Here is a 72,089-nt window from a genome sequence, read left to right as displayed (position 1 = left end):
TTAAGATTTACCTCGCTATAGAACTGCTGAAATCAGCGAGCGGCGGCAGCGGTGAGCGGCGAGATCAGCAATCGGCTAATGTTCCTGCCGACTACCTGTCACGGGACTATCGGGCGTTTGATCCGGGAACTAACGCTGGCTTTGAGAACGGTGAGAGGAGGGATATATGCGGAGCGGTGGTGCTCGGAGCTGCGAAGCAGACAGGTGACCCTGGTACCGGCGAAAAGGGAGACCTGTCTGAAAGGTCACAGCGCATCGGCACGAAGTCCGTGGAGCCTCCGAGGGAGATAGAGGTCTCCATCGTCTAGTTGATACCGAGACTGGGGGGGGAGAAAGTGCCGAAGCCAGGGAGGAGGAGCCATGGCACCGAAATTGAATACTGTCTCAAAAGCTGCAGCTAATAGAAGGGCAGCCACTGAAGCTGCTGCTGAGACACAGGAGGAAGAGGGACAGCCAACTAAGCAGGCGACCCCGGTAAGGAGGCATCATCAGGGGGGCAAAGTAAAGCAGGCTACTACCCCCATAATTGACCTATTAGCCAAAATGGGTAAAGAGAAAGATCTTAAGACTGGCTCTCCTGATGTGGAAAAGGGGCAGGTTAAGGCAGTTGATGCAATTATAACGGTTGTAACTATAGAGGGAGGGGGGGTCATACCTCCCTCTCTGCATGAAGGAAGCTTGGAACCTCTTAATAGCGCGGCAGGGACCTGTGGGACAGATCAAGCAGGTTTAAAAAAGAACTCACTAGAGGTCCAGAGAAAGGCTGTTGAAGATACAGAGAATGTAACTATGTGTTCAAAGGAAGCAGTGGGTGCAAAATCTACAGCAAGCCAGGAGGACAATACAGATAATTAAGTGAATGAAAAACCAGCCGATAAGGATAAGGAAAAGCCTCCTAGTGAATGTTTCTTTTCGGTCTCGGAGGGTGGCGAATGGTCAGAGGATGATAGCTCAATACTGGAGGGAAGCAATCTGGATTCGGGAAGTGAGTCTGAACACGGTATTGACCCCTATGTATCCACAGCTAGACCACCTGCGGGGATCAGAACTCAGGAGTCCAGTTGGGATCATTCGTCATATTCTCCTTTACTTGGGAGCCCTCATGGGGAAGCCGCCCAGATGTCCCTCTTAGAAGTGATTCATAAAGAGATCCTCGCTCATAGGGAAGAGACCAGACAGGATAGCCGCAAGGCACAGGCAGCTGTAAGAAAGATGCAAGGCGCTGTAAGGAAATTGTCAAAAGTGTGCGTCAATCTAGGTGATAGAATCTCAAACATAGAAGAAAGAGTGGTCTCAACGGAGGCGGATTCGGTTGCTGCCATTGCTAAGGTGGATGCTCAAAGCGCCCAGATTACAGACATGCAATGGAAGCTAGATGATTTGGAGAATCGGCAAAGGAGGAATAACCTTTGAGTTCTTGGAATACAGGAGAGGGCTGAAGTTTCTGATATTAGAGCATTCCTCATAAGGCTTTTCGAGCAAGCTTTTGTTGATTTACCAGGCTGGAACTGGGCAGAGGAGATAAAGCGGGTACATCGCACTCCGTTTAAACCAAAAAAACAACCAAAAGAAGCGGATAAGCCAAGAGCGATATTGATATTCTTCGGCAACTTCCTATTGAGACAAGCAATTTCAGAAAAGCGAGACCCGACGCAAGAAAAACTGTTGGGGAGATATCATTCTTCGTTAGGCCAGGTTTTTGCCATATAACTGTTGAGAGGCGTTGGAGACTGAGACAGCTGATTTTACCTTTCCAAGCTAAAAAGATGCAGGCCTTCTTGATTAATCCGGTGCAATTGAAAATAATTAATGCTGGAAGAACTTTGTATTTCACGTCGGAGGTGAAAGCTAAAAAGTATCTGGATTCTCAAAGGCCCTAAGTAGGAGCAAACAGCGTTAAGCTTTAAGGCCTGATGGCTTGATAAGTCTTTAAAAAAATAAAAAAAAGGTGATCATTAGGGTTTTCTAACTGGCTGCAATGGTTTTTGTATTAGCATTATCAGAAGTATGATATGCTGTAGCTTAAGGTATCCAGCATTTGAAGGTATTATGTATTGGCATGTTATTGTCCAGGGCATTGAGTATCTTGAATGATTGTGAGAAATTGTCATCTCCATCACTTTCAATCGACTCTCCATCACATGCACATGCTAGGTCTGAGCGCCTTAATTGAGTGGGTGTGTGGGTGGTGCTGGGGGTGGGAGGGGGAGGAGTGGGGGATGGGTGGGAGAATTGTGGGAAGGGAGAGGGAAGGCGGGGAGAAGGAAAAAAATCAAATTTGAGATGTCTCTGTATGTAAAGGTTATTGGCTTCAGTCAAAGGTTAACAACAATGTCAAATGACAAATTAAGATCCTGTCTTATTTACTATTCGGGAAAGAACACACCAGACTATGTCACACATTAAAATCTGTTCTTTAAATGTTGCTGGGTTGAACGATGGGAGAAAGCGTCAGAGAGTCGGTCAATTTGTAAGATTTAATAATTTTGACTATTTGTGTGTACAAGAGACGCATTTGCCGTGGGCTAACAAAAATCTATTAAATATAAGGGGCTACGAGATATTGGCCTGTTCATCACAAACCTCAATGGTCAGGGGGTGGCCATCCTAGCCAAACAAAATCTAGGTGGGGCAAAGAGAGTGAAGGCAGATAGCTCAGGGAGATGGGCAATAGCGGAACCGACTCTGGGTTATACACTCTGTACAGTATATGGCTCAGATTTTGATGATCCGGAAGTTTTCGATATGCTAGAGGAAGAGCTGGTGGACTGGGCTACTCCGATCATAATGTGTGGGGATATGAATGTATCGGTTGATTGGAACAGGATAGGGAGTTATGCAGGATCTAAGCCAAAAGTGTTCAGAGCGCTCACTTCACTTATGAGATCACATGGGATAGAGGATGTATTGAATGCAAAATTTCCTAATGACCCGGGCTTTACCTATTATCCCTTCCCACATAGGAAATATTCTAAATTGGATTATTTCTTCCTATCCTCAGATAAATTATGTAAAGTCAAAATAATGAAAATGCCTAAATATGTCTCTGACCATAACCCATTGATTTTAACCTGTGTGGTTGATAATGTGAAACGGCAGCAAACGAACTGGTCATTTGAAAGGAAGCTTCTTGCTGATGACAGATTTGTGAGACACATAAAGCAATGGACAAAGGAATTCTATGATATGAATAGATATAGTGCATCCCGCAATATAGTCTGGGACACGTTCAAGGCATCTTTTAGGGGTGAGACTATAAATTGCTCAGCCAGATTAAGGAAAGAAGATAGGCATACAATTGAAACTCTGATTGTGGAATTAGGCATAGTAGAAACGCAACATACTTTAGAGATAGGGCAGGGGAAGGATGGTAAGGCAAGTTTAAATAGAATGAACACTATTAAAGCGGATCTCCAGGGGATGGTGACACAGAAGGAGACTAGGGAATACCAAGCCTCAAGGACTAATCGATATGAGACAGGGGAGCAGGCAGGAAGGGTGTTAGCACTCCGGATCAGGCAGGAGAGGTCTAAAAATTTGATATCTAGCATACAGGAGTATGGGATAGAACATACAAAACCGGAAGAAATCCTGAAAGTATTCCATACATTTTACCAAAAATTATATGATGAAGAAGATAGGGGGGCAATGCAGAGTCCAACTTTAGAAGATGAAGGTCCCAAAGTTGATGAAAGGAGTAGGGAAATATTGGAACAAGATCTGACTCTGATGGAGGTAAGGATAGCATTGCAGGAATTAGCTCCGGTAAAGCCGCGGACCCGACGGGATTCCCCTCGAAGTTTATAAATGTCTTGAGGAGGAAATTGCTCCAATTCTCCTGGACCTATTTAATGGTATATTATGCTCAGGGTTAATCCCGGAAACTTGGAAAGAGACTAACATTGTTATATTTCACAAAAAGGGCAAGCCTAAGAATAATCCCAGTTCATATTGTCCGATTTCCCTTATCAATTCAGACACCAAACTGTACTCTAAGATCTGGGCTAAGCGGCTGGGAGGGATCATTGGTCGGCTGGTCTCCCCGTGGCAGCATGGGTTTGTCCCAGGTCGAGATACTACAGACCATATTAGACGTGCTATAGCCCTGTTCGATGCCCATGCTGTCAGGGGGGAGGACATGGCCATGATCCTTCTGGATGCTGAGAAAGCATTCGACCGGGTGACCTGGGAATGCTTATGGGGAATCTTGGCCGAAAGAGGGTTTGGAAATAAGAGTCTGAGGGCAATTAAGGCTATGTATAGCGATCCAACCGCGAGGGTTATGGTTAAGCATGGGTGAATTTCGCGAATTCGCGATCCGTGAATTTGCGGATTTGCGAATTCCCGATCCGCAAAATTCACGAATTTGTGCGAATTTGCGGATTTTTGTTTTTTTGCGTGTTCGCGGGGTTTTTTGCGTGTTCGCGGGTTTTTTGCGTGTTCGCGGGGCTTTTTGCATCTTCGCGAGCCGCTTGCATAGCGAAGTTACCCATGCAATCGTTTATGGGAGAGGGAGAGAGACATAGATAGATAGATAGATAGATAGATAGATAGATAGATAGATAGATAGATAGATAGATAGATAGATAGATAGATAGATAGATAGACAGAGAAAGAGAGGGAAAGAGAGAGGGAGAGAGAGAACGAGAGAAAGAAAGAGAGGCCGGATCTCTGAAGGGCCAGAATCCTGAGTTGCCCCTACAGAACATACAGCTTTTTATTTTTAGCAAAATGCATATGAAAATTGTGCTGTAAAGGTCTCTTTTAGTTTAACCCCTCCTGACAACTCAAAATGGGTGTATTTGCCATCCTCTTCCTTCTTCCTGTTTTTTATATCTGTAAGTGCTTCCTGATTAGGTTTAATTCCTTGGACAGGTGCCTCGTTGCCTACTTGTAACTATTCTCTGAGCCTGCTTCAAGGGTCAGAGCAGGGTCAGAGAAGAGTAGGCAACGAGGCGCCAGGAAGCAATTAGCAGCAGGTGTCCAAGTTGAAGTTAATTTGTTTGTAACCCTTTTGTAAAAGGTTACAAAGAAATTAAGTTCAACTTTTGCACCTGCTGCTGTAACCCTTGCTTGGCTGAAAATTCGTCCCCGCTGATTTGCGGATTTTACCGCGATTTCGCGAGATTCGCGGATTGCGAAATCGCGGAAAATCCGCAAATTTGCCAGTGAAACGGATTTTACGCCCACCCTTAGTTATGGTCATGGGTCAAAAATCGGGTAAAATAATAATCAGAAGAGGAACCCGGCAAGGGTGTCCTTGCTCCCAGATTTTATTCTCGTTATACATAGATCCCTTGATTCAGAAAATTACGAAGTCGGATCAGATTGTTCCGGTGATACTTAATGGCCATACCACCAAACTCCTGGCATATGCTGACGATTTGGCAATTACAACAACCGCCCCGCAACAAGCAATGGCTGAGATATGTCGGCTGGCTAAGGATTTTGGGATACGATCAGGGTATCGCCTCAATGAGGAAAAAACTCAGATTATCTGCACGAGCAATATAATTAAATCAGACCAAAGATATTTAGACTCAGCAGTTTATCTGGGGATAAGGGTGAATGCCAATGTTAATAAGATCATACCAGAGAATTATCTCCCACTGATAGAGTCGATCGAAAAAGAGCTCAAGAGGATAGACGTGCTACATCTCTCATTGATTGGTAGGGTAAATGTCCTGAAAATGACTATGTTCCCGAAGCTGCTCTACCTATTCCGTGCCATACCGCTGCTCTTGAAAGAGGGGACAATTAGGAAGATCAAAAGGACATTCATTTGTTTTATTTGGCAGTATGGGAAGGTTAGAAGATCGATAGCACAAATGTCTCTACCATTAGAGAGAGGTGGACTTGCAATGCCCAATATTAGACTATATCATTGGTCATGTTTGCTAGTACAGATGAACTTATTGTTTCAATATGATTTAGAACCAGTAGAATCTCCGATGGATGCTCATGCTCTCCCCACTATCTTTGAGCTTCTAGTAGGTAGAAAGGCAGGGGGACTATTGATGTGCGAGATTGAAAGAAGATACTATAAAAGAGCCAGATATAAGATTTTGATGGGGGCATGGGAAACTTGGTTGATTATAAGGAAGATTCTAAAAATCCCAAAAATTCACGCGAATATCAACATATGGAAGTCGAACATCTGTGCCCATCTAGGCCAAAATATAAATAGCCGTTTATGGAGGGAGATGGGAGTTAAGTGTCTGGGCGATGTTATATTAGGAGATGAGATTGTTGACTTTAATATACTCCAACAAAAATTCGGACTCCCCTCCAACCAATGGATGTTATATATACAAATGGCCCAAACAATTAAATCATTTAGGCCTAGGATATCTCCCATGTCGAGTCACTCATTATTGAATACTTGAAAAAAGGAGGCAGCAAAATAAAAATGTGTTACAATAATCTTCTGCAGGAGCTAGATGATGATTTGGGAAAGACAGAATCAGCTTTGGCTCAAAAACTAGATGACCCAGATGTGGATTTGGATTGAGCGTTAGAATTAAATAAAAAGATCCTTCGCTCTTCAAATCTAAGGGCTCAACATTACAAAACACTATTTAATTTGTACTTCACGCCTTCAAAATTGTTTGCCTGGGGAGTAAGGGATAGTGATAGATGTCCTAGGTGTAATCTGGGCCCAGCAGATTTACTACATATGTTTTATAATTGGCCGAATCCAAAACCAATCATCAAGGAGATACAAATATTTATGGAGGGGCTGCTAGAACAAAAAATTGTTCTATCCCATACGTGATCTTAGTGGGCATGGATGGAAAACTGAAAGCAAAAGATAAGGCGGAGGCCTTAGTATTTATATCTGCAGCCATACTACGTCTTTTAATCTCAGCAGGCTGGAAAGATACCTCCGCACCCACTTTCCAACAATGGCTCTCAAGGTTTTTAGGAATGCATAATATCGAAGAATGCCTATGTGATTTCAAGGGAGGGAAAAAGCGGGAATTGGGCAAGAATATATGGGTACCAGTCAGAAAATGGAGAGATTATTGTCATTGAAAAGGGGAAACTGCAAATGGACGGTGTGGTTAGAATGGTCGGACTCTTATGCATATCTCTGCATTTTAAATGCATGCTACAATCACACCTGCTCACCCTTTTTTAGCAAAATCGTCGTATTTTATTGTTGTTTTCTACTGCCTTTTTATAATTCATGATGTCTTTGTTTATTCGGATTATTTATGGATTATGTAATGAATTGATATATGGAATGACATTTTTGTCCCTTAAATACCTGAAACATCTCAATAAAAAAAATAAAAAAATAAAAAAAGCAAACACTTATTCAGTACCTGGACATGGGGTATACTAGCCAATGAAACTTCTGAAAGCGCCTTTCCCACCCCGAAACCTGTCAAAGTTCTTATTTCCTTCTCCAAATCATGAAGCTGATTTTCGATACATTGTAACCTAGTTTCCAAGGGAGTAAGGAAAATCTTAAGTAGCTTCCTCAAGATGTTTACTAAGGGACCCGCCACTTCGTCCATTACGCCCCAATCGTTTGCTACAGTATCATCTGTGGCTCTTAGGGCAGGAGTTTCCATCGATTTATCTATCTGCATTACATCCTGCCAGTAGTAAGAATGTGACCTCTTTGCTACAAATATCACTATTACAGCCAGCTTTAGCTACCTTGGCTTTTCTAGGACATGGAGCATTATTATTAGCTTGTTTGCATTTTGGGATCGCTCCTTCCCGTCTCTCCCGCCATTGTCTAATGTTTGATCCATCTTGCATATCTACTATTGTAGTTTCTGAAATAGCTACTGAGGTGGTCAAAGTGAGGGGGTCTGTAGGAACCCATTTTTGGGAATCTGGTGGAGCACTAGGGATATCATGCACTACCACTTGTGTCTGTATAAGATTAGGTCTATTTGTATGTTTGGGAGTGCGTGCAGATGCAGTATGACCCATTGATGATCTTTTTGCTAAGGCTAGGTCCTGGGACACCCTGCGTTCCATTATATTAATACCCTGGTCTATAACAGAGTTGGCCCATATAATAAAATTGTCCAGGATACCTATTAGCTGTGACCCTCCGAATGCAGTTTTGCTCCTACTCTCACATGTAGACATTTTCTTGGAGCTCAAACAATATCACTAAAATTACTGTAATGTAGCAGTTTCACAATAGCCTACTAAAATACATACATACAGTTACCAATTGACAGATGAAAAAGGGGGGCCCGGTCCGGTCCTATTCGGTCTTTAACAGGCTTAAATGGGCCCGCCTTTGGCCCGGCGCTCGCCTGCGCGCGTACCGCGTACGCGTGCCTGAGCGTTACTAAATAAGGAGGTGGGGTGGGAAGAGGACCCAGATGCGGCCAGTGACTCGCTGCAGAGCAACCTGGTCCTCGCAGTCCCACGATCAGGTCCGTTGGTAAGCCCCAAGTCGGCGTTAAAACCTCGCTCCAAAATAGCAGGCAAACAGGAGTTGTGGCAGAAAAGTGTCTCTAGGTTCGAGCGGCACCCGCGGAGTGGGGCAGGGAGGTGCTATTAACTGCAGGGAGGCGGGGCAGGAAGAGGACCCAGGTGCGGCCAGTGACTCACCGCGGGGCAACCTGGTCCTCGCAGTCCGGCGGTCAGGTCCGTTGGTAAGCCCCAAGTGGGCGTTAGAACCTCGCTCTAAAATAGCAGGCAAACAGGAATTGTGGCAGAAAAGTGTCTCTAGCCTCGAGCGGCTCCCACAGAGCGGGGGCCGCGAGGTGCTATTAAGTGCAGGGAGGCGGGGCGGGAAGAGGACCCAGATGCGGCCAGTGACTCGCCGCAGAGCAACCTGGTCCTCGCAGTCGCACGATCAGGTCTGTTGGTAAGCCCCAAGTCGGCATTAGAACCTCGCTCCAAAATAGCAGGCAAACAGGAGTTGTGGCAGAAAAGTGTCTCTAGCCTCGAGCGGCACCATGGCGTGGTTTCCCCAGTCTTTTTCTTTCCTCTCCCTCTTGTATTTTTGATGCTATTCTCAAATTAATTTTTGCTGGTTTATGATTTCTGGGCACTTTACCGTTGCTGAACAGTGCTAAGGTGCTAAGGTGCAAGTGCTCCCTGTGCAAATTGTCATCATAATTGGTTACCCATTATTAGCATATTTGATTTACTGGTAAGTCCCTAGTGAAGTGCACTGTGTGTGTCAAAGGTCTGTAATTTAATGCTAGTGATGGGCCTTCAACACTGGTTGAGCCACCCACATGAGTAGCCCTGCAAACATGTATCAGGCCTGCTACTGCAGTTTAATACTGCATGTCAACCTGGTAAGTGCACCAACTTGCCAGGCCCAAACCTTCACTTTTCTTACATATAGGGCACCCTTTAGATAGGCCGAAGGTAGCCCCATGGGCAGGCTGTAGCGTGTGTGAAAGGTAGGACATGTGCTATTTTGTTTTACATGTCCTGGTAGGGAAATATTTTCAATTTAGTTTTTCCTTATCATAAGTATTATCTTTCCAATAGGCTATCATTGGCACTGCCTTGTAGCATCCTACAAGTGCAACTTTCAATTGGGAAAAGATGGCGATTCGGGGTTTGGGCTCCCTGAGCCCCGGATTTAAAAATACATCTTTTAGTGAAAGTGGTTTTTAAATTGTGGGTTTAAAAATACCAATTTTAGAAAGTGGGCATTTTTTTTGCTTTGCCATCCTGTGCCTCTGGCTGCTGATGGAATCAATGTCTGGTTTAGACTGACAGCTAGATTGTGTGTGCATTCATTCTGGACAGTCACACAAAGGGAGTTGAAGTGTGTCCTGCATATCCTGATGGCCCATCCCCAGGCTGTTTGGCCTTCCTCAGCTAGAGTGGTGGGAGAAGTTTTCACTAACACCTGTAAAGAGCTGTGCCAGGACTCTCACAATATTATCTCTGACCCCTGTAGTATATCTGGGGCCATTACAGGGCAAGGCAGAATGTGTGCACTACAAAGTCCATACCTTGAAGTATGCCTACATCAAAGGCCAAAAGGGGCATAAGTTTTGGACCCAAAGCCCCAGACTTTTGAACACTTCTGAGCTGAGGATTCTGACAAAAAGAAGAGCTGAAGAGCTGGCAGGAGGAGTACTGCCTCCTTTCTCTCTGTTGCTGTGCTGAGTTGTCCTGCAGTTGCTGCTTCTGTCTGTGGGCAGTGAAAGAACTGGACTTTGCTTTTGAATCCTGCTTTTCCAAGGTTCTCCTTGGGCTTGTGTGTGCTTGCCTCCTGTTGGAAATCTCAGGGTCATCAAAGATGTCACCTGCAGCCTCCCTGAACTCTACTGCTGGGAGTTCTGATCTGATAAGTGGTGCCAATTCTAGTTCTGGGCCCTTGGAGGTGGTTCCTTCCACAATAGACTTTTAATTTGCTGCATCACCCTTCCAGTGCCTGTTTTGTTTGATGCAGCACCACCATATATGAGAAATTTAAATGCATGCCATGGTGCAGCCGAATAAATTGATGCAGCGCCTATTCGCGGCTGAATAAACCACCGCAGCCCAAGTCCAGAACACTGAGTCTCTGACTTCAGAGCCCCCAGCTCCAACTCAGGCCCAGCTGTGTGGCTGAATAAATCAATGCATCACCCATTTTAGGCTGGAATAATCAATGTAGCACTGGTTTCTCGTCTGCCGCATTGACTCCAGTGTGCCCTGATTTCCATGAATCACACCTGTGTGTCTAGTTTTCCACCTCATCACCGGCAGACTAGAACCGTCTTTGGATTTTGATGCAGCACTTCTTCTTACAGTCCGTAACCGAGTAAACACTTCTCCTGTGTGCAGCAGAACTGACACATCACCTTCCCAGAGAATGAAGAAAAACAGCATTGCTGTGTTTTCCAAAGCTTCCCTCCTCTGTGGCTGTTTTTTCTTATGGACTTTGACTCATCAAAGGTACTTTGTGCTAAAATCATCGCATCCATAAAGTTCTATGGACATAATTGCTTAAACCTTTAAAAAGTGATATTTTGAGTCCTGTATGTTGGATTTTTCACATTTTGGTCCTGTTTTATTTCAAGAAAGATTGGTTACTTTTATAAACTGGTTTGGTGGTCCATTTTGTAGTGTTTTCACTGTGTTACTGTGTAAGTTATGTACACATTCATCACGCAATGCCTCTGAGATCTGCCTGACTGCTTTTGCCAAGCTACCAAGGGGTGAGCAGGCGTTATCTTGGGTGTGTAACTCCCTTACCCTGACAAGAAGGAAGAGTCTCTACTTAAACAGGGTGCATACCACAGCCAAATAGAGATGCCATTTCTAACAATCGATATTAGGTATTTTTTGGGCCTCAATCAGCAATGAGCAGAAGATTAGTATGTGTTTGATGGACTCATAGGCTGATTTACACATCCTGCACATACTGCAATTTTGACCCCTTTAAATGGATGCTGTTGAAGATCTCGAGAGAGTAAGTTGCTGTCCAGTCCTGTTGCCTGTATCCACTCCCGGAAGCCGCCCCGGCTTCAGCCTGCCAGTGACAGCAGTAAATACAGAACCAGCCCCTGGGCGTGTCCCGACTCTGGGCGATGTGTGTAGGAGCTAGGCTCTTGGAGGACTTTAAAGACCATTGCGCTTAGTGGCAAGAGTCGCAAGTGTTGGTCTTCTCCCGCCAGCCGGCCTTCATAATCAAGGTAGGGCTCCAGCAGTGCCGGACGCGCTTGAACTAGAAAATTTCACCACTACTTTGATACTTTGTTGCCAGGTGCCCGGAGGAATTCAAAGACCATTGCGCTTAATGGCAGGAGCAGTGAGTGTTGATTTTCTCCCACCAACCAGCCTTCATAATTAGGGTCGGGCTTCCGCAGCACGGGACGCATGCGGGCGTGTCTGGGCCGCGCCCGGGATAAGCCTGGGCCAAGGGCCGGCCTGTCTGCACCTGTCCGAGACCAGACTGGGCCAACTTACAGAAAACATTGCTTCTGAGACATTCTACAGTTTTGTGGTGAAGTACTATCCTTAATTTGTTCTCTCCCCTGTTATTGTCATTATACCTTCACTATGAGTAAGAGTAAACTAGGTGCAGGACAGGGTGTTGCTGGGACACTCAATGCTTTTTTACTGAGGGCGGAATCAGCACTTATACATGAGATGAAACTCATGGAACATAGATTATCTCTAGAGCCCTTGCCCCCACAGATTAGATCTGTTCATGCCCCTGTAGCGGCACTCACGCTAAGTAGTCATGAAATGTCCTCTCCCTAAATTAGTTTGATGCAACACATAGAGTCAGAGACAGAAATAGCCTCTCCTTTGTTGTCAGACCTAGAATCCAGATCTGACAGGCCTACCATAATCACTAGAGGGAGGAAAGCCATAGTAAGTCATGATATTAACATCGAACCACCACCCAAAAAAGGAAGGGTCGAGGACCTCAAAAGGAGACAAAAATTGGTCTAAAACCAACTGGGAAGAAGCCTAGACCCACTATCAATGATAGAGATCCGGTCCAGAGACCCTCCACATCCGTTTCACATTTTGTAATAGAGAGGACACCTGACTGTGTTCAAGAGGAGGGTTACTGGGGCAGATTAGAAACTTTGATGTCATTATTATTGGACCCAATATTGCAAAAAAAAACTATAGTGGAATCTAGGCTATCTAAGATAGAGAAGCCTGTGACTAGTAAATCCCAAGTTCAATTGGCCACTTGTCAAAGCATAGGATCCTATATGACACATAACAGAGGGGTGGACAAAAGGGCTGATCAGGTTGGAAGTACCTTTATTAGCAGGCAGGCTCATAATTCAACTACTAATCCAATCACTTTAACACTATCCCTAGTATAGTCAACCCCCCTCTTGAGACTTGGCACCTACCCCCTAAAGTAGGACTTCAAGGTCACTCACAATGTAGAGTTGACCTTAATAGGCTGGGCATTGTAAAGAACACCACATATGAGGAAGAAGGGAGAGGCATAAGTATTCAAGACCATCAGTAATCCGTTCGGGAAAACTGTACCAACCCATTACGAAATTCACACCTGCCGCCAGAAGCAATCGCCTTATACGGTTGTTCTGGCAACTGTTCCATCTTTATCACATAATGGGCCTGAATATTGTTCTACCCTAAGGAATAAGTTGTTTCGAAGTGCTCGGACTGGTATAAATAATTCCCTTTTTTCAGTATTTAAAATTGCCTGGAGAATAGGATGGGTGGAAAATTCAGTAAAATTTCTAGGGGGAGATTGTGTAGTGTTAACTTTTAGCTCACCCATCACGTTTGTTGTGGCGCCTCCCTGCTCGGACATACACCCCGCCCTCGGCCTCCCAGCTGTCCCTCCCCCGCCCCCTCCCCCTCCACCTTCCATTTAAGACTGATGTCCCAACGCGCAGCGTCCACGCGCTACGGACACGCCGAAGGTGTGCCAAAGGTAAGCCCGTCTACGCCCGTCCGCGCCTGGAGCGCGCCTAGCGCCAGACCCCCTGTCCCTCACGCTGCCCAGCCCCCCCGCGTCACCTACGATGCCGCCACCCTCCTAGCCCTCAACCCCGGCCGCTCCACCAACTGCGTCCAAGCCGCTCCTGGACACACCCATGGACCTTTCTCCTGCTACTCCTGCAAATTCAGCGGCACCGTCAACATCTCCGCCACGACCACACCACAGATCCCCGACCCCAGCCACCTACAGTGCATCCTTCTCAACACCCGATCAGTCCACAGACATGCCATCGACCTATGGAATCTACTAGACACCATCTCTCCAGACGTCGCCTTCCTAACAGAAACATGGATGAACGCTTCCTCCGCACCAGACATCACCATTGCCATCCCTGAAGACTATAAGATCACTCGCAAAGACCGTACCAGCCACACAGGAGGAGGAATCGCTATCGTCCATAAGAAATCAATCCGCATCTCAACCAGCTCTGACGCCAACCTCGCCAACTCCGAACACCTCCACTTCCAAATACACATCGACCCCAAGACCACACTCAGAGGCACCCTACTCTACAGACCACCAGGACCCCGAGCTAAATTCAGTGAAGACATCACGGACTTCATCACCCCACACGCGCTCCCCTCCAAAGACTACATCCTTCTGGGAGACCTCAACTTTCACCTTGAAAAGAGCAACGACCGCAACACCACCACCCTCTTGGACAACCTCGCCAACCTCGGACTTAAACAACTGGTCACTTCCCCCACCCACATCGCAGGTCACACACTCGACCCAATCTTCACCTCCAGCAACCATGTCTCCTTCAGCCACACCACGGACCTCCTCTGGACTGACCACAGCTGCGTTCACTTCACCTACAACAAACCAAAACCCAACATACTCCTCCAACCTACCCTGCAAAGAAACTGGAACAAAATCACCACGGACCAAATCTCTGCATCGCTCCTTCGAAACCCCCCAGCCCTATCTTCTGACACCAACGAAGCCGCCGCCAACCTCACCCTATGGTTATCCAACACCGCCGACACCTTAGCACCACTCAAAAAACGTCAAAGCAAACCTGGCAGCAAGAAGGCCTCATGGTTCAACGATGATCTCAAGAAGTCCAAGAAACTCTGCCGTTCCCTTGAAAAGGCTTGGAAAAAAGACCCAACCACCAGCACCAAGGACGCCTTCAAAAGCGCCACCCGCATTCACCACCAACTGATCCGAAAAGCCAAGAAAACAGCATTCAAAGATCGACTTGACAACAACGCCCACAACAGCAAGGAACTTTTCAACATCGTCAAGGAATTTTCCAATCCCTCGGCCAACTCCAACGACATCACCCCATCTCAAGCCCTCTGCGACTCCCTAGCCTCATTTTTCCACAACAAGATTGCAGACATCCACAACAGCTTTGACAACCAACCCGGAAACCAACCCACCCTACCATTTGCTGATCATCCTCCCCCCGTGAACACCCTTAACAACTGGAACCCAATCTCCACTGAGGACACCATCCGGCTGATGAATTCCATCCACTCAGGATCCCCCACAGACCCATGTCCTCACCACATATTCAACAAAGCAGACTCCGTTATAGCACCACACCTCCGAGACGTCATCAACTGCTCCCTCAACTCCGCCACCTTCCCGGAAGACTGGAAACACGCTGAACTCACCGCCCTCCTGAAAAAACCAACAGCAGACCCCACCGAACTCAAAAATTACCGCCCCATCTCGCTTCTTCCATTCCCGGCCAAAGTCATCGAAAAGGCTGTCAACAACCAGCTCGCCGCATTCCTCGAAGCCAACAAATCCCTCGACTCCTCACAATCTGGCTTCCGAGCTAAACACAGCACTGAGACCGCCCTCATCGCAGCAACAGACGACATTCGAACTCTACTGGACAATGGAGACACAGTCGCCCTCATCCTCCTTGACCTCTCTGCAGCTTTCGACACAGTCTGCCACAGCACCCTTTTACAACGCCTCAATAACATCGGAATCCAAGGAAAAGCACTTGAACGGATCACCTCGTTCCTCACCGGAAGAACCCAGAGAGTCTGCCTTCCTCCATTCAAGTCCGAGGCCTCTGAAGTCATCTGCGGCGTACCACAAGGATCCTCACTCAGTCCCACCCTCTTCAACGTATACATGAGCCCCCTTGCGGCCATCGCACGCCAACACAACCTCAACATCATCTCTTACTCGGACGACACTCAACTGATCCTCTCCCTCACCAATGACCCCAGCACCGCCAAAGCTAACCTACACGAAGGAATGAAAGAAGTTGCCGAATGGATGAAACAAAGCCGTCTGAAACTGAACTCGGACAAAACAGAAGTCCTCATCTTAGGTACATCCCCCTCTGCTTGGGACGACTCCTGGTGGCCAGAAGCCCTCGGAAAAGCACCCATCCCGACAGACCACGCACGAAACCTAGGCGTCATCCTGGATTCTTCACTCTCAATGAACAGACAAGTCAGCGCCGTATCCTCTTCTTGCTTCAACATTCTTCGCATGCTCAGGAAAACATTTCGCTGGATCCCCTCCGAAACAAGGAAAACAGTCACCCACGCTCTGGTCACGAGCCGACTGGACTACGGAAACACCCTCTACGCAGGTACTACCGCAAAACTCCAGAAGAAGCTCCAACGAATCCAAAACGCCTCAGCCAGGCTCATACTAGACATCCCACGCAACGAACACATCTCCGGTCACCTTAAAGACCTCCACTGGCTACCCGTCAATAAGAGGATCACTTTCCGTCTGCTTACCCACGCACACAAATCACTCTACGACATCGGACCAGATTGCCTCAACTCACGACTGTCCTTCTACACCCCCTCCCGCCAACTACGCTCTTCCAGCCAAGCCCTCGCCACTGTACCTCGCATCAACAAGACCACCATGGGAGGCAAATCCTTTTCATACCTGGCTGCCAAAACATGGAACTCACTCCCCGCGTACCTTCGCCTTACCCAGAACCACCTAGCATTCAGAAAGCAACTTAAAACATGGATATTTGACAAGTAACCCTCCTCCCCTTCCTAAGCGCCTTGAAACCCTCTGGGTATGTAGTGCGCTATACAAATTCCATGACTTGACTTGACTTGACTATCACTAGGCTTTTTTTTACCAACCCCCAGCCCTCATTGGTATTCACCCATGGAGGTGAATAATAAAGGGAGCAGGCAGCCTATATATATATGGTTCCAGTGAGAAACCGATTTGACATCTTGAACCTACCCAACTCATAATTCTGGCCTGCATGATGGAAGGGGCGAGCATGTTAGTCCACAAATTAGTATCTCTGGCCTGGCCTCTTGTGCTTCCAGGGGGGAGAGGGTAGTAGGTTCAGGCATAACTAATTTGAACTTGGATGCCTCAACCGAACCCCTACAACATCTAGGCATAGAACATGCAAGTTAAAATATAGATGGGGTGCCTCCAAGGAAAGTAGCCATAATTAATGCTGCACTTATTAGTAATACAACGAACATTCTGTAATATTGTTTGGTGAAATATTTCTGGTATAGGCTCCAAGTTCAACAATCCTATGTGGTAGGATTTTATATTAAAATGTAAGATATTATGCTTTCAGGAAACATGGTCTAAGGAAGTGTATCACATGAATGGGTATAGGACGTATCACACGCCAGCAGTAGATGGGATGAACGGAAGGGCTAATGGTCGGCTATGTATATACATTACATGTAGTTTGAAATAAAAAAAGAAAACGATGCTTGTTAATGAAATGTATTATCAAATGATTGTCATTCATGTAGATGGGAAACATTGTATTGCTTTAGCTAAAGTTTATAATAATATTCCCCCAGATAAAGCTGTGGCTATTGTAAGAAAAATGACTAGGGATTTGAAGTTTGTTTGCAACAATAAGGCCAAAGATACAATGTTAATCCTGGTGGGGGATTTTAACTGTGCACTATGCCCCAATGCCGGTGATAACTCATGTGATCTCCTAAATGATGAAGGGGCAAGTAATTTCCATTTTCGGCACTCTGTGATGGGAGAGTTGTTGAATGAATTAATCTACAGCTTTGATCTGGATTTTGTGAATGAACTATGCCCATTGCCGGCCCCTATGCCCTGGGCTTTTAATGGCAGGAGCCTATACTCTACAATAGATTTCATCTTAATGTCAAATAGTTATTCACATAGTTTTCACTTGTTTGCTGTTGGTGACAACTCTCTGAGTGATCATTTCCCCCTGTGTTTTTCTGCTTTACTAACATTAAGTGAATCTACCAACCTGGACAAAGATGACCAGCTGCTAAAAAATATAGCTGTTGGGATAGCAAATGGGTACTCTTTGCACTGGTCAATGGTAGATCCAGAAGCGATAACTAGGGCAGTGGTTGATAAATGTAACTCTGCTTTTGAGATATGTCTAAGTGAAACAGCCGCCCCAGACACTATTTATCTTCTTTTCAGCTGATAACGAACACAGTAAGATAATCTCTGCTAACTCAGAACTGCAGTAAGGGCCAATCACGTGGATGGTTTGATTCTGGGTGTACTTTAGCTTATTCAAAACTAAAGAAATGTTTTACTTGAGACTCCCAGAATCTGGACAGAATGAGGCAGGCCACAATGGACTATAAGCAAGCCATTAGAAATAGGAAAATTACTTTGAAGAATGAGGCCTGGGAGGCCCTGTATAAGGCCTCGGTACAGAAAGACAGCTCAGCATTCTGAAAGGCAGATAAAGCGCCTTTTTTGACCAATGAAGGAGGACCGTTTATTGAAATTGCCATTAATGAAGAATAATGGATCAAACATTTTTCCAAGTTATGTAATGGCAAGGTTAATTCTGATGTGATGGGTAGCAATGCTGAAGGGGAACCTACTTGGTCTCCATCGCCCCATTACTCAGATCTGCAGTTCACCTTGGAAGAAGTAAACTGGGCATTCTCTGCAAGTCAGGGTGGTAAGGCTCCCGGTCCAGACGGGGTACTTGTAGATCTATATGAGTCAAATACTTTGCTGTGGGGGCCAATAATCGTCTAGGTAATTAACGCTAGTTGTTGTACCCCTCTTTTATCTGCCTGGATGGAATCTATTATAGCTCCAAATTTTAAAAAGGGGATCAACAGGATCCTTGATGTTATAGACCTATTTCATTATTGGATGCCATGATAGAAATAGTAGGACATATATTATTCGAACATCTCTGGGATTGGGCAGAGGTAATGCGGTAATGTCTGATTCACACAATATGGTTTTCGTGCAGGTTTGGGGACGGTAGAGCACAGTTCAAATCGATCAATTTCTGGGGGAAAATACAACCGGGCGAAACAGGGAAAGTTGTTTTTAGCGTTTGTGGACCTCACCGCAGCCTTTGACTGTGTTATTCACAGCAAACTCTGGTCAACATTAGAAGTTATGGGGGTTGATGTTCAGATTATTTATTTTCTTAATCTTTTTTATATCGATGCATAAGCTTGTGTACGCTGTGCCTAAACGGTGAACACTCAGCCACATTTCCAATTAGGAGGTGGGTCAGGCAAGTATGGTGTCCTGGCCCCTTTTGTTTTCAATCTTTACCTCAAAGGTCTGGGTGAGGCACTCCTGAAAGATAATCAAGATTTCCCTCAAGTAGCTGGACGCCCAAAACCAGCTCTATTTTACACAGATGATGCGGTATTGATGTGCCGTACACAAGTAGGCCTTCAGAAGATTTTAGATACTTTCTCTAGCTTCATGAAAGATCTTAGATTAAGAGTGAATACCTCAAAGACTTTCATCATGCGCTGTGGTAATGGTATTAAAAGGTCTAAAGAAATGTTTGTGACAGGACAGATAATTAGGGCCACAAAGGGATTTTTGTATCTCACAATTCTCTTTGACCAAAACGATACTTGGGTATAAGCAGTTTCAGATCTATAAATGCCCTCACCAACTTCACCAAAAAATTAGGTAGGAGACCACCAATAGATCTGATTAAAATCTACAAAAAAAATAAAAAAATTCCAAAAAATTCAATGGCACCTTGTGAGAGAAAGTAAAAACAAAAAACATGAAAGAACAAAATAATGAGGAAATACCTCAAGGAGGTTTGGATACTTCTTCAACACGTGGAATGTGTACAGGTCGGGATTGAGCAGACATATCTAAATAATTCGTAATAGGTAACCAGAACAAGTCTCGTTTAATAGCTAGGGTAATAGGATGAACATAGGCTCTATCGTGGTTATAGCAAACATCATACGACCAGGCCCGAAATGAAATATTTGAGGAGTCTTTCCAAGACTTAGTGATCTGTTGATAAGCCACTGCAATAAGTAAGTCAATAATAAGCATGGGCGAATTTTGCGAATCTGGCGTTCGCGAATTTACATATTTGCGAACTCGCAATCCGCAAAATCTGTGAATTCTCGCGAATTTGCAGATTTTTTTCTTTTGTGTTCGCAAGGGTTTCTGCCAGTTCGCGAGGGTTTTGTACCAGTTCGCAATTGCGAACTTACTTGTCGGCTCGCAACGGTCGCGACTATGTTGTTTCTACGTCTGGTTCATCATCACAGGTTCCCAGCACCCTCTGTTTCACCACTGCCACCCTCTGTTTCACCCATGCCACCCTCTGGTACATCAATGCCACCCTCTGGTTCATCACTGTAGATTATGGGGGGGGAAAGCAAGCACACCTGCCCTGCTTCAACTGAAATGAAATGAAAAAAATATTTGGTAAAGCGCACTGCGGCCAAGCGGCTTCCTGGCACTGGGGACCTGATCAAAGCTCACAGAGGAAACCCAGGGAGACTAGGAGGGGAATGCCTGAGAGAAAAGGAAGGTTTTGAGGGCTTTGCGGAAGTGAGTGTAGATGGGGATGGAACGAATGGAGAGTGGAAGACTGTTCCAGAACTGGGGGGCCAGGACTGAGAACCGGGTACCCCCCCGTTCTGGATTTACGGAAGCGGGGGATATGCAGAAGAGAGAGGGAAGAGGAATGAAGAGTGCGGCTGGGGGCATGAGAGGAGATGAGAGAAGTGATGAACAGGGGAGCAGAGCGGGAATGAGCCCGAAAGGCTAAACAGGACAGTTTAAAGAAAGATCTGAAACGGACAGGAAGCCAATGAAGGGACTTGAGAGCAGGGGTGATATGAGAGGATTTAGGGAGGGAGAGGATGAGGCGGGCAGCTTGGTTTTGAATGGCCAGGAGTCGGCGGGTTTCGTAGGCGGGTATGCCCACGTACAGGCCATTCCCATAGTCAAGGCGGGAGGTGACAAGGGCCATGACTATGGTTTTAAGTGCGTCGGTGGAAAAAAACGCGAAATTTTCCGGATAAGACGGAGGGACAGAAAACAAGAAGACACGACGGAACTGATCTGACTATGCATGGATAAATCATGGCTGACTTTGATACCAAGGGTACGGACAGAGGAGGCGGGCAAAGGGGTGGGACCAAAAGAAAGGGACCAGTGTGCAGGAGACCAAGGGTTCGAGGGACCACCAGTGAGGACAAGTTCCGTCTTGTCTGGATTTAGCTTCAAGTGGTTAGCGCTCATCCACTCAGAAATAAAAACTAAGGTGGAACAGAACTTAGGGAGAGAATCAGGGCTAGAAGAAAGGTCAAAAACGAGCTGGAGGTCATCTGCGTAATTATACACAGAGACCCCCAGCTCAAGAAGGGAGGTGATGAGGGGATGGATGTAAAGATTGAAAAGAAGGGGGAAAGAGAGGAACCTTGGGGAACGCCACAAGTAACCGGGCGGGGAGGGGCAGAAAAGCCGGAGAGGTGAACCACCTGGGACCTGTCCGGAAGGAAGGATGCGAGCCAAGAAATGGCTGCGCCCCGAATGCCCGCTGCGCTGACACGGTCGAGAAGGATGGAGTGGTCAACCGTGTCAAACGCAGCGGACAGATCGAGAAGGACCAGGGCTTGGGGGAGGTTAGAGTCGGCCTTCCCCTTGAGTTCGTCCAAGACTGCAAGGACCATCGCCTCCGTGGAGTGGCCCGGGGGGAAGCCCGCCTGATGGGATGCCAAGAGGCCGTTCTCCTCGATGTAAGTGGAGAGGCAGGAGGTAACATGGGCTTCAAGGATCTTGCCAAGATAGGGAAGAAGGGAAATGGGTCAAAAATTAGAAGGGAGACTGACATGAATTAATTTGGGGTTGATTTATTAATGAGTCACTGTTTTAAAATTCCAGTCCGGCACCTGCTTCCTTATCTGTAATTTGCTTTCTGTTGCAGTGCAAATTTTTTTTCCAGGACCTTTGTGGTCTACTTGTAGCTATTCTATGAGCCTGCTGTGAGGGTCAGAGCAGGGTCATATAATTGTTGCAACTAGCAACTGAACTCTGGAGGGGCCCCAGTCAGGAAGCACTACAGGGAATGGTTACTAATGATGAGTTTGAACTTTTGCACCTGCTGAGTGCTTTCAGTTTTGCAAAACTCGGTTTTTTGCAGAACAGCAACTGTAATGCCCCAAACAAACATAGGCAACTGAACTCTGGAGGGGCCCCTCAGGAAGTACTACAGGGAATGGTTACTAATGATGAGTGAACTTTTGCACCTGCTGAGTGCTTTCAGTTTTGCAAAACTCGTTTTTCTGCAGAACAGCAACTGTAATGCCCCAAACAAACTTACTTGTGAAAGTTGATTTCTAATCCAAAAGTGATCCAAAGAAAGTCAAAAGGCCTCAAATCCAAAAAAGTGCAGGCAAATGTCAACCTGAGGAGTTATTCTGATAAAAATCATCATTTTCAGAAGGTCTATGCTGCTTGCTAGTGGATTTCTTGTGCAGAATTGCAAATTTTGTAATTTCGCGAGTGCGAGATTGTTGCTGCCCGCCGCACCTACATGTTCGCAATTGCGAACTCTCGCGATGCGTCGCCAAACTCCCTCTGGATCCCGCAGCAAGATCCAAAATGGCGCAGCACTCGCAAAATATTGAGAAAAACAACTTGGCAAACACTGGATGACGGTAAGTGAACGCCGCACGCCGCAATATTGTATTACCAAGAAAAAAAATCTGCGGCGTGCGAATTTGCGGATTGCGAATTTCCCAAAAATCCGCGAGCGGAACGGATTTTCCGCCCATGCTTAGTTAATAATAGAAATGTTGCTATTTGAGGTGGACCAAATGTCAGACAGACTGCCCAGAAAAATGTGAGTGAGAGAAAAGGGAAATTGAGTAGAACATTTGTTGTTAATTTGTTGGCAGACTTTGGACCAAAAAAAGGAAATCAATGGACAAGTGAAAAGCAAATGTTTAAGATGTGCTACTTGGGCGGAGCAAGACCAACAAGTGGAGGGAATTGAGGGATTTAGTAAATGTAATTTGGCAGGAGTGATTAAGAGTCTGTTGTAAACAAAAAATAAGGTTTGGGTAGTATTAGCTGCTCTAGAGGATATCCTTATTTTAGACCATATCTGGTGCCAAGTGTCAGTAGAAAAAGAAACTTCAAGGTCTGTCTCCCAGTCTTTTCCTGTTTCAGACTTATCTCTAGTATCAGAAACGTCCCATAGTTTCTTGTAAATTTGAGATGCCGAAGAAGAAGTTATAGGGGAAGAAAGAGTGAAAGGAGAAGATGTATTTTCAGAAGAAGAAGTACGAGAGTTATACAAATTTTGAGGAGCTGCACTCCGTAATTTATATTTAGAATAGAAGGATGATGGGAGAGAGAAAGAAGATTGAAGACTAGAAAAAGGAATACAAACAAAATCATTAAAAAGCTGATGAGTCCAAATAAGACCTAGATCCTTCCATTCTTCCCAGAAAACAATTCTATTTGTAACTTTAATAAGGGAGTTATACCAGATGGATGATTGCAAAAAGTGTGATCGATCATCTAGACTGCCTAAAATCAAAAGAAGAAAAGTCTTCCTCGAGTTATTAAGGATCGGAAGAGACATTTATTGCGGTATATGAGATAAAGAAATAAATTCTTCAAAAGAAAAGGGGTGGAAAAAAGAGAATTCAAGGTCCACCCACAGTGGGATAGACCAGGAGTCAGATGAACGCTCCGATAACAAGGAGACAGAGTGAGCAAGAAAAAATGAAGTATGATAGGAATGAAAATCTGGAAAATCGACTCCGCCTAGATGTTTAGGACACTTAAGTCTGGAAAAGGATATCCTGGCCTTTTTATTTTGCCATAAAAAGCTAGATTAAATGGAATAAATATTTTTAAAACAGGATTTAGGAAGATTCACAGGGAGATTAGAAAGAAAGAATAAAATTGCAGGAACTAACACAATTTTAATAGAATCTAAACGACCCCACCAGGACAAGAATAAAGGATTCCATCTAGCAGTAGAATCATTAAGGGTTAATTGTAAATTTTTTAAATTAAGTGTTATAGTATCTTTAATCAAGGGAGTGAACCATAAGCCTAAGTATTTAATTTTAGTAGGTCTCCAATGAAAAGAGGAAGATGCAAATCAGCGTGGAAACAACATTTATTAAGAGGGAGGATTTCGCATTTATCTACATTAAGTTTATATCCTGATACCTGAGCAAAATTCGCGACTTCTGAAAGGAAGGCAGGAATAAAGGATTGGGGTTTAGAAATAAACAAAAGAATATCATCCGCCTAAGCCGAGAGTTTGATTTGAATAGGACCATATGGGAAACCAGAGATGTTAGTATTCAGTCAGATTTTAGATAGAAAAGGTTCTAAAGCATGAATAAAAAGAAGAGGGGAAAGAGGACAACCTTGACGTACACCTCAAAAAAGAGGAAAAGAAGAAGAGACAAGACCATTTGAAAAAATAATGGATCTAGGAAAGGAGTATAGTAATGAGATATAAGAACGAAACTTTGGGCCAAAACCAAACCAAAGGAGAGTTGAAAAAATGAAATCCCAATTAACCCTATCAAAAGGTTTTTCATTGTCTAATGCCACTGCAGCTAAAGATCGATTGAAGGTGTGGGATTTACTAAGGACATTAAAAAAGAGCCAAGTATTATCAGAAAGATGGCGACCCTTAATAAAGCCACATTTCTCCTTACCAATCAATAGGGGGAAAATGTTATCCAGACAAAGGGCAAGTATTTTTGCAAAAAAATTATAATCTAAATTGATCAAGGAAATAGGTCTGTAATTCTTGCAGAGAGTATGATCTTTATTCTCTTTCGGCAATAAACAAATCAAAGCTTCTTGAAAGGAGCCCTCAGATTTTCCGGAAGTTATAAAAAATGAAAACAACTGATGAAGTTTGACTAAAAAAGTATAAAAATGGGAATAAAACTCTATTGTAAAACCGTCAGGTCCAGGGCCTTTGCCTTTTTTAAAAACATGAATGGCATCCAAAATGTCTTTAGGAAGAATATCCTTTTCTAAAGAAGAAAAATCTACATCAGGTAATGAGGGTGAGGGAATGGAGGTTAAATAATGATCAATGTCAGATGACGAGGGGGATGATTCAGGAGTATATAATTTTTGGCAGAAATTGGTAAATTCAGACAAAATGTCCTCGTCTTTATGAACAACATGGTTAGTAGAAGTCACAATACATTTAATTTTCGGACGTTCTTTTTTAACTTTCAGGTATTTGGCAAGGATATTACCAGCCTCATTCTGTGCAGAATAAAATTTGGCACTGGATTTAAGTAAAAATACATTTGCAGAGTCAGTGGATAGCTTATTGAATGATAATTTTGCCTTAATGAGGTCATTCAAAATGGATTGATTCATGGATGAAAAGTAAGAGTGCTCCAACTGTTTAATTTGTGTAGTAAGAGTTGATATAGATTTGGCAGCTAAGCGCCGTTTTTTGGTAACAAAGGAAATAATGAGAGGCAGCTTTAAAAGTATCCCATACCAATTGAGGGGAAACCTGAGGGGAGTTATTTTCTATAAAAAATAAAGAACCAAAATTAAGGAATGCTGGAGTAAAGTTCTTGTCTAAAAGGAGAGAGTTATTAAATCTCCATCCCCTGGAAGCTTTAGTGGGAAGAAGTAAATCGAGAAGTAAGGAAACTTGGGCATGATCAGAAATTAAAATAGAACCTATGTCAGAATGAAGAATATGCTGGGATAAGGCTTTAGAAATAAACAGGTAATCTATCCGGGACAGGGAAGAATGAACTGGAGAGAAATATGTGTATTCTTGAAGGGAGGGGTGACAAAGCCTCCAAGAGTCAACAAGGGATCTCTGGAATATAGTAGAAGTAAATTGAGTGTGAATGGGTGAGGGTGAAAAACAGGCAGATGATTTTCTGTCTAAAAAAGGGTCCATTATCATATTGCAATCACCACCTAAAATAAAATAATCATCATTATATTGCATCAATGAAGAAAGAATTTGAGGCCAAAACAATTTATCTTGAACAGTGGGGGCATACACATTGAAAATAATCAAGGGAATCTTATTTACCAATAAAGATACAACAACCCATCTGCCATCTGAGTCATTATCTTGATGTATAAGTTGAATGTTCATACGTTTATGACAGAGAATCGCAACACCATTACGTTTCCCCGAGCCCGGAGAAGCAAAAACGTGACCAACCCAATTACGACGTAATTTGGAGATTTCAGCTTCTTTGACATGAATTTCTTGTAATAACACTGTATCTCCTTTTAAATGAGCTAGATGTGAATAAACTTGTTGTCGTTTAATAGAGGAGCCCAAACCCTTAACATTCCAAGAGATTACATTTACTGACATCTAAAACAGTAAAAAAAATTAACAACTATAATAATTTAAAATTCAAATGAGAACCAAACAAAGGTGCAAGTGGAACATTATAAATGAAACAATTGGAATAAATGAAGAAGAAGAAGGAAAAATATGGAAAAATACTATACCAAGAAGTAAAAAAGAGTTGGAAGAAAATAAAGCAGGAGTTGAGAAGAAAGAATATGTGCGAAGAAAAGAAAGAAGATGCTAAAAAGAAAGTAAAACTAGATAGAGAGATAATGGAATACAAGAATAACGATAAGAAATTGTAAGCACAAAACTAACTAGAAAAAGAAAAAATAATAGGGTACAACAGAGAGAAAGGGGAGAACAGAATACGTTGAGGTAGAAACATGTAAATAAGATAAAAGAGAAGGAAAGAAAAAAGGAAAAAAGAAGAAAAATAAGAGAAAGAGGGGAAATAGAAACATGGAGAGGATAGCACACAGTAGAAAATAACAAAATAAGAGCAATATTCAGTGAAGAGTTAATGCAACAAAAGACATACCACAAGAAAACCGAGAGAACAGGGGTGGTGGAGCCACATCAGGGAAACGGAACGCTGAACAGGAGACTCCAGAACGGGATCGCGAGGAGAAGAACAACTCCCAGGAGAGACATATGAGGTGCAAGGTGATGAGGGACCACAAAACTGCAACCTAAGAATGAAATGAGGGACAAATAAAGGATTGGGTAATAAAACACACCAAAGACACATAAAACAATGAGTAGCAAAAAAGTCAATAAAGACGGTACAAAATTGCCACACAATACGAACGAAGGGAGAGGGTCAAAAATGAAACACAACTGAATCCTCAAAGAAGAAACAGGAAGCCATTACGGCCGAGGAACTTCCATGGATTCCCCATTGCAACTGTCCAAAAAATTGTTGAAGTAATGCAGGATCTTCGTAAGTGGTCGTCTTCTTATTATAAGTCACTCTGAAAAGGCAAGGATGGAACAGGCCATATCTAGCATTCAAACTGCGTAGAGCAGGTCTCATCTCCAAAATTCTTTTCCGATGATCTACAGTTACTTTGGTGTAGTCTTGAGCAAAAAAGAGGTTAGAACCGTTCCAAGTTATTTTTCCACGCTGTTTAGCTCCATGAAGAACTTTGAGTAGATCCGTGTACTCCAGAAAATACAGGATAACACCTCTAGGTTTTGAAGAAGTTGAAGCTGAATGAGAAATCGGGCCAAGACAATGGGCACGTTGAATATTCCTAGGTGGACCATCAGGGAGTCCTAGAAGAGTTGGTAAGAAAGTCTGAAAAAAGGATATCGGATTTGACCCTTCAAGACCTTCAACAAAACCGTAAATGCGGAGATTATTGCGTCTATTACGGTTTTCTAATTGCTCAATCTGTTGCTTAAGATTAGATATCTCTTTGGACATGAGTGGGATTTGATTAGTAAGTCCTTGAACTAAGTCTGCACAACTTTGCAAATCTCCCATTCTCTGCTCAGTGAGCGACCATGAAGATTCCAAGTTTTGTAGGCGAGCATTAGTCTCTTCCATGTGTGGCTTAAGAGCACAAATTTCATCACGAATGAGCTCCATAGAAATTGAGGAAGACGAGTTAGTGGGAGAAGGCGGATTAACTTTGACTCGTTTGACAGAAGCAGTTGTCGACGTCAAGGGTACTTTAACATTTTTCTTTGAACTTGAGCGGGAACCAGAAGAAGATGTAGAGCCTTTAGACACATTACAGTCATTGTTTATATCATCCACGGGTTCCTGTAGAACATTGAAGGGATCAAAGTCCTCTAAACCAGCTTGTTTAGATTGAAGTGACCCACCATGGTTGTTTCGAGAAGTTGCCATGGAAACCCGTACAAATATCAGCCCTTCAAGAAAATTGTGAGTAGGTTCGAAGATTATGAGGCAATAACTTAGAAATGAAAAGTCTGTGAACATAGAGCAAAATAAAGAAATAAATGTGAGAGACGTAGTGAAAGAGGTCAGAGGTACCAAATAATGAAGGGAAATGCTGTCATTACAAGAGGCGTGTTTTCCTGAGAGAAATACTAATTGCACGTATTATGAGCGATAGTCAGCGAGAGCGCTGAAAAACAAAATGGCGGCCGCGATGTTATGCTGAGGGGGAGCAACACATTGAAGAAAATAAAGTCGCTGGGCTCACCTTGAGCCAAGTTTTTCGCTGCATTAGAAGTAGCCCTGGTTCGGACGTCCGAACAGGAGAAAATTTGGGCCCGGACCAAAGAAATACATCCTGGAGCCGATCTAAGCCCTCACGTCACGGCGGAGCTCCCAAGAACCGCTGCCATTTCCGAAGACTCCGAAACCACCATGATCAATTTATAATGTTCAAAAATTGTAATATTATCTATAGATAATATTTTTTATTTTAATTGTTTGGTATCGTAATCTATGAAATAATTGTTGTGTTATTCTATGTGCTTTTATAATTGTTCGATATGGCAATCGGATAAAGTTTTCCTTGACTTGACTTGACCCATTGATTTAAATGAGGCATCAAAGTCCATAAAGAGGAGTTAGAAGGGCCTACAATTCAGACAAATGCTCTCTGAGGCTGCATGTTAAAAACAAGATAAGATTGTTGTGCCGGAGTAAAGTCGCTAAAGAGGAGTTAAAAGAGACTAAAATGCAGGAAAATATTCTTCTCCCAGACAGCATGTTAAAATCAAAATATGATTGTCATGAGGAAGTAAAGATGTCAATGACATACTTATTATGCTTGTTTTGTGCTGCATCTTCACTATCCCTAAGCTACCACTAACCTTTGAGCTGTTCTGGATTAGTTCACTAACACCACCATTGTGGGGAGATTATAGTGTACCAAAAGCTTGATGATAGAACTTTCCAACAGGTTTGCCTCACCAAGGGAAGTTATTAAGTCTCTGCTAATAATTACAAGGAGTTAATTCCTGCCAATTTACAATCTATAAACAAATCAATTTGGTTGTTATCAGCCATAATACATGGGGGAGTAAGGTCTAGTTATATTCTTACTTGGCATTGGGGAGTCAATTGCCTTTAGGCGACTTTAATACTATTCAGAAAAATGTAGTCTAGGTTTCGGATTATTTTACAATTCCAAATTGAGGAGCCAAATAAAAGAACAGGGATTATCTTTGCTATTGAGATGTCTGAATATGGACCGATCAACTATTTTATTGGTCCAATTGTGATTCTGCTTCTCAGTTTCTCAACATGGCTTTTCCAATTAAGGTTTTTAAGTACTGTGACTCCCAGATAGAATAGATCTAAGAATATACCTATCTTAGTGATACTCTCATCCAGGTAAAATTTGCTCTCTGTCGCCTGAATGGCAACATCTTAGTTTTATTGATGGTAATACAAAGGTTATTTTCCATAATATATGACTGCATTCTATCCAACTACTATTCTAGGCCTATCTGAGTGGTTGCCAACATGACCAAACCATCGGAGTAAGCTAGAAAGGGAACTTTACCCCCCCCCCTGTAGCTTTGGAGTATCATATAAAAATAATTCAGTGCGATCCAATATGTACAGACTAAAGAACAGCAGGGCCAAAATACACTGCTTCAAACCATTATGAATGAAAATGTTAAGGAATATTCCGCTGCCTTCAGACTCTTTACCTCTAGCCCAGTTGTTATTGTGCAGTTTTATAACAAGCTGTAGAAGACCAAGGGTGATACCCCACTCGTATAACTTCAGCCAAAGTTGGGTTAGATTCACCCTGTCAAATGATGTCAAGAAATCGAGGAAAAACGCATAGAGATTATTTAGCAATTTGGACTAAAGCCTGTCTGATGGAAAGTGAATCTATTCGAATATGCAACTAGTGCTTGCTGATGGGATAACAGATGTTTTGCGAATAGTTTCCCACCTGCAGCCAATCGCATTATAAGATGGTAAATGCTCGGGGAATCTTTCAGGCCTCTCTTATAATTGACAGGCAAAACCGACCCTTTCCATAAGGGAATTAACAGATCTGACTGTATAACTGTGTTAAACACTGGAGTTAAAATAAGATATCTGGATTAAGTTCCATTAAGGCAAACAGGATACCATTTGGACCAGGTGCATGCAAGGTTTTACAGGTATTAATTAGTTTCATAACTTCTCCATGACTAGTCCTGAGTTTAGACATGTCCTCCGTGCCCGTCTTAAACGCCTGATCGTTTTATGAAGTTCTATATAATGACCTTAAGTGTCCTACCCTTCGTTCATATAGGGTGTGATAATCATATTCACAGTTATGGGTTTTACTTCCCTTGCCAGCAATGGAAGAAAAGTCCCCAGTGTTTCAGTGAGTATTGCATAATGTAATTCCATCCAATTATGTTCTTGTTCTCTTTATTGAGACTGATTTAACTTCTTAAACTAGATTTCAACCTATTATATAGCAGGTAACTTACTCATACTCCCTTCTGGCTTTAGCAGCTGCCTTAATCTCTTTCTGTGCATTGACATTTTTAGTTTTATTTTGATCTCTATTGTGGGGAATTAGTTTAGCTAAAAAGTCAAAAATTTGAGCAAGACGAGCTGTAAACATATCAGTGTCTCCTAATTCCTTCCAGTTGAGTGTTTAGGACTGACAGTAAGCCAACAAGAAATGGTTGAAGACAGATGTTATGCACTAGCGGACTGAATCCATAATTCCAGATTATTCTTTTTCCTCCCCTCACCATGAGTTCCTAATATACACATGTTTATGTGTTCTAAATTCTTCTGCATCAACACTTAGGGAAATATGTTGCGGACTGTGATCGCTCTCCGGTCTGGGTACTATTTTAAAGCACTGTATGTTATCAAAATCATTAACATATAAGAATGTATATTCAATACGTGATGTTTTGCCTATTGTTTTAAAAGTTGGTTTGGTAGGTTGATCATTAAAATATCTACCATTTAGATGGCAAATCCACAGGTCCCTGAATGAGCACCTAACCAATACCTCCAAACTGGTGAACTTCCAGTCTTTGAAACCGGAACTGGGACAGAAACTTGTTGCTCCATGTAGTCCTACTATGGTACTTTTTGCACTTCTTAGAATAAGTTGTAATTAAAGTCACCTGTCCACAAGACCTTACTAATCTATCATTCATAATGATTTAAACTGTGGAGAAGCACATGTATTATATTTTTATTGTAGAATTTAGGGATCTAATGTGACAAACAAAAGAATATCAACAGTGTTGTACCTCCTACATAGATTTATCAGCACATCAAATTAAAAAGCTCCCAGATGACTAAAGTATGTATGCTCTCAATATAAAATAGTGTGTAGTGGAGCCTGGTTGTCAGTTCTCCCAACAAACAGTTCTTCATAGAAGTGGAAAGCCACAGTTGGTTCGGTTAACAAAAGAAAAAAACAAGAAAAGGTTTTCTATCAGACCTGCAGCTATTGGTCTCAAACATCCACATAGTTCTGTAGCAAAGAGCTTGCTTCAAACTGACTATGCAACATACACCAGGCGTGCAGCAGAGAGAGTGAAAAACTGAAATTTCTATTCCTTATTGACGGCCAACTCTCCTATAATGGACATTAAGGTGGATTTTGCCTTGCTAGTTTCCAACATTCAGAAAAAAGCCTCATACTTCACCAACAGTGGGAAACTGATCAATCTGAATCTAAATTAGCATGAGCCTATTAGAAAGCAGCTGTTTGCCACCAACTACCAGAACAAAATATTTTCAGATATTGATCCTTTAGTGACTCTTGGTGCAGAAGCTTAGTGGCCTGAGCGGAACTCTGCAAAGTGACTGAAAAACTCATCAGAGTTCCGCAAGCGATGGAGTGTGTTAGGTTGTGCCGTATGCACAGATTTTTAGCTCTGGGACATTGTTTCAGTGCGAATTGCACCATGCGCAGTGCAAGAGGGCTCTACTTCTTTCTGCTGCTCGAGTAGATGTTCTTCTCAAGCAGCAGCGTCCTCAACGTGAACGGGTGGTTTCTCAACGCATGCAGTCGTGGCGATCCGTGACCGCAAGTGTTGGGAAATACCGATGGGTGGTGGTCTAACATTGGATTTTTTTCCTCACTCACGCTCACCAACTTAACGTTTTTCAGAACTCTGCGTGGTCCATGAAGTGCAGAAAACTCTGCAAACACTGCGAAGGGAGCGGAGTTCTCCACCCAGGTCTAGTTCATAGTTGGTTCACAAATCCATACAGAGCACGAGCAGGACATCAAGCAACTTGTTTCTCAATGTAGCATATACAGCTACCTTAAAGAAAAGTGTTTTCATTTTGCAGTACAGCCTATTGACGTTTCATGTTTGCCTATTTTCTCCAAGAAAATTTAGCATAGGATTTAGTTTTAAAAACTGGAAAAAAACGAGGTTTATTTTTTGAAAACATATTATATCAATTCTTTTCCACCAACAAACCGTAGTTAGATTGGACATCTGCTAACCGTCAATTGTGTTTTGTGGCTATATTGTACACTGAATAAACCATAGAGATGAATGCACTGGCAGCACACTTAATACTTCCAGCGTATGTTCCATTACAACCAAAGCTGCTGACTGTGGAATTGGGTAATTAAGCATTGGCTCAACATTCCTTGATTCTAGGAAAATCAAGTAATCACCCATGCCTAATAGAAAATACAATGATTGTGACCTTTTAGAATCTCTATATAAAACTGCCTCCAAAAATGTATTCCGCCAATAAGACATGGCATTTGACACTTATTAATGTTCATTCTGTATGCAATTTATAGATAAAACTAGGAGCTTATCGAGGGCCAGTACCTAGGCTCTGCAGGTGATAATTCAACAAATGGGGAGGTACTGTTCCTATCACGAAGGAAAAGGACAGGACGAAGGACAAAACAGGAAGTGATAATCCTAAGGATTATTTCTTTGTACCCTCACATATCCCTAGGGATGTCATGCTTCATCATTGGGCAGGCTCCTCATACAGTGTGCATGGCAATGCCCTACGGGCCCCAAGAATGGTCCTTTTAGCTGAGATCTTTATTTGTTTTGCTGTATGATGAGTGGTATAAGTGTGAGAGTGTTTTAAAAGTGTAGGGTGAAGTGATGGTGTGTATACAAGTGAGGGAAAGTAAAACTGAGATTGGATTTTAATGTGTTGGCTCTTTTGACAAGATTCAAAAACCTAATACAAAGGAGCCGGGCTATAATGTAGGGGTGTAATATACCCAAATAGCCTCAAATCTGTGGGTGTGGTCAGGTCGACATGTTTCATGCCCAAAGTCCCAAAAAGGATTCACAGCACTTTTACTGGGCTAAAGAAAAAGAGGGTTACAAATCCACCTCAAACCTAAATCATAATGTGCAGTAAAGATATTCCCCAGGAAGAAAATGCCTCGTGTAATAGATACAAATGATTGTCCAACCTAGAAAGTAAATTAGAAAAGAGAACATAGACTAAACCAAAATATTGTATTTCTAGTTCAGTGCATAATCAAACTCGCTCTTCTAGTACGCAGTATCAAAGTGTCTCCAATGGTAGACATGGGCCTGCTGTGGCTTGGTGCTTAATCAGTCAACACTAGTGTGAATGAAGTGAAGAGTATAACAATACACACAAAAAACATGGCAGGAGGGTGGTCATACATGGTACATACAACACAAAATGAAGACTGTGTTGGTGTCACACAGTGGACCACAAGTGAAAGATTGTCTTTTAGGTGTGAGCGAAGGGCTTTACCCTTTGCATCAATACAATAAAATGTGCCCCAGAGGTCAGAGACAGAGGTTAGCGTACAGCTGCTAACTCTCAAATAATTATATCAAAGAACAAAAGAAAGCTGAGCAACTCGTTCTCAGCTTCATAGACCACTCTTTCAGTCTCGGACTGTATCTCCAAGATTTTTTATTATTGATTTATTCGAAGGAATTTTTAGTTTTTCTTTTTACTTTTAAACATCCGACATTGATGTGTTACAAAGTCAATTGATCATACTTTTTGTACGGTAATAAAGAGGAAAGAAATCAGATAGTTAAAAAGAGATCCATGAATGTGTACATAGGGGTGTTTAGAAAAGTGCGTGGAAACAAACCCTAAATAAACAACCTACACAAGTAGGTTAAAGGGCTCATTCATCCACATCATACAGCGTCATTTATACCACATATATTCAATGTGCAAAACACAAAAGAGTGAAAAAGAAAAGTAAGGTCAAAGTGTGTGAGAGTAAAACGGGGAGATAAAATCCCTGAATCAAATCTTTTCACAATCCAGGGTTCAAAGGAAGATAATAAGATATGTCTCTTACAATCGCCCTAAAGGTTTAGGCCATCTTATATTTACAACCACTGTTGGCCTAAGAAAGCAGGGGAATCAAATTCCTCTTTATGAAAACACAAATTCACAAAGTCAAATACAATAAGGTCAATACAAATAGATTGAAAAGACACAAAATCACAGAATCAAATATACAAGGGTCAATACAAAAAGGTTGACGCGTTTTGAATCCCTTAAATCCTGGGATTCTCTTCAGGACCAAGACAGATATTTATCTGGAAAACATAAAAATCGACGAAACATTCAGTCAGTCACATTGGCCAAATGACTCTCAACTTCGCACTCGTATCAGCACCCTTTCAAGCAGTACCTGTTGGGCTTTCTTGGATTCTTATCTGTGATGGAGCTGCGGGCAGAAAAGGATGTATTTCTATCAGAATATGGGGGCATGAATGTATGTTCTACAGTAGGCATTAACATAGACTCTTACTCACTTTTATGGGACAAGATGGGTGTGTTATAGATCCTATTGGTCAATCTATTTTCCAATTCCAATTCCTTGCCAAAAATCGCTTTACTTTTTGGTTTGTTTATCGTTTGTGCTCTCTGTTGAAAAAGTAAGGGGGAGGTTTTATTTGCAGGTTAGTGACTAAGTCTGTGGTTTTCACAATTATCCAAACCAGTCAACGTGGTCATATTTGTAAAGGCTGCTTGATAACGGGTTTCGAATTGACGCTTAGCCTCATGGGATTTGTAGTCCTTTACGATAATTGTGTTTGTGTTAGTCCGTGTTTTACACAATTCTAATTCAGGCTGATCAAACACCCTTTATTTTTCTTAAGCTTTTTGTTGAGAACGAGAATCAGTGAGAGCTAACCATATCTTCGATTATTAAAACGTGATGCGAAATCTGGGTGGAGTTAGGAAATAGAGGATATATCACACCTAATCTGTCTAAAGTACTAAGGGATGCACTGTTCAATCTAAAAAACAATGAAAACATCATAATAAAACAAGCCGATAAAGGCGGTTCCATTATTGTTTGGGGAACCAATGAATATATAGCAGAGGCCAATCGCCAACTGATGGACCAAGAATGCTACCGTAAAATAGACCACGATCCAACTCTAAAACTTCAAAAAGATTTATTCAATATATTGAATAAAGAATTTGCGGAGGGCTTTCTTGGAAAAAACGAATTTGAATACCTGCAGAATAAACATCCACGAACGCCAATGTTCTATGTACTGCCCAAAGTACATAAAGATGAAAGATCACCACCAGGGAGACCGATCATCTCTGGTTGTGAATCACTCTTCGAATCAATTTCAAAATTCATAGATTTTTTTCTAAAGCCATTTATGTCACAAGTAAGATCATACCTACAAGTTACAACAGACTTCATAAATAAACTTTAAAGATTGCCATTCACTGAAAACCAAGATTTGTTAGTCAGTATGGACATTGTCTCCTTATACACACAAATCCCTCAGGATCAAGCCTTAGAGGTATTGGAACTATATCTTGATCTGAGAGAACGGCCGATGAAGATACCAACCGAATTCATCCTAGAGTTAGCCAGAATTGCACTTTCCATGAACTATTTCAAGTTCAAAGATGATTTTTTTTCCAAACTAAGGGAGTCGCAATGGGCTGCCCTTTTGCTCCTGAACTAGCCGTACTATTTATGAGTAAGTATGAGGAAACCTTTGTGTACAATAACAACCCGTACAAACATTTGATAGGTGGCTGGGTCCGCTTCATCGATGATATTTTCTTCACTTGGACAGGGAACGAAGAGGAACTCGTAAGCTTTCATGGTTGGCTAAATAGCCGGACAAGAGATATACAATTCAGCGTGCAGTTTTCAAAGATTAGGTTAACTTTTTTAGACGTGAAAGTTTATTGTTCCAATGGAGAGTGGTGACAACTTTATATAGAAAAAAATCAGACAGGAACAAAGCGCTCCATTTCTCAAGCAATCACCCAAGAAGTCTAAAACAGAACTTACCGATTGGCCTATTCCTTCGAATAAGAAGAAATTGCACGTTTAAAGATGAGTACATGGAACACGCAAACTTGCTCAAAGAAAGATTACTTCAACGAGGATACCACTCTAAACTCCTGAAACAAGCTAAAAAAAGAGCGTGGTGGACACCACGAGAAGAGCTGCTAAAGAAGAAAGAGCGAGAAAAACAAACTCGGATTGTCTGTGTATCGACATACTGTCCCTCTTCTAATTTTTTTTTAAAAACTATCCACCGAAACTGGCATCTAATAAAAGAACTGGATCCACAATTCAACAGAGAACCTCTTTTTGCTTTTAAAAAAGACAAAAGCATTGCCAATCAAATAGTACGGGCAGCAGTACCGAAAACGCACAATCCTACATTGAGAGACTATGTGGTACTACCACCGATCAGAGGACACCACAAATGTGGAACATGCATAAGTTGTCCAACAATAATTGAAGGTACATTGTTCCAACTTGAGGGCATTTCTTGGAAACATGACTTTTTCACGAATTGTAAAACTCGAAATGTCATTTATGGAGTCTTATGCCCATGTGACAAATTGTACATTGGTAAAACAAACCAAGAAGTACGCCAACGAATTTCACAACATAAATCTAGACTTAAGAAGAAAATACTTACAGCCCCTTTAGTCCAATATTGGCTGGAAAATGCACATGGCGACAGTGATCTGAGGTGGACAGTCATTTCTAAAGTTGAATCAGATTCAAGAGGTGGTGACCTAGAAGCCAAATTACGACAGAGGGAAGCCATGCTAATACTTAAATTCAACACAGCGACAAACGGGCTAAATGAAATGTCAGAACTTTATAATTTATAACACCGATGATATTTGCAATTTGGGACTAAACACAGGTGCTCACATTGATGTGACAATAATGTACACATACTCACAAAATGAAACAATAATAATATCTGTGTTTCCTAACTCCACCCAGATTTCGTATCACGTTTTAATAATCGAAGATATGGTTAGCTCTCACTAATTCTCATTCTCAACGAAAAGATTAAGAAAAATAAAGGGTGTTTTATCAGCCTGAATTAAAATTGTATAAAACACGGACTAACACAAACACAAGTATTGTAAAGGACTACAAATCCCATGAGGCTAAGCGACAATTCGAAACCCGTTATTAAGCGCCATTAGTATGACGTCCATCACCGGCGCCTGAGAGACATGCCGAACGGATAGTTGGACACCAAACATTTTGCGGTAAGCTCGCTCGCCATAAGCGTTTGACATGTTACAAACACATAGTTGCCAATGCAAGCTTTTGGAAAAGGTTTTATATTAGAATGTGTAATGAGCTTGAGAGTAGCGATCTCCACTGTGTTATGAGACATTGAATACTCAATCGCGTAAACCGCAATTTTACAACTTGGTGGGAGAATCCGACTCCTGCTTACCTCCATGGCTGTAATAAATAATTTCTGAGGTTTTTGCCATAAACACGCCAACTTAAAACAGAAACTGACGCCGGCTGAGATAAACAGAGAAAATATGAAGAATTGCACGTCACTTAGCGTCCACAACGTGTATCGTTCTATGATTGTTCGTCGACGTATATTGAAACAGACTTAGGACGTTGAGCAGCCTTTACAAATATGACCACGTTAACTGGTTTGGATAATTGTGAAAACCACAGACTTAGTCACTAACCTGCAAATAAAACCTCCCCCTTTCTTTTTCAACAGAGAGCACAAACGATAAACAAACCAAAAAGTAAAGCGATTTTTTGCAAGGAATTGGAATCGGATAATGGATTGACCAATAGGAGCTATAACACACCTGTCTTGTCCCATAAAAGTGAGTAAGAGTCTATGTTAATGCCTAATGTAGAACATACATTCATGCCCCCATATTCTGATAGAAATGCATCCTTTTCTGCCCGCAGCTCCATCACAGATAAGAATCCAAGAAAGCCCAACAGGTACTGCTTGAGAGGGTGCTGATACCAGTGCGAAGTTGAGAGTCATTTGGCCAATGTGACTGACTGAATGTTTTGTCGATTTTTATGTTTTCCAGATAAATATCTGTCTTGGTCCTGAAAGAATCCCAAGATTTAAGGGATTCGAAACGCGTCGACCTTTTTGTATTGACCCTTGTATATTTGATTCTGTGATTTTGTATCTTTTCGATCTATTTGTATTGACCTTATTGTATTTGACTTTGTGAATTTGTGTTTTCATAAAGAGGAATTTGATTCCCCAGTTTTCTTAGGCCAACAGTGGTTGTAAATATAAGATGGCCTAAACCTTTAGGGCGATTGTAAGAGAAATATCTTATTATCTTCCTTTGAACCCTGGATTGTGAAAAGATTTGATTCAGGGATTTTATCTCCCCGTTTTACTCTCACACACTTTGACCTTACTTTTCTTTTTCACTCTTTTGTGTTCTGCACATTGAATATATGTGGTATAAATGTCGCTGTATGATGTGGATGAATGAGCCCTTTAACCTACTTGTGTAGGTTGTTTATTTTGGATTTGTTTGAACGCACTTTTCTAAACACCCCTATGTACATATTCACGGATCTCTTTTTAACTATCTGATTTCTTTCCTCTTTATTACCATACAAAAAGTATGATCAATTGACTTTGTAACACATCAATGTCGGATGTTTAAAAGTAAAAAGAAAAACAAAAAATTCCTTCGAATAAATCAATAATAAAACATCTTTGGAGATACAGTCCGAGACTGAAAGAGTGGTCTATGAAGCTGAGAACGAGTTGCTCAGCTTTCTTTTGTTCTTTGATATAATAATTGAGCAGTATTGGCGATTGTTTTGTTGTCTATGAATGTGGCGTAGCCTTACTGCGCTTAAGCCAAACCCTTCTTTGTTCAAAACTCTCAGACAAGGCAATGGCAGTCAATGATTAAAGTGAAGCTAATACGGTTCGAAATATAAACGATATTGAACATGAACAATGAGCATATATGTTGTGGGCAAAAGATTATCTGTATACATTAATATTGGGAACAGATAACAGAGGGGCCTTAACAAAAAAACTCTCATTATGTGCCAATGTCGGTGGAGACGGAGACTGAGTGTTGCTGTGTCATAAATTCTTCATGTAAGCTTGGAAGCCCTAAAACAGGGTGTATTCGAGCTGCAGTGAGAGAGGCCCACTTCCAGGTGTAGTTATCTTTCTATGGTGGCGGCTTTATTGGGGTGTGCAGTCATCACAGATTAGTCATATAAACAGGTCACTCCTCAACTAACAGTCTTATGGTGGAAGATGAGCATGGCATCTCTTTAATCAGATAAAGGGAGGTTTTCGCTGGTTGTTGATGGCAGTGCAATACAGGTATATATGTGGCCGTATAGTGGGTGATGAGGAGGGCATATCTGCGGTGAAATCAAGTAAATCACTGTTCTTCGTCTGTAGTAACATACAAGTATGTATGTGGCTGTATCTCAACAGAGAACATCTTTTAAAGGGCCTGTGGTAATATGTGGGCAGTATTTCAGCATCACTTCTTATCAGTTGATAATGATGGAAGGCTGATGGAAAGAATAACGTGTTTTCCAGATAGGCAGATTAAGAAATTGTATGGTCTCATGACTGGCGAGAAAGACACTTTTGAAACAATGGTTACAAAGAAAGAAATATTTAGAATATAGTACTGACTTGCATTTATCTTGGCTGGCACGTAGAAAGGCATTTGGAATTGACATAAAAAATGACTACTGCAAAAGCAGCTGTAAAGACATGTGGCACCCTTTCTTTGGGACTTCAACCCTGAAAGCCATGAAAGGCATACTCATCGGCAGAGACACATATTCGAAAGCCAAAAGAGTGAGGCCCCAGATTTGCTAAGATTTAGCATCAAGGTTGATTAACTTATTGATGCGGTACCTAAAGTAAAATCTATTTTGGCATTTACTAAGCCACACAAAGTCCAATTTGTGTGACTTTATGTGGCGTTGCAAATATACAGGTAACACAAGACAATGGATAGTGCCGACATGTGTAAACTTGCATCGGGCAGGCGCTACAGAGTATGGGCATTCCCGTGAATCCACCGATGTATTCTGATCCTAAAATATATTTATTAAACTCAGTAAACATGGGTTTGTGCCAGAATGGTGTTCTTACTAAAGGCTGGTGCAATGAGAAGAAATGTATTTCTCCTTTTTAGGGCTCGCCTGCTGATGCGCTTCTGCGCATCGCTGGCGAAGCTCTATTACGGCTTATCCAGTGTTGATCCACCACTGGCGATTCCACTGGCGATTTCTTCAAGTGCATGTGCTTTTTAGGTCATTGCGCAAGCGCAAGCCCTAAAAAGTGCGTGCACAATGCCACCAGCCCCCTGCCTGCCTGCCTCGCATTACCAGATCAAAGGCAGCCCAGCCCCCCTCCCACAAGCTTCTCAGAGTGTGCTCTGCCTCAGGCCTGCATTTCTCCTCCCCTCGGGCAAACAGATAGCCGCAATAACACCCTCCCTGCTCAGCTTTTTTTTTCTCAATTTCTCCCCGTCTACACTTCCCATTAGGAGCCCTTCCTCCCCCCAGATAATCTATCTCCATAAGAGATAAGCAGCTCTTCCACCATCTCAAACCCGTATTAGTGCTCCTCACTATGCATGTTTTTACTTAGAAAATCAGCACAATGCAGCAGTGTGACATCAAGCCAGGTTCATCGACATCACTGCAAAAGTAAAGTTTTTATTCCCCATTTCCTCTTCAAGAAAGTGACTGCGCATCAGCCTCTACGGATCAGAAAGCGGAGCCCCTCCACTGACCGGGCTGCGAATCAAATGGCCATGTTTCACAAATTATGGTTTTCGTGGTCTTATTCTGGAGTAGCCCTGTTGGCAAGAGAGGAAAGAGCAAGGCTCTGACAGTCAGTCCTCCTCTGCTTCATAGTATGCCACGCCACTATAGTAAGTTGAACAAGGGATATTATTTGACAGAAAGAGGCAACCTGCATCTATTCACGGAAATACATTGAGCAGTCTACATTTTTATTTTTTAAAGCTACATACAATGCACCATAACTATTCTAGGTCTACAAATGGAAATACATAACAAGCAATATTTTTATTTCTTTTTTAAGAGGTGCATACTTAAAAAAATGATTACAAAAATTAAACATCAACTAGTAATTAAAAAACCTAGCAATTAAGATATGCCACGTCAAATAATAACTTTTGTCGCCAATTAATTATCAGTGTCTGGAATGGATATGGTCACACCCTCACTCACCCTCAACCCCTCACCCTCACTCACCCTCAACCCCTCACCCACACCCTCACTCACCCTCAACACCTCACTCTCAACCCCTCCCTCACGCTCACCCACCCTCACCCTCACTCACCCTCAACACCTCACCCTCACTCACCCTCAACCCCTCACCCTCACTCACCCTCACTCCCTCACCCTCACCCTCACTCACCCTCAACTCCTCACCCTCAACACCTCACTCACCCCCACGCTCACCCTCACGCTCACCCACCCTCACCCTCAACACCTCACCCTCACTCACCCTCAACCCCTCACCCTCACTCACCCTCAACCCCTCACCCTCAACCCCTCACTCACCCTCACTCTCACTCATCCTCTATCACCCTCAACCCCTCACCCTCAACCTCTCACCCTCACTCACCCTCAACCCCTCACCCTCACTCACCCTCAACCCCTCACCCTCACTCACCCTCAACCCCTCACCCTCACTCACCCTCAACCCCTCACCCTCACTCACCCTCAACACCTCACCCTCACCCTCACTCACCCTCAACACCTCACCCTCACTCACCCTCAACCCCTCACCCTCACCCACCCTCACTCACCCTCAACCCCTCACCCTCAACCCCTCACCCACACCCTCACTCACCCTCAACACCTCACCCTCAACCCCTCCCTCATGCTCACCCACCCTCACCCTCACTCACCCTCAACACCTCACCCTCACTCACCCTCAACCCCTCACCCTCACTCACCCTCAACCCCTCACCCTCACCCTCACTCACCCTCAACCCCTCACCCTCACTCACCCTCAACTCCTCACCCTCAATACCTCACTCACCCTCACGCTCACCCTCACCCACCCTCACCCTCAACACCTCACCCTCACTCACCCTCAACCCCTCACCCTCACTCACCCTCAACCCCTCACCCTCAACCCCTCACTCACCCTCACTCTCACTCATCCTCTATCACCCTCAACCCCTCACCCTCACTCACCCTCAACCTCTCACCCTCACTCACCCTCAACCCCTCACCCTCACTCACCCTCAACCCCTCACCCTCACTCACCCTCAGCCCCTCACCCTCAACCCCTCACCCTCACCCTCACTCACCCTCAACCCCTCACCCTCACTCACCCTCACTCACCCTCACCCACCCTCAACACCTCACCCTCACCCTCACTCACCCTCAACCCCTCACCCTCACTCACCCTCAACACCTCACCCTCAACACCTCACTCACCCCCACGCTCACCCTCACGCTCACCCACCCTCACCCTCAACACCTCACCCTCACTCACCCTCAACCCCTCACCCTCACTCACCCTCAACCCCTCACCCTCAACCCCTCACTCACCCTCACTCATCCTCTATCACCCTCAACCCCTCACCCTCAACCTCTCACCCTCACTCACCCTCAACCCCTCACCCTCACTCACCCTCAACCCCTCACCCTCACTCACCCTCAGCCCCTCAGCCCCTCACCCTCAACCTCTCACCCTCAACCCCTCACCCTCACTCACCCTCACCCTCACCCTCACCCTCACTCACCCTCAACCCCTCACCCTCACTCACCCACCCTCACTCACCCTCAACACCTCACCCTCACCCTCACTCACCCTCAACACCTCACCCTCACTCACCCTCAACCCCTCCCCAACCCTCACTCACCCTCAACCCCTCACCCTCAACCCCTCACCCACACCCTCACTCACCCTCAACACCTCACCCTCAACCCCTCCCTCACGCTCACCCACCCTCACCCTCACTTACCCTAAACACCTCACCCTCACTCACCCTCAACCCCTCACCCTCACTCACCCTCAACCCCTCACCCTCACCCTCACTCACCCTCAACCCCTCACCCTCACTCACCCTCAACTCCTCACCCTCAACACCTCACTCACCCTCACGCTCACCCTCACGCTCACCCACCCTCACCCTCAACACCTCACCCTCACTCACCCTCAACCCCTCACCCTCACTCACCCTCAACCCCTCACCCTCAACCCCTCACTCACCCTCACTCTCACTCATCCTCTATCACCCTCAACCCCTCACCCTCACTCACCCTCAAACCCTCACTCACCCTCAACCCCTCACCCTCACTCACCCTCAACCCCTCACCCTCACTCACCCTCAGCCCCTCACCCTCAACCCCTCACCCTCACTCACCCTCAACCCCTCACCCTCACTCACCCTCACCCACCCTCACTCACCCTCAACAGCTCACCCTCACCCTCACTCACCCTCAACACCTCACCCTCACTCACCCTCAACCTCACCCACCCTCACCCACCCTCACTCACCCTCAACCCCTCACCCCCTCACCCTCACTCACCCTCACTCACCCTCAACCCCTCACCCTCACTCACCCACCCTCACTCACCCTCAACACCTCACCCTCACTCACTCACTCACCCTCAACACCTCACCTCCACTCACCCTCAAACTCAGCATACATACATACATACATACCCTCACTCACCCTCACTCACCCTCAACCCCTCACCCTCACTCACCCTCAACACCTCACCCTCAACACCTCACCCTCACCCGCACTCACCCTCACCCGCACTCACCCTCACCCGCACTCAACCTCACTCACCCTCACCCTCACTCACCCTCACTCACCCTCAACCACTCACCCTCACCCACCCTCCCTCACTCACCCTCAACCCCTCACCCTCACTCACCCTCAACCCCTCACCCTCACTCACCCTCAACCCCTCACCCTCACTCACCCTCACCCTCACTCACCCTCACCCACCCTCAACCCCTCACCCTCAATCTCTCACCCTCAATCCCTCACCCTCAGTCACCCTCACCCTCACCCTCACTCACCCTCAACCCCCACTCACCCTCACTCACCCTCAACCCCTCACCCACACCATCACTCACCCTCACTCACCCTCACTCTCACTCGCCCTCACTCACCCTCACCCTCACTCACCCTCCACACCTCACCCTCACTCACCCTCACCCACCCTCAACCCCTCACCCCAACTCACCCTCACCCTCACTCACCCTCAACCCCTCACCCTCACTCACCCTCAACCCCTCACCCTCACTCACCCTCAACCCCTCATCCTCATCCTCACCCACCCTCACTCACACTCACCCTCACTCACCCTCACTCACCCTCACCCTCACTTACCCTCACCCTCACTCACCCTCAACCTCACTCACCCTCAACCTCACTCACCCTCACCCACCCTCAACCCCTCATCCTCACTCACCCTCACCCTCACTCACTCACCCTCAACCCCTCACCCTCACTCACCCTCAACCCCTCACCCTCACTCACCCTCAACCCCTCATCCTCACCCTCACTCACCCTCACTCACATTCACCCTCACTCACACTCACCCTCACTCACCCTCACTCACATTCACCCTCACCCTCACTCACCCTCACTCACCCTCACCCTCACTCACCCTCAACCCCTCATCCTCACTCACCCTCATCCTCACTCACCCTCAACACCTCACCCTCACTCACCCTCAACACCTCACCCTCACCCACCCTCAACCCCTCACCCTCAATCCCTCACCCTCACTCACCCTCAACCCCTCACCCTCAATCCCTCACCCTCACTCACCCTCAACCCCTCACCCTCAACCCCTCACCCTCAACCCCTCACCCTCACTCACCCTCACTCACCCTCACTCACTCACCCTCACTCACTCACCCTCACTCACTCACCCTCACCCTCACTCACCCTCACTCACCCTCAACCCCTCAGCCTCACTCACCCTCACTCACCCTCAACCCCTCAGCCTCAGCCTCACCCTCACCCTCACTCACCCTCAACACCTCACCCTCACTCACCCTCACCCTCACTCTCAACCCCTCACCCTCACTCACCCTCACCCTCACTCACCCTCAACACCTCACCCTCAACACCTCACCCTCAACCCCTCACCCTCAACCCCTCACTCACCCTCACTCTCACTCACCCTCACTCAACCTCAACCCCTCAGCCTCACCCTCACCCACCCTCAACACCTCACCTCACCCTCACTCACTCTCAACCCCTCACCCACCCTCACCCTCAACACCTCACCCTCACTCACCCTCACCCTCTCACCCTCAACACCTCACCCTCACTCACCCTCAACCCCTCACCCTCACCCTCACTCACCCTCACTCACCCTCAACCCCTCAGCCTCACCCTCAACACCTCACCCTCACTCACCCTCACCCTCACTCTCAACCCCTCACCCTCACTCACCCTCACCCTCACTCACCCTCAACCCCTCACCCTCACCCCCTCACCCTCACTCACCCTCAACCCCTCACCCTCAACCCCTCACTCACCCTCACTCAACCTCAACCCCTCAGCCTCACCCTCACCCTCACCCACCCTCAACACCTCACCTCACCCTCACTCACCCTCACTCACTCTCAACCCCTCACCCACCCTCACCCTCAACACCTCACCCTCACTCACCCTCAACCCCTCACCCTCCCTCACCCTCAACACCTCACCCTCCCTCACCCTCAACCCCTCACCCTCGACCCCTCACCCTCACTCAGCCTCACTCACCCTCAACACCTCACCCTCAACACCTCACCCTCACTCACCCTCAACACCTCACCCTCAACCCCTCACCCTCACCCTCACTCACCCTCACAACACATATTGTGTTACAATAGGTGTCACATTTGCAAAAGATAAAACTATTGGCATTGTAAATAACAAAGCTATTAATTCGCTATTTTCAAAACAAGCACATAAATAAAAAATGTGTCCTTTACAATACCAATAGCTCAAACTTTCCTAATGCAAGACCTATTGCATTGCTGTGCTTCTCTCCCCTGCTGCACTCTCTAGAGATGTGGCCTATCGACAAGAGCTGCCATCTAAGTCACATAAATACAAAATATGTTGCATTCCAAATGCTATAGGTGTCACATTCGCAAAAGTTATAACTATTGGCATTGTAAATAACAAAGCCATCAATTTAGCAATTTTAAAAACAAACAAATAAATAACATATGTCATTTACAATACCAATAACTCCAACTTTTCTAATGCGAGACCTATTGCATTTCCAATGCTTGTTAAATCTTTTTTGCATGTGTGCTGCATGCTGCAGCAAAAGTACAATGAGGAATAAAACTTCAAGAATAGTTTTCTGTGCAGGGAGTATCTCATACTGCAAAAAAAAAACTACTCTATCCACAAAGCAGGCACCTTTGCGTCATGTAGAAAGGATGCCAACTATGGCACTAGGAAGCCAGACGTTCGTCAGTGCAATGAGAGAGCAGAACTCCACCATATTTGATTGGATATGTTATATTTCTGACCTCTTCCTTTGGCACAATGCAGTGCGGCAGCATCCCTTGATGTGTTGTGTCATAGATTAGTAAATCTGAGCCTGAGATTTTGATCAAAGCCTGATATTTTAAGCAGAACTATCCACCAGGACAGCAGACAAATATTGCCTACTGATTGCCAGACAAGTGAAAATGATGTTTGTGGATGATTTTCTTAAGGTGTGGGTGACAGGGCATTAGCCTCGGTTCACCTCCTCGGCGCCAGCCTACTAGGTAAATTCTGCGCTCCTACTTGCCACTGCAAATCATTAAACTTGCCGAAATCAGAGGCGTTTTTAAAAAGAGTCATGTTCATTAAATACTGCACTATCTAGGCTTGTGTTTTTAAATTTTCTAACATTGCTTTTATACTTACCGAATCGCACTGTTTTTGCCGCGCCCATAGCCTCATTCCTTCCAAACAATCCAGCGTACGGCCCCTGCGGTACCCGGAAGTTAGACGGGACCGCATTGCACTGGGGTTGACGCTCTAGTTGTTTTGCGTGTCTCTATATCTTCCAAGCTGGAGTGTCCGCGCAGCGTGCGGATAACAAGGCATTAGCCTTGGTTCACCTCCTTTGCGCTAGCCTACTAGGTAAATTCTGCACGCCTACTTGCCACTGTAAATCATTAAACTTGCCGAAATCAGGGGCGTTTTTAAAAAGAGTCATGTTCATTAAATACTGCACTATCTAGGCTTGTGTTTTTAACTTGTCTAACATTGCTTTTATACTTACCGAATCGCACTGTTTTTGCCGCGCCCATAGCCTCATTCCTGCCAAACAATCCAGCGCTCGGCCCCTGCGGTACCCGGAAGTTAGACGGGACCGCATTGCACTGGGGTTAATGCTCTAGTTGTTTTGCGTGTCTTTATATCTTCCATGCTGGAGTGTACGCGCAGCATGTGGGTTACAGGGCATTAGCCTCGGTTCACCTCCTCTGCACCAGCCTACTAGGTAAATTCTGTGCTCCTACTTGCCACTGTAAATAATTAACTTGCCGAAATCAGAGGCGTTTTTAAAAAGAGTCATGTTCATTGCATGCTGCACTATCTAGGCTTGTGTTTTTAAATTGTCTAGCATTGCTTTTATACTTACCGAATCACACTGTTTTTGCCCCGCCCATAGCCTTATTCCTTTCAAGCAATCCAGCGCTCGGCTCCTGCGGTACCCGGAAGTTAGACGGGACCGCATTGCACTGGGGTTGACGCTCTAGTTGTTTTGCGTGTCTCTATATCTTCCAAACTGGAGCTTCCGCGCAGCGTTTGGGTGACTGGGCATTAGCCTCGGTTCACCTCCTCTGCGCCAGCCTACTAGGTAAATTCTGCGCTCCTACTTACCACTGTAAATCATTATCTTCCCAAAATCGGAGGCGTTTTTAAAAAGAGTCATTTCATAAAATACTGCACTATCTAGGCTTGTGTTTTTAAATTGTCTAACATTGCTATTATACTTGCCAAATCGCACTGTTATTGCCAAGCTCATAGCCTCATTCCTTCCAAACAATCCTGCACTCGGCCCCTGCGGTACCCGGAAGTTAGACGGGACCGCATTGCACTGGGTTGACGCTTTAGTTGTTTTAACTTGTCTCTATATCTTCGACACTGGAGAGTCTGCGCAGAAGGCGCACCAAAGGTAAGTCCCAGGCACTCCACACCACTGGAGTCAAGCTAGCCGGGCTGATGAGAGGTGTTACCTCGAAACCGGACATGGCTTTTGTAGTTCGGACTGGACTGTTCCCATGGGGCACAGGGTCAGAGCTGATTTGCATATCGCCATTGTCTAACCCAGGGTGGTGTGGAGTGCAATAAAACGATGGATTTGGGCCCAGATCTTTGGACTGGGGTGAATGTGTGACATTGATCCACATTCGGTCCATCACCTGTTTTGTTTGCAAATTCCGCCATAAGTGCGCTGGGGATGCTCAGACGTGGGTTCCAGGCACTCCACACCACTGGAGTCAAGCTAGCCGGGCTGATGAGAGGTGTTACCTCGAGACCGGTCCGGTCCTCGGATGCTTGATTCCGTTCTGGGAATGACATGGCTTTTGTAGTTCGGACTGGACTGTTCCCATGGGGCACAGGGTCAGAGCTGATTTGCATATCGCCATTGTCTAACCCAGGGTGGTGTGGAGTGCAAAAAAACGATGGATTTGGGCCCAGATCTTTGGACTGGGGTGAATGTGTGACATTGATCCACATTCGGTCCATCACCTGTTTTGTTTGCAAATTCCGCCATAAGTGCGCTGGGGATGCTCAGACGTGGGTCCCAGGCACTCCACACCACTGGAGTCAAGCTAGCCGGGCTGATGAGAGGTGTTACCTCGAAACCGGTCCGGTCCTCGGATGCTTGATTCCGTTCTGGGAAGGACATGGCTTTTGTAGTTCGGACTGGACTGTTCCCATGGGGCACAGGGTCAGAGCTGATTTGCATATCGCCATTGTCTAACCCAGGGTGGTGTGGAGTGCAAAAAAACAATGGATTTGGGCCCAGATCTTTGGACTGGGGTGAATGTGTGACATTGATCCACATTCGGTCCATCACCTGTTTTGTTTGCAAATTCCGCCATAAGTGCGCTGGGGATGCTCAGACGTGGGTCCCAGGCACTCCACACCACTGGAGTCAAGCTAGCCGGGCTGATGAGAGGTGTTACCTCGAAACCGGTCCGGTCCTCGGATGCTTGATTCCATTCTGGGAAGGACATGGCTTTTGTAGTTCGGACTGGACTGTTCCCATAAGGCACAGGGTCAGAGCTGATTTGCATATCGCCATTGTCTAACCCAGGGTGGTGTGGAGTGCAAAAAAACGATGGATTTGGGCCCATATCTTTGGACTGGGGTGAATGTGTGACATTGATCCACATTCGGTCCATCACCTGTTTTGTTTTCAAATTCCGCCATAAGTGCGCTGGGGATGCTCAGATGTGGGTCCCAGGCACTCCACACCACTGGAGTCAAGCTAGCCGGGTTGATGAGAGGTGTTACCTCGAAACCGGTCCGGTCCTCGGATGCTTGATTCCGTTCTGGGAAGGACATGGCTTTTGTAGTTCGGACTGGACTGTTCCCATGGGGCACAGGGTCAGAGCTGATTTGCATATCGCCATTGTCTAACCCAGGGTGGTGTGGAGTGCAAAAAAACGATGGATTTGGGCCCAGATCTTTGGACTGGGGTGAATGTGTGACATTGATCCACATTCGGTCCATCACCTGTTTTGTGTTCAATCTTAATCATTAATCAAATCGTAACTGAATCGACCCATTTGGCAGGGCAGATGTTAGACAGGAATTTTACAAGCAACCCTGACATTACGTTTTCCAGTCTGATTGCCCTGCCATGGGCAAATCACAAGGCCATATATTTCAACTTTAAAGTGAAACAGCCACACCTTGGCGTACAGGCCAAACTATCTAAGGTGTTAACTCGACGGTTGGGTAATCTGAAAGATGTTGTTTTCGAGGCAGCACTTGATTCCTCCACCATTTACCTCAGAAACTAACAACAGTGAGGCTGCTCTGCAGTTTAATAACTGGCTGCTATCAGCCGCCGATCAGGTCACCCCAGAAAAACTAATGACGGTTAAAAGAGCTAAGATATCATCACTGTTGTATACCCCAAAGCTTAAACGCCTAAATATCCACTGCAGAAGTGCCTAGCGTCTCTAGAGACAGGATTATGACAGCCAAAAGAAATCTTTATACAACTTTGCCATCTCCCAATATAAGGAGGCAATTATTGCTGCAAGAAAGCAGTTCTTTACAATAAAAATTAAGGAGGCAGGACATTCTACTAAGAAACTTTTTAAATCTGTCAAAATATTAACCAAACTTCAGCAAGAAAATAGTTTTAAGCCCGATCAATCTTTCTGTAACAGATTAGCTGATCACTTTCAAAAGAAGGTGCAAGGTATCTGTAATGATGTAGACTGACCTGTTTTCAGCCCTTAAAGAACAAAGTACAGCATACATTTCTACTTTCTATAAAATCAGGTGCACCCACCGATCCCTGTCCACCCTCAATCATGCATCAGGCTGCTCACAAGGTCTGTGAAAATCTTACCCCAGTTTTGAATCAAGTTATAACATCAGGCTGCTATCCAATCACCCCTTTCCTAAAGAAATCCAGCCTGGACCCTAGCGATCCTAAAATCTATCGACCTATTGCTGGACTACCAATTGTGGCTAAAGTTTTAGAGACACACCTGAACTTGGCGTTGACCGAATATTTAGACACCAACAAGCTGCTGGACGTCTCGCAACACGGCTTTCGGTCACACCATTCCACCGAATCTGCCTAAATCCTCGCTACTGAAAAGATCTGCAAGGTTGTTGATGAGGGAGGGAGAGTGGTCCTCGTGCTCCTTGATATCTCAGCCGTGTTTGACACCGTAAATCATGCCATCCTGTTGCAGCGACTAGGGGACATAGGGATAGGGGGGACCGCCCTGGATTTCCTGTCCTCCTTTCTGGAAGCAATAGAGCAAAGGTTGTTTTGGGATGATCTGAAGTCAGACAGTTTCTATCTCCCTTGTGGTGTCCCATAGGGGTCCGTCCTCTCCTGACTCTTTTCAATCTCTTTGTCACCCCCCTGGCCAATCTCGTTATGAGGCATGGCTTTCTCTGCTCTCGTACGCCGATGATACTCAATTTGTCATATCCATCTCCAATCAGCCAGAGACCACAGCAGCCAGGTTCCACACTTGCCTCACCGAGATTATAGCCTGGATGAGCCAGAACCATCTGAAAATAAATACTGACAAGACAGAGGTGATGGAGTTCGGGCCGGGGCAGCCCTTGTGGAATCGGTCCTGGTGGCCTAAGGAGGCTGGAGACTGCCCCTCCCCAGTAGACAAGGTTAGAAATCTGGGGATTATTTTTGATGGTAAACAAAATTTTGAACCCCGGATAAACATCCTCATCTCATCAAGCTTTTTTCTTCTAAAAACATTGAGAAACATTTTCCTCTATATTCCACAAGAACTACAAAAGACAGTGATGGTCGCTCTTTTTTATCCAAATTGGATTATTGTAATGCCTTGTTTCTGGGAATTAATAAACGTCAGCATCAAAAACTTCAGTCCTTGCAAAATGTTGCAGCAAGGCTCTAACTGGGCATCCCCAGAGGTCAGTCAACCTCGGCCGGCATTAAACTACTCCATTGTGCACAAGACAATCCATAATGGTGGTGGGGCTGTGGACATTCAAAAGCTCTTTACACCATATATTCCCACTCGTGACCTCAGATCGGCCAGCATAGGCCTTATTAAAACCACAAAAGTAAGGCGGGCGAGATGGGGAGGCAGAGCAATCACGCACTGTGCCACAAAACTCTGGAATAAACTACCACTTGCTTTGAAGCTTCAACCCAACCTTCAGCTTTTTAGGAGGGGCCTCAGAACATGGCTGTTTACAACCACACTGGCCTGAACCACAACAGCACCCCCACCACCCACACGTCACAGCGCCAAGACGCCTCAGCATTCGAGCGCTTTATAAGCATATAAACATAAACATAAACATAAACATAAGGTTAATGACCAATAAATGATATAAGGAAGATAATGTCAATCATTTGTTTTGGCAAGGTAACAAATATCTTTTAGTGTATTTTACAACACTTGCTTTAAAGTAAAAGCCATAGCATTTCAACATTCTGGTAATGAGGTGGTGATGGGAGGCATGGATACAGTAGCCACAATGCAAAGGAGAGGTGAATGTAGGTGCAGAGGGTTTAAGGGTAAAGACAGAAACTAAAAGCACCACCCACTGAGCAACATGTTCATCTATTAACTTTCTCATTACCCTGCATGGCAGGGTCATGGTTTAGGTCTATTTTTCATGTTACTGGCAGCAGGATATCTGATTTGGGTATACAATGAGGTCTAGAATTCTAAATATGTTTGGAAATGGGACAATGGTCGGAGAGAAACTCTGGAATTACCAGTTGGTACTGTTCATATGAGGAGCAATAGTCAGCACTTATTTTCTGTTTGGGTATGCTTGTTTTCTGTGAGTAGTACCTAGTGTCTACTGAAAGACAGTCTGGGCAATTTCTGACTCTCCCACCCCTTCCAATGGACCAAACACCGGCCTACCTATTAATAGGCTACTACTGGGCCTCCATAGGAGAAACAATTGAGGGAGAGAAGAGTCTGGTTGGCTTTGATTGCCTTCTTTGTTGGTGAATAAGCATCTTGACTTCGGGTAGTGGATTTCCATAAAAGAATGCTCTAAATTACATCCACTGTAGGACCCCTCTATTTTAACTATTACATTTCTATCTTTCCTGAATCACATCAGCTTCTCCATTGAAGGACAGTACAACATAGCTTGCATATTATTCAATAAATAAAACAGATAGTAGGCAATGCCTAGTCTGCTTACCACAAGAACTTTCTCACACTGTGATAGCCTTTAGTGGTGTCTATATTTTGTCTCTACCCAAATGTGTGATGATTCAATACATAGCTCCAACATGGGGTTGTGTTGTAGTTATCTAGCCCTCATTTTAGTTTCCACCTTGAATTGTGTGAAGAGAACAACTATCACCAGTTCATTTACTAGAGGGAGGCTCACCATATTAAACGTTTCGAGTGGAATACCAGTGTGCCAACATTTAGGTGTCCCAGAACTGCCCACCATTAGCGGTGTGATTGCCTTATCATATGATGTTTTATCAAATGTCAAGTGAGTTGTATAGTATTCTAGTTCGCCACAATATGAAATGTGCCTTCCATGCATGTGTGTACAGTGTTCTATTTCAGGACCTCAGTGGTAGGTGGTGATGTTTGAGACAGGTATGATTTCAATACAAGCTCTTACAATATGACCACTGATTGTCTTGCAAGCCTTTCTACAGAAGGCTCAAGAGTTCCCATTCTAGCCGGCAAGTCATGGGTCATCATATTCAAAGACAGGGTTTTTCGCTATCTCATCCTCACCTCAGAGGCTGTGCATACTACATCATACTGGTCCTCGCTTATGCTCCTGTGCATGTACACCATGCTGTGTGTGACTTGAGTGGTCTCACAGGATTCAATCAGTACTAGTTCCTGTGGAAGCCACCAGTCTCTGTCTGTTTCTGTTCATCTCATGGTGGTGCGCTGGTCCATAGATCCTGACCAACAGTTGATGCAACACGATTTTAGTGTCTTTGGGTTTTGGAATGGTGGTAGTGACATCCTCTTCGCTGGAGCTTAAGGGATCATTAGTAATATACTTTTGGCCTACATTGCTAGCAAGTCAGGACAGGGGGCATTATTGTCAATTACTTGATATGTGGCAAGGGAGAGACAAGGACATCTGCCAGCTCTGAGCCTGTTAGCCTCACTGTCACTCCACTCCCATCTTTCTACCCTATATGACCACGCAAAGGTTTGGTGATTAATTATCACTCCAGATCCTTATCAAGTTGGGGCTATTCAGAATGCTCACAGAGGTGAAATTAGCAATATTCACAATTGGTTGGTGTTATCCCACCTCATTGTAGAAATCCATTACAAATGTAGTCTTTGAGATTTGGTGATTTTATGGTTTGGAGATTTCCTGATCGAGACAGACAAAAAATAAAAGAGTTTAATAAAATATTTAGGCAATTCATCAACACAATTGTCAAATATAATTCATAAAAAACATATTACACATTAACCTCCATGTGTAAATCACATAAAAAATTGTGTCAGACAATTGAAGGCAAGATGGTGGCTGTGTGACTGCTGCGGGTGCTGCTCCCTCTCCCTCATAGGTACAAAATGGTTTAAAGAGAACTACATAATGAAACAAGATACCAGAATCGGCGCAGTGTATGTGCATACTATGAGACACTTCTGTGATAAAAATCTCCAATTCACATACCTGCTGGCTCACATCATTTACAAGTTCCTCAGTGTTCGCGTGAGTGGGTGTTGCTGCGCGCATCGGTACAGGATGCCTCCCAAGCAATCTAACCTTCCCAAAGATCCGATTGAGGCCTGTGAAAGGTGTGCAACTGGGGGATCACGTGGACCGCTTCCTTCTCAGAAAACGCTGGCTGGCCGCAAAGGTGAAGCCGTTACTTCCCCTACGAGTCACGAGAATGCGGAAGAGACAAGCACCAAGCATCAAACTCATGAGCAGTGTCAAGCGGAAGCAGCAGTGAAGCCAAAGGAGCCGACGGTCCCTGGGAAGATTTCCGGACACAGACCAGCCGGCTCCAAAAAACCAACTGACAGAGAAGGGGCAAATCCCAAGATGCAGAGAGAACAAGTCTGCGCTGGTGACCATGCTCTGCTAAAAAGCATGAGTATAGAGTCTGAGACATATTTTGAACACAATGAAAATGAGATAAATGCTCAGAGTTTGCTGAAGGATGGTTGTGCTGCCAGGAGGGTGGGGCAGATAAGATTTACCTACAACAATTGACCTCAGGGAGGCAAGAAGGGAAGCTTGATATGGGGATCCCATAGGGTCAATGGATCTTAGCAGTAATTTGATAGGCCTTAAAGCAGCTGGTTCTCCTGAAGGGGATACGTTTTATTCCCCCACTGATGATTCAGAAATCTCTAACAGCAGCAAAATGTGTGACACAGACCAGGATCATTCTGAGGAGGATACGGGCTGCTCTACAGTGTAACCTGCTACTCAGAAGCGCACATCCACTCTGAAAAAGTGGAAGAGCACTGGGGGAAGACTCTTGAAGTATAGGGCTCTGAATCAGACTATAGTAGATCTGGCCAGATGAAGTGGGATAATTCAGCTATCCATCTCGGGTCAGAGGCTAAAGAGTTGGGAGAAGACGCAATTCAGTTTGAAGCAGCCAAGCTATTCCCAGAACCTAATACTACAGCTGAATTCTGCCCTCAATGGGATTGATCTACTCTACCAGATACAGATCGGAGCGCAGAACATAAACGTGCTCATCTGGCAACAAAGAAATTACAGGGAGCTATAAGGAAAGTGAATAAGGAGTGCACTGAGATCGCAGAACGTACTACGGTGCTTAAAGAAGGATAGTCATACTTGAGGCCGGAACTGAGACTATCGGACAACAAGCAACCACTAATGAGGATAGAATAACAGATGTCATGTGGAAGATGGAGGATTTTGAGAACCCCCAGTGGCGGAATAACCTAAGGCTACTAGGCATAGCAGAAAATGCAGAAGGAAAAGACATTCAAGGGTTCTTCTTACGACTGCTAAAGGGGGCCTTTCCAGAACTGCCACACTGAGACTCGGAGGTGCAGAGAATGCACGATTTCCACTTATGATGAAGAAAAAAGAGGACAGAGGGATCGAAATGAGAAACCCAGGGCCATTCTGATTTTCTTCGGCAACTTCCTTTTGAGGCAGGCAGTCTTTGATAAGGAAGGATCGGAAGCTAGATGCTCAGTTGAGGGGCATACTTTTTTGCTAGCCATTTTTTCTGCCATACACCAATGGCGAGAAGGTGGCGGTTAAGCAATTAATTACTCTATTCCAGAAATTAGGATGTGAAGTGTACTTAATGAGCCCTGCTTGCCTGAAGATTATCCATTAGGGGCTGCTCAGGGTGTTCTCCTCAGTGGAAACATCCTTTTCCACACAACCATTATAATGCGTAATGGTTACATCTTGCTTTTAACAACGCAAGTCATTACGTCAACTTGCACTGGAGGGCGCTCTAGACTAAGGAATGGTGTGACTTACCATACCAACACCTTCCCTACTGTATGTAGACTGGAGTTGGAATAGTAACTTACACTATTCCTAAGTCCAGCGCCCTCCAACGCAAGTCTATGTAACAACTTGCATTGTCAAAAGCATGATATAAAATACTGCGTTGCGTTGGTATGCATGGTATGATCATACATTCCTCCTCAGAAATCCAGGCTCAAGTGTACCTGGAGGAAATATTCGGTGGAGGGAAATAGAGAATAGGACCCGAAGAATATATATTTTTCCTGGACCTAGGGCTAAATGGAAGCAGCTATGTCTATACTGATTCCCGTAGCTTGGACTTTCATTTAGTTTTCTAACTTTTCTTTGGAGTGAGGGGCGGCAGAGCATGACAGCAGGATGCACGAGGCATCACATGGGTCTTTGGACCTAATTTGCTCGGCACTGGGGTGTGGGAGCGGGAGTGGGGTTGGGGGTGGGAAGGGTGGGTTGGATCTAGAGATTCTTTCTTTTTTAAAGGTGAAGGTAATATTGAACACAGGGAATAGGTACAATGGGTACAATGGAAACGAACACTTGGGTGAATGGGTTGGGTAAGGATTGCCTCTGTTAATATTTGCGGTTTAAACAACCCCCAGAAAAAATGTGAATTAATGAGGATATCCACTATTTAAAGGTAGATATTGTGTGCCTCCAGGAGACACACATAGAGGCAAGTTGGCGGGAGGTCGTGGAGTTGGCCGGCTATCAATTAGTTGCCTCACTTCACAAGGGACACGAACACAGGGGGTGGCCATTATGGTTCTTAAATTGAGAGCCAAGTTCCCACTATCAAGATTGGACAAAATGGGGAGATGGGTCATTACCCAATGTTTTATGAATGAGTGCTTGTTCACTTTGTGCTCTGTGTATGGTTCAATATTGGATGATCCGGCTTTGTTTGAGTGGCTGAACACCGAGTTAGATGGTTGGCCATTACCCCTAATAGCCTGTGGAGATTTTAATATAAATATAAAAATCTCAAGGGGGTCTACTTGGGGGAAGATCATACCAAGGCCGCAAACCAAAGGTGTTTAAGTCTTTAGCATACTTATGTGCGCTCCACAGATTATTGGATAAATGGGCTACACAAAAATCTGAAGACCCTGGCTACACCCTTTTTCTACCCCACATAAGTTCATGATAGATTATTGTTTTGTATCCCCAGTGATTGCACAGATTGGTCAGATTTACAAATATCCCCGTGTTTTGTCTGAGTTTTGTTTTGACAGGGCATTGCTCTTTGATAAAGGATATATCCAACATATGAAGATCTGGATTCCTAGGTTTTTCATGGAAAACAACGGGAGTGCCCAACTTGATATAGTGTGGGATGCCCTTAAGCTAGGATTCGGGGGGAGACATCTAGATATGGTTGGGCAGTGCAGAGGGAGGATAAGAAATTAGTACAAGATCTATATGAGGTATTAGCAGAAACTGAAAGACAAATGATTGTAACAATTGTTGCAGGGGGACCTTGATAAAGCACAAGCAAGAGTCGCAGTGGGGAAATCAGCGATGACTGATCTCTCAGACAGAAAATCAGCTGGGAAATATATGGTCTGGCACAGTAAAGTATACAAAAATAATGAAGGGGTGGGGCAGTTACTATCTTGAGGCACAAGGGAGAGGATGGTTCAGGGGATATCTCTGAAATAAGGGATCCTATTGTAGGCCTAATCTCTGAACCAAAAGTGGTGCGCTTTTCATTTCAGAGGTTTTACCAACAACTATACATGGAGGATACCTGCTATGAAAACAAAGAATTAGCGGAATATCTCATGGGTATGCCTTTGGGAGGATGTATGTCGTTACAACGCGATGTTTTACATCGCAGTACTTTACGACGCATGTTTTACAAAGCAAGTCGTTACCACGACTTGCGTTGTTGGGGGCTGGATAGTGAATAGTTTAATTTACTATTCCAACTCTAGTCCCCGTGGATAGTAGGGAAGGAGTTGGATAGTAAATTAAACTATTTACTATCCTGGAGCGCCCCCAGCGCAATTCGTTGTTACAACTTGCGTTGTAAAAGTTGCGTCGTAAGGGAACTGCGGTGTAACATCCGCATTGTAAAGGATGTTCCCCCCTTTGGAAGGACTAACATTGGAGGAGAAAGAGCTTCTTGAGGCTCCGATCTCAGAAGATGAAGTAAGGGGGCAATTAACTCACTTCCCTCAGGGAAAGCAATTGGAACTGATTCAATTCCGGGAGAATTTTATATTTTGTTTTTTACCCCTGGTTAAATGAGGATATGACTATGAGGGAGATATTTTTGAGTGACTAATTGGGGGGTGGGGGATGCCACGGATTCTTGGAGGCCAACATAGTGGTATTCCCAATGAAAGATCAACCCATCAATGAGCTAGGGCCCTATCGTCCTATTACGCTGATCCATAGCGATATTAAGATATACGCTAAAACTCTAGCTAACCGTTTGGCAAGGGTGATTAGGAGGTTGGTTTCTCCTGCCCAGCATGGCTATGTTCCCGGCCCTAGCACTACCAACCATATTCAGCCGACGATTGCATTATTTGATGCCTCACAGAATGCTGGAGACCCTATAGCGTTAATTCTACTAGATGCAGAGACAGCCTTTGATAGTGACTCCTGGCCTTTTTTATGGGCTATATTAGATAGGAATGGCTTAGGCAAAGGCTTTATTAAGGCCATCCAGTTGAACTACCGAAATCCAGTTGCTAGGGTTGTTGCAATGGGAGGTATGTCTGACCTGATCACGATCTATCAAGGAACACGACAGGGTTCTCCTTGCTCTCCCTTATTGTTTTCCCTGTACATTGACCCTTTAATTAGGAAGATCGAGATGAATAAAGGGATCGCAGCTATGCATAACAAAGGGGGGAGAAGAAGATTCTAGCATATGCTGATGATTTGGCAATTACCACCCCCAACCCCGCGGATGCCTTCAGAGAAATTGAAAGGGAAGCTATCAGCTTTGGACGAATCTCAGGATATGTACTCAATCAAAATAAAACCCAAATCATGACTATTGGGTATCTCTAAAGGTGAGATATATTGGGGTAGATATAACAGTGGATGATGAGAAGATTGTAGATACAAACCGAGGTCCATTACTTTGCAAGTTTAATGTTGACTTTGCTCGAATGAACAACTTAAAGCTTACATTGATGGGGAGAAGCAACGTGATCAAAATGATATTTCTTCCTAGAATTTTGTATTTTTTTTAGGGCCATTTCTTTAGCGGTAGAAAGCTTTTGGTTCAAATCCCTAAATCAGATAACTTCTCCTTTTGTGTAGGCCAATAAACGTCCCCGGAGGGCTTTAACATTTTTGACTCTCCCAAGTGATCTAGGTGGGTGGGCCATTCCTAATTTTCCATTGTATTATTGAGAATTGATGTTACAACAGATTCCAGGGCTTTTGACAAGGGATACGGTTGGCTCAGAGGGGGAGGCCTTGACTTCTATTTATGAATTAGTACTGGGTATGGAAGCTAGAGGATGTCTTCTGCACCAGATTGAATTTGGCTATTTTAAAAGGGTCAGATTCAAAATCTTGATGGGTGCATTTAAGGTATGGACAGCTGTCCAGAAAAAATATGGATTGGGTCGGGTGACACGCTATACCCCTCTGTGTGATAATGATTTACTCCCAGACATTTTTACAGATGGATACATGAAACATTGGGACCAGATGGGGTTGAGGAAGATTGGGGGCCTGGTAGACGAAGGAGGGATTGTATCCTTTGATACAATTAAGGATAGGTCTGGGGTTGGCAACACCCAATTCTTTAAGTATCTACTAGTAAGGGATTTTCTGGTCAAAGAGGCAGGGGAAGGTCTGGTTTTTCTTGGGTGGCACTGCTGAAAGCTCCACCTTCAATAGCTTTTCTATGTAAATTATTAAACAAAGAAATGTTGGATGATGTCAGGAAACATACAGCTTGCTGGTCAGAGCTTTTGGAAGCTGGGACTGGAGAATGTAAGGATTATCTAAATTTAGTTCAAACATAATTTATTGCTGCCAATTTACAGATACAGTATTCTATATCCTGGTTTAATCTCTATATCACCCTGGCTAAGATAGTAAAGTGGGGGGATCTGCAGGTACACATTGTTCTCGATGTGGCTGCTTCACGGCAGATCTTACTCAAATGTTCGCAAATTGCCCCAAGCTCGATATTTTGAAAGGAGATGTTGGTAAATTGCTTGAAGCACGGCTGGGTTTTTGGGTAGCTCTATCTCCCTGCCTGATGGTCTTAGCAGTGAGCGATTTGAAAGTCTCATGGTGGATTCAGACATTTTTGATTATTACCATGACTGTCCTAAGGCTATGCTTTACCACATCTTGAATGGATCCCGAACCTCCATCTGGGCAACAATGGTAGGGATACCTTTACTGACTGACCAGCGTTTTTGGGAAGCCTCGTGTTGCTGCTGCCTCCTAGCAACTTGCTGCTGCCTTCCAGCGACTTGCCGGACCCGCTGCGCGGGTCCCGCTGCGTGGCGCGACTCCCTCGGAGTGAGAGGTGAGGGGGAGTCTGCCTCTGAAGTCGCCATCGAGCCTCAGACACCGGCAGGGCTGCGAGCTGCCTAGCAGGGACTCCAGTGACCAGGAGTCCCTGCGTGCATCACCTGTGGCGCTCTCCCTGCCGGCACCGCCCCCTGCCCTCCCCTATTTACACAGGGTGGGGCACCCGCTGCGCAGGAGTGCGCGGGAGCGACCGGGGCGAAGACCGGGCAAAGAGCAGGCCGTTTAAGGCCGTTCAAGGACGGCAGAGGACGGCCCTGGCCCTGAACCCCTGCATCTTCGCCTTCAATCCACCGGCAAGGTAGGCGGCATTGCGAATTCTATCCTTTCTTCAAGCACATAGTGGCCGCCTACTAGATTTAATACTTACTGTTTTTGAGGACAACTTTGCTGTATCTGGCCCCGCTCCACAGATGTCAACCATGCGCAATAGAACCAGAAGCTGCACTAAAAAAGCTATGGCCGTTGCACAAGTGACTGGACCTATAGATCATTTTATCTCACGGGTAAATGAAACTATCGATAAAAGTATCATTTTGCTGGAAAAAAGAGTTTCCTTGGATCTTATAAACGCTAAGCGCTCGTCCTTGGGCTCTCTCGCAACTGCAAATTCTCCCTCCCAGCAAGTCTTGAACAATTGTTCCCTACCCCTACCCCTAACCACTGCCGGCACGTTTACAGTCCCGAACGCTGTCGACTTATCAGTGACTCAATCTGACTCCGATCCGTCCTATGTTGATCTTGAGGCTACTCCAGATCTAGAAGCCTGTCAGCCATCCGACAAGCCAGAACTAAGTGCAGATAGGCAACTTGACATAGGAACAGCTCCTGTATTTATCTACTCAGGGAGAAGGGACTCTATTCCTACAAAGGTTGCGCCTAAGACCAAGCCTAAGGAAAAACCCAAAGCTAAAGCCAGGAATCACAACCTGATATCGCCTACCCCGCACTCTGCATCAGGCATACCCTGCTGGGTTGAAAATATGGTAATAGATTTAAAACTGGACCTTGAAGCCACAATAGCAGCGCAAATCAAGCCTTTAATTTCCAAACTTGATAGACTTACGTCGCTAATAAACTCGAAATGGGCTAATAAGACGAGTGGGACTGGGCCCACTCAGCCGCAAGGGATTAAAGAAGCACTCCCCAAGTCTACACCTTGCACCAAGCTCCCTAAAGACTCATCCAACAAGGCTAAAACATCATTAGCTACTAAGGATCCAGCTACACTACACCTGTCCCAAACAGGGAACAACTTTGCTCTACCCCTACCCTTATCTACCCCAAAGGTGGTGGGCTCTACTCCGGCATTGCAATCATCTGCTGGTCGAAATAAAACTGTCAACTCACAAGCCAAAGATCTAAATGGGAAGTCCATCAACCCAAAAGTACCTCCCTCCACAAACAAGCCCGAAGGTCCTAAGTCAAAACAGGCACGCTTTAAGACAATCAGCCTGCCACCGGAAGTTTCTCCTTTCGTGGTTGTGCTGACAGCTGTCCCACCACTGAAGGAGGGAGTAAAAGAAACTTTTGTAGAGCTAAGAAACAAATGTGCTCAGTGGCTCCAGTTACATAAACCTCTACCTAGCCATATGAGTGGCGAAATTCTTACTGTGCGTAGAGGGGATTGGGTGGGCAGGAACAAGAAAACTATAGCAGGCGATGTAATTACAGTTAACTTCAGGGATATAGGGGCAGCAACTTACATATGTAATACACCTAACAGTGGACCTGCTACCCAAATTAATCCACTCCCCTTGTCCTACTTTCTTCCCATGCCCCCAAGACCAAATTCTCATCGGCCTTCTTTTCCAAATAACAGAGGGTTTGCGTATCCCCCGCAACATACTACCAAACAATGGCAGCAACCTCTACATTTCCCGTCACTATTTCCACAGCATACCAGTCTTCAGTGGCAACAACCTTTCCAACATCCACCACCCCTTTATCATCCTGCTCAGCAGTGGCAGCAACCCCTTCAGCCCTCACAACCTGTTAACCATCAGTGGCAACAGCCGTGGCAAGATTTGCCCCCTCCTTTCGATCCCTTGTATTCACAGTTTGCTCATCCAAATAGATTTTGTGTGCTAGATGAGGTAGATTGACTCAACCTCATGGAAGCTCCAGATCCAAACTTTGTTACCAATAATGATATGGAGGATGTTCCCTTAGCCATCCCTATCCCTATCTGTCCCGAATCTCCAACAGTGGCACCTGCTATACCACTTTCCCATGTCCCAACTAGGGACAGTGCAGATCTATCTAACCCCAAAACTACTGCCATCATCGGAGGTAATTTAACACATGGTAAGATAAAAATTCTTAGCTGGAACCTTGCGGGGATTACTAGGAAATTAGGTCTGCCGGAGTGGAACGTCCTGATTGACGCTCACAAGATCTGTGTATTCCAGGAGACCTGGAGCACTGAGCCACTGTATCGAGTTGGGTTTGTCACAATTTTTGCACCAGCTGAAAAACCTAAGAAAGGGAAGGGGCGTCCATCAGGGGGGCTTATCATCTGGGTAAGCATCTCGCTTAATTGCCGAATAACCACAAAGCGGACAGGTAACCCAGATATCCTTGGTATCTCTCTATCTGGCCATCGTGGGGGACTATCAGTAGATCTCTACGATGTCTATGCTAGAGGTTCCAAAAACGGGTGTATTTCACCCATAATATCTGAGCTTGAGGCCCAACTAGGGGATCATAGAGAACCTGACCACATCATAATAGCAGGAGATTTTAACTGCACATATGAGCCACTCCCCCTAGAAGGAATACCTGATCTAGGAGAAGAGGACAGTAGGTGGGGTATTCCCATGCTTTCTATTCCTCCCATTAAGCGCTGGACTCGCAGTGCAATACAGCTTAATGCACTGACTTTGGAGTTCGGACTAAGAGCAGCTAATGGCCGCACACCTTCCGATCAGATGGGTGCCCCAACGTTCAACAGAGTTGGTCACTCCTCGAGGATTGACTATATTCTGTTGGACCGGGGGCTTTGGAGCTCGGTCATTGACATGGTTGTTATCCCTACCATAGAGAGTGACCATAACTCACTTTCTTTAACCCTAATGAATCCTTGGTCCCCCGGAGCGCCGCTAGAACCACCAAACAGTCCACAGGAGGTTACTGTCTCCTCTTGTGGAAGACGCCTTAAGTGGAATAAAATCTCGAGTAATGTTGATAAACTCTCCACTATTGAAGAAGTGCTTAAAGGCTCACAAGAAGAAATCAGCTCCATAGACCTACTTATGGCAGCAGATAGGGTAACACCTATCTATGAAGCAGCCGTAAAAACAATAGGGGACGTTTTTTGGGTTAAAGGGACTGTAGGGAAAACCATGCCTCAAACCAAAACCAAAGGTAGACATGACTGGTACTCTGCATCATGTAGGAAAGCCAAAACACGCCTAATTGAGGCAGTCAAAGGAAAGTCCCAACTATCAATACAAACGGCTAGGAGGGAACACAAAAGAGTTTTGGGGCTAGCGAAAAGGGAGTGGGAAGACGCCTATTGGTCAACCCTCAAAGAAGCCAGCTCGAAAAAAGACTCAAAATGGCTTTGGGATACCATAAGAGCTCGCAATAGACCAGACAGCGATCTGTTAACCTGCAATATCCCAAGCCAGGCGTGGGTGGATCACTTTTCCAAACTTTATACCTGTCATGATGTTTTGGACGAGGGAGGGGTGGCTATACCTTCGTTCACCCCAAATCACGTAATCTGCCCCACTGACTTTGATTTTACGATCAAGGAAGTGGAATACGCAATAAGCACTATTATTCCACAAAAAGCGGCTGGTCCCGATGGCATTCCTGGCGACCTGTTAAAGTCTGATAGTGCTAAATGGGGTAAATTGATTCATTCCCTCCTTGTTGCCATTTGTAAAGGTGCCCCTATTCCCTCATCGTGGAAAGGGGCCGAGGTGGTCCCTATCTACAAGAAAGGTTCGAGGGACGATCCATCTAATTACAGGCCGATCAGCTTGTTAGACATTAGCCAAAAAGTTGTCGGCAAAGTCCTGTTAGTTAGAATTCTAAATTGGGTAGAAGAAAACAAAATTCTTTCTGACTTCCAGGCAGGCTTCAGAGTGGGTACTGGCACGATTGAGCAAGCTTTTAGGCTCATGATGGTATACTGGAGGTGGTGGTTATAGGCAAGGGCAGTCTTTATCTCGCGTTTATCGATTTAAAGACTGCCTTTGACCTTGTACCTAGGGAATCACTATGGAAAGTACTTGCTGACATGTGGCTGCCCCATTACTTGCTGTCCCTACTAGTTAGGTTGCACCAGGATAGCTTTGCCCAAGTCAGGTGGGGCCCTGGAGGGGAGAAAACGGGTAGTATTCCGGTTGAGAGAGGTGTCCGCCAGGGATGTGTTCTGGCTCCCACCCTTTTCTCTCTTTACATCAATGGGGTGGTTAAGCATCTCCTTAAACATCCTTCTGACGAGCCATCCCTGGCTGGCGAACGCATACCGACCCTCCTCTTCGCGGATGATACGCTTTTAATTTCCAAATCCCCATTGGGACTCCAGAGACTTTTGGACAATTTTCAATCCTTTTGCACCAAACGAGGTCTGGTAATAAACACAAATAAAACGAAGTACCTTGTGCTGAATCCACCGAAGCAACATGTGCGTTCTCCCACCCTAAATGCTGAGCTCCTGGAAAGGATAAAGGTCTTTGACTATCTTGGGATACGCCTATCGGACAAAATGGACTGGACGCCACACCTAGATAAAATGCTGTTGAGCCACAAAAGGATTACAGGAGCCCTTTTGAAAGAGCAACGATCCAGTTCAACAAGGCCTATAGGCACAGTCCTCGAGATTTATTCAGCTAAAGGTGTTAGCTCTGCCCTTTACGGGGCCGAACTTTGGGGCTCTTCCACCACTGATGCTCTGCAGAGATCTGAAAACAAATTCTGTAGAGCAATTATGTCCCTCCCACAAGGCACCCCTACACTTCCTTTAATGTTGGACTTAGGCTGCACCCAGATTGGCGACATTGCAAAATTTCGTCCATTATTACTATGGGCTCGCATCTGGCGGGTGGAAGAACTAAGCGGATATGCCAGAGGCCTTGAAGAAATCATGTCATCGCCAAGTTGGCATAAAATCAAATGGCTAAAAGACATGAAGAGCTTACTAACTAAGTTGGGACAAATTGAATCATGGTTGAATAGAACTTCACCCCCGAAGCAAGCCCTCAAAAAGCTTTACTGGGACTGGATTTGTACACAAAGAAATTCTAGCACCACCTTGGGCAGGCTTACAGAGGATTTTCTGAGGTTTAAAGATTGCCCTAGACGGGAACTGTACCTTGATGCAATTGGAAAACCCTTCGATAGGGCCTTGTACTTCAGGTTCAGAGTGGGAACCCTTCCACTTAATTCTTTTACCACAAGATGGAAATCCCGTATGGAAATGCCTGAGCTATGCCCAGTTTGTCTTGCCAAACCGGAATCATTGGCACATTTTATGTTCGAGTGCAGCGAGTACGCAACTCCAAGGAGGGTCTGGCTCAAAAACCTATGCCGTCAGTTGGGGACTAGGAGTCATGATGTGGCAATCAGGATACTTATATCTGATAGTAGCGTACCCTATGCTTGTGCCCTAGCCAAATTTCTATCATGGGCTTGGGCTATTCGAGCCAAAAAGCTAAAACAAACTGTTTAATTCTACTTTTACAAAATCTCTTAATTGAATGTACTGCCATTTTTGCTTGATCTGTAAAAATTCAATCAATTAATTGACTAGTTTAAGATTGTACAAGCATCTTTACTGAAATCATTGTCTTTTTTAAATGTTTTGTACACAGACAAAAATCTTTTTAATCTATTACTGTTTTTTACCTGTAACTTCTGATCTACTGAGCTGCTTTTATGATAATTATTTTTATCGAAATAAAGCTTTTTGACTTTGACTTTGACAATGGTAGGGCAGACGTTTAGTGATATACTGTTCTGAAATGGCAGTTTATGAACGTATGGGGATGCAATGCTCAAAATAGTGTTATGGAAATTTGGGAACCAATCAGCCAGTGGATCAAAAGGATTGCAGAATAGGAATTTACTGAACTCGGGTTGGGGGTGCTTTTCTTCGGGACTAGGAGAGAGGGGAGGACTAGAGAATATACTGGGCTATTAATAAGGGATCGAAATTGTAAAGCTGAACACTTGATTTTGCATTCATATGTACATAAATGCATCTATGGTTTCTTGATCTGTCTTATCCTTTTTTTGTCTCTTCCTTAACAGTACCTATCTCCCTTTTTCTTTATCCTTTTAATTAGTTTGTATTTCTCTTGTTCTTTTCACCTGGGGTAAGGGGAAAAGGAAGGGGGTGAGAAGGAGAGTAGGAGGAAGAAACAAACAATTCTGTTATAAATTCTAGCAAATGGATCCAGTCCGGGGAGTGGGGTAGTGGGAGCAGGGAGGATGGGGAGAGATAATCTTTCTATAACCATGAAATGTATTGGAAAAGAAAAACAATTCTGGTGAAATAAAGAATAATAAAAAGAAGAAAAATTGTGTCAAAGATTGACATGAAGTAAATATATACCTTACTTAACATACTTACACAACATTAGTTAAACATACCACTTTCAAGAATGTGAATTTTTATTAGTTGAAGTGTATGGTAGTTCTCCTCTGATAATATTAGCACTAGTCCTTACTAGGTCGTTAGGTTTCAATAATTAAAAAATTAGCTAAACCCTTGGGAGCCATAGCGCACAGCAAGCAAGCTTAAATTAAGAGAAATGTACAAAGCTTTTATCAGTATCAAAGTAATTAAATGGTAGAAAACACAACATAATCCAAATCTCACACAGATTTATAAAAATAGTGTGCATTGTAATGAGCAAATAGACACCTAAATGACATCAATCCTATGTAGAGAACCAGAGATATGATTTTACTAATTTTTCGATGATTCTTCTGCAAAAAGCACAAAGCGCTAACCACGGGTATCTGGTCGCACTAGACCAGGCCAAAGTCAAACGATAAGGCCAACTACGATGGAACCCAGTTGGATACAGGGACTAGTTTTGGTCTGGTTAAAAGTTTGCCTTCTGCTTCCGGTCTAGGGAAAAATGTACCTTCTGACTTAGTGTGCTGGCGGATGAAGGTGCGAGGTGGATTCCAAGAAGGGCTTTTCAATGCCTGCCACCTGCAGTGCAAGGTCTCGGTAGGAGCCATGGCATTGGTGGGGAGTTTGAGGATCTGGGTGCTGAAGGTGGGAAAACCCTGTGGGTGTGAGCTCTGGAGATCAGGTCCACTAAAGTGACGTCAATTGTAGGGTGCTGCTCAGCGTTGGTCTTGATGAAGTCCTCCACCTTTGGACTTAGAACTTTTTTTGGAAGACAGGATCCTTTCAGCGGGGAAAACCTGCAAGTTAGGTCTGATATTGGCACCTGCTGTTCGGCAGTGGTCTGGTGGTAGCCTCTAGTTATTTTGTCAAAAGTCCTTGAAAAAGTTTTTAAGTCTCAGCTTTTAGGGTTCGGGAGAAAATGTTCACTTTAAAATGTATCCAAGGGACCCAGGAGCATAAGGGCATCACTTAGGAGTCAGGACTCACTTCAGAGGAAGCCACCAGCAGTGTCCAAGGCGGGTTCAGTTGGAACTGGTTAGCTTGACTATTCAGAAAGGTGTGATTATTGTGGCTTTTGTGTCCCTGTAGCTTAACTGTAGTCTAGAAAACCAGCCCTTGGAGTCCAATCTTCTTGTGCTGGGTTCAAGTGAGAGCAGGTCCAGCCCTTGAGTTTCTCTCCAAAGGTTACAGTAGTCACTTGTTTCAGCAGGTGCAGTCCATCTGTCTTTCTCAGGTCCAGCAGTTTTCAGAAAAATATATCCAGGGATATCACTTTTATGCTGGGTACTAACTTGTGGGTGGGAGAAATTCATTGTAAAGTTAGGTAAAAGTCCCCTGGAGCAGCCCTACCCACTTTGAAATAATGTATCGGGGGTATAGCCCTAAACAATCCCACAGTGCCCTGCAATGCAGAATCCAACATGGCAGAGTCATTATTCTCTTGGTCAAAGCACTGGGCCCACCCCTGAGGTGTGTCTAGAGAAATGAGGAGTGCCTCTGCAAAGCCAATTCCATGAAAGGATTTCTCTCCATAGAGTTTGGTGCCACTCTGGCACTTGACCAAAGGTAGGGTTAGGCCTAGGTGTAAGATAAATTGACCTGTGATAGGGGTGGCCCCTTTAAAATGTGTACAGTTGGTAGCCACATTCCCCAGGCCACCGGTCATCCTCTCAGGAGGAGGTCACACCTCTTCCAAGCCAAGTCCCTCTGTTACCTCTCCTGAGAAAAATTCACACCTTACCTTACCATACCTATGAAAGGGCTACTATAGGCTTTTAGGCAGGAAAATACCACATTTTTAAAAGTGGCATTTTCAAAATAGTTCACTGCCAGGACAATATAAAACTTTCGACGACATGTCCAACTTTTTAAATACCATGTACGCTGCCCTATGGGCATTTAGAGCCTACCTTAGAGGTGTGATGTATTGAAGAGGAAGGTTTAAGCCCAGCAAATGAATTATTTTGCCAAGTCAAATTGGCCATTTTAAAACTGCACACCCAGGCTGCAGGGTCAGACCTGAAGACATGCTTTGCTTGGTCACTTGATTAGTGATACAATAGGTGCTGCAGTCCACTAGAGACTTTTACATTTAAGGCCCCAGGTACTGAGATTACCATAAACTAGGAATGTATAGTTAGGATAAATGTGCCAATCAAGGAAACAGCAACTGACAGGTACTGTGATACATTTGCATTGTAATGGGGCTGAACTCTACAGCTCTCAATCATGGTCCATTATGAGCACCTATTCACAATCTGAGCTCCCACTGACACCTAGAGGGTCACCCGGGTCACTCGTGACCACCTCTTTGCCTTCCAAACAATTGAAGAGTCGGTCAGACAGTAGAGAATATAAACCCAAGTTATTTATTAGTGTTGCCCTGCTGCATAACCCAGTATGACCAGCCTCATAAGATAGCTGCAGAGGCACTGACTCCCCCCAACATGACATAACATATTATACATTCCCAAATCTCTAATAAAATGCCCAGGCTAGAAAATTCCAGTCCAGGCATTAGCAAACAAAGGAGGCACATAAGGAAGATTGTGTAACAAAGAAGGGTACCCTTAAATTATTTTCCTAAATTAGGGAGTGTAATATTATGTGAATAAAGCCTTTAGGAAATAGATAACTGAGTGGACATACATATACATGCAGAAAAACCAAACATAAGAAGAAAATTATTAGAAAAAAATATTTTTTTATTATTTTATATTGTACAAGTTTCAACTACTTAAACATAAAGAGAAAACATATGCAATGTATAAATCATGATATGGGAACATCTATTAGTTAATAGATTGCCTATACATCATACAACTAATGTTGATGCAAAGGATTTAGAAGACTAATCAAATCATTTTTTTGATACATCAATTTATTTATTTAGAGGGTTTCCATAGCGTTAGCCAGACCCAAGGGTATCAGAGAGCTTTACAACATGATGTAGAGAAGACAAATACAGGATAATGGCATGGTAGAAAAATGCAGACGTGTGGAGAAAGACAATACAGTTCTGCTGAATGTCAGAGGTGCGTGGTTGAGGTAGAGAGGTCTCGGAATCCGGGAAGTAGGATTGAGGTAAAGAGGTCGGGAGGTAGTCTCAAAGACTAGGGAACGCAAGTCTTGTGCTGGCGTTTTCTCATAGCGGTGCTGACCCAGGGGGTGATTGTTCATGCGATGTCTGATGGTTGTCTGGAGGGAGAGCGATGTCAGGTCACTCCCTGATGGGGGCGTGTGAGTCACGTGATTGGGTTTGGGAAGGCGCGGTTGAGGTAAAGGGCTTTTAGGAGGCTTTTGAATTTTGGAAAGGAGGGGTGGTTCTGATGTCGATTGGGATGGAGTCCCAGATTTTTGGAGCGTTGCCAGCAAAAGAGTGGGCTGCAGTCTTTTGTTTAAGCGTTTTCGGAGGGATGAGGAGGAAGGCATTTGAACTCCTGAGGCTTCTTGATTGACCGGCTTTCTTAAGTTTGGAGGCTAGGTTTTCCAGTTTCCCTGTGTGCAGGGCTATGTGTGTGAGGCAGGCAGTTCTGAAGCTGGCTCGCATTTCCACAGGGAGCCCTTTTAGATCTCTGAGAGCAGGATAATTATGGTCAAAAGTTTTGATTCTGGTGACCATTCTGGCTGCTGCATTGAAGGTGGTTTTGAGAGGCGCTAGGTGTGCGCGAGCTGTACAGGTGAGGACTGCGTTCCCATAGTCCAGTCTAGACAGCACCAGAGATTGGGTGGCTTGTTTGAGGTTGAGCGGAGGGATGTGGGGTTTGATTTTGTTGAGGAGCTTCAGATTGAGGAAGGTGCTCTTGGCGGAGTTCTTGATGTGATTGGTCATAGATAGTTTGGGGTCAAGGGTGATTCCCAATGATTTGACCGAGGTTGTCAGGGTGAGATTTCCGTTGAGGGCATCAATTGCTTTCACCCATTCAGTGATTTGCAGATTTTGTCCCTTGTTGGAGATGAGGAGGATCTCGGTTTTTCCCTGATTGAGTTTCAGGTGGTTCTTTGATAGCCATTCTTGGACTTCTCTGAGAGTGTTGTTGAGCCTTAGGATGTTGTTAAAAGAGGAGGTTTTGAGGTAGATTTGAGTATCTTCTGCATATAGATGAAAAGGGATGTTTGCATTTTTCAGAATGGAGGTGAGGGGTTCCATGTATATGTTGAACAGTTGAGGGGAGAGAATGGATCCTTGAGGGACACCTCTGTTCACGGGTAGGAGGTCAGAAGCAAAGGATTTGATTTTTACCCTTTGCGAGCGATTTTGGAAGAAGGAGGAGAACCATTAAAGGACCACTTCATCTGCACCGACCCTCTCTCTGAGAGCTTTGATGAGAAGACTATGGTCTACAGTGTCAAAGGCTGCTGACAAGTCTATGAGGATGAGTAGACAGCAGTGGTCTGAGTCGAGGGAGTAGAGGATGTCATCCGTGATGTGGAGGATTGCAGTTTCAGTGCTGTAGCCTTTTCTAAAGCCTGATTGGTGATGGTCTAACAAATTAATGTTGCCAATATGTTTGTTCAGTTGAGAGCGCATTTTTCTTGGAT

The sequence above is a fragment of the Lissotriton vulgaris genome, chromosome 5, assembly GCF_964263255.1.
Source record: "Lissotriton vulgaris chromosome 5, aLisVul1.2, whole genome shotgun sequence".
Classification (NCBI taxonomy): domain Eukaryota; kingdom Metazoa; phylum Chordata; class Amphibia; order Caudata; family Salamandridae; genus Lissotriton; species Lissotriton vulgaris.
Note: the sequence above shows the minus strand (reverse complement) of the source record.